The sequence below is a fragment of the Coregonus clupeaformis genome, chromosome 8 (assembly GCF_020615455.1).
Source record: "Coregonus clupeaformis isolate EN_2021a chromosome 8, ASM2061545v1, whole genome shotgun sequence".
Classification (NCBI taxonomy): Eukaryota; Metazoa; Chordata; class Actinopteri; order Salmoniformes; family Salmonidae; genus Coregonus; species Coregonus clupeaformis.
Genome location: NC_059199.1, coordinates 15,894,247 through 15,961,698, shown reverse-complemented (window position 1 = coordinate 15,961,698; position 67,452 = coordinate 15,894,247). Strand labels below are relative to the sequence as shown.

At 44.5% G+C, this 67,452-nt stretch overlaps 3 protein-coding genes across 4 annotated transcripts; all 3 read left to right on the top strand.

Moving 5' to 3' along the window:
* The first annotated feature begins 7,010 nt into the window (after positions 1 to 7,010).
* LOC121572973 (E3 ubiquitin-protein ligase rnf152-B-like) lies at positions 7,011 to 11,525 on the top strand. The gene is made up of 2 exons (XM_041885011.1): positions 7,011 to 7,086; positions 10,691 to 11,525. Exon 2 carries the CDS (start codon positions 10,802 to 10,804, stop codon positions 11,453 to 11,455), a length of 654 nt encoding a protein of 217 aa, XP_041740945.1. The 5' UTR covers positions 7,011 to 7,086; positions 10,691 to 10,801; the 3' UTR covers positions 11,456 to 11,525.
* Positions 11,526 to 13,073: 1,548 nt separating this feature from the next.
* Positions 13,074 to 31,967, top strand: LOC121572109 (segment polarity protein dishevelled homolog DVL-2-like). Of its 2 annotated transcripts, none has more exons than XM_045221818.1 (14): positions 13,074 to 13,572; positions 21,760 to 21,829; positions 23,779 to 23,939; positions 24,645 to 24,754; positions 25,276 to 25,496; positions 25,645 to 25,714; positions 26,220 to 26,359; positions 26,910 to 26,986; positions 27,079 to 27,146; positions 27,797 to 27,928; positions 28,430 to 28,561; positions 28,745 to 28,921; positions 29,669 to 29,902; positions 30,083 to 31,967. In XM_045221818.1, the coding sequence occupies exons 1-14, from the start codon at positions 13,412 to 13,414 to the stop codon at positions 30,637 to 30,639; spliced, it is 2,310 nt and encodes a 769-aa protein (XP_045077753.1). In that variant the 5' UTR covers positions 13,074 to 13,411; the 3' UTR covers positions 30,640 to 31,967. The 2 variants fall into 2 exon arrangements, with proteins under 2 accessions (XP_045077753.1, XP_045077752.1); XM_045221817.1 differs by having other exon boundaries at positions 27,794 to 27,928.
* A 6,348-nt stretch (positions 31,968 to 38,315) lies between these two features.
* On the top strand, positions 38,316 to 43,355 carry LOC121572974. The gene is made up of 8 exons (XM_041885012.2): positions 38,316 to 38,604; positions 39,016 to 39,146; positions 39,533 to 39,686; positions 40,234 to 40,333; positions 40,582 to 40,757; positions 41,030 to 41,163; positions 41,784 to 41,922; positions 42,527 to 43,355. The coding sequence occupies exons 1-8, from the start codon at positions 38,505 to 38,507 to the stop codon at positions 42,568 to 42,570; spliced, it is 978 nt and encodes a 325-aa protein (XP_041740946.1). The 5' UTR covers positions 38,316 to 38,504; the 3' UTR covers positions 42,571 to 43,355.
* The last annotated feature ends 24,097 nt before the right edge of the window (positions 43,356 to 67,452 follow it).

Here is a 67,452-nt window from a genome sequence, read left to right as displayed (position 1 = left end):
GACTCGCACCGTTGAGAAATGGTCATCAGAATCAGAGATTATGCTACAGGACTGCTTTGCTAGCGCTGACTGGAATATGTTCAGAGACTCTGCTGATAAAATCAACAAGCTTACGACCTCCGTCACCGGCTTCATTAGGAAATGCATCGGCATGAAGGTTTGCTGCTTTCCCAATCAAAAGCCCTGGATTAAGACCGAGGTTGGCACTAAGTTAAAGGCCAGGGCTATCGCACACAGGGCTATCTCAGACAACCCAGAGGCTACAGCTGAGGACAGGGGCCATTACAGATTACAAAGGAAGACCCAGCCGTGATCTGCCCAATGATGCCTCTCTACCAGTTGAAGTCAATGAATTCTATGCACGCTTCGACAATAACAACACTGTGACATGCGTGAGGGCCCCGACCTACCCAGAGGACTGGGTGATCTCGCTCTCCGAGGCCGATGTGAGTAAGGTCTTTAATCAGGTCAACACTCGCAAGGCCTCAGGGCCAGATGGTATTCCAGGGCGCGTTCTCAGAGCATGCGCAGAACAGCTGGCATGCATATTCACGGTCATTTTCAACCTCTCCTTGGCCCAGTCTGTAATCCCCAAGTCTTAAACTGACCACCATCATTCCTGTTCCAAAGAACTCTACGGCTTCATGCCACAATGACTACCGCCCTGTAGCACTCACATCTGTAATAATGAAGTGCTTTGAAAGGCTGGTTATGGCGAACATCAACTCCATCGTCCCAGACACCCTAGACTCACTCCAATTTGCATACTGCCCCAACAGATCATTAGATGACGCAATCTCAATTGCACTCCACACTGTCCTCACCCACCTAGATAATCACCAAGGACTTAAAACGGTGCACACGCGCACACAGTCGGTTGAAAAGGTTTGGCATGGGCCCTCAAATCCTCAAAATGTTTTATAGCTGCACCATTGAGAGCATCTTGACTGGCTGTATCACTGCTTGTTATGGCAACGGCACAGCACTGCTACAGAGGGTGGTGCGGACAGCCCAGTACATCACTGGGGCCGAGCTCCCTAACATCCAGGACCTCTATATAATCGTTAAAGCCACCCAAGCCATAGTAGACTGTTCTCTCTGCTTCTGCACGGCAAGCGGTACCGGTGCATCAAGTCTGACACTAACAGGCTCCTGAACAGCTTCTATCCCGAAGCCATTAGACTACTAAATAGCTAACAGAATGGCTACACAGACTATCTGAGCTGACCTTTGTATTTTGTTTTTGCACTGTCTCTATGCACACTCACAGGACTCTACACTCCTGAGTGGTGCAGTGGTCTAAGGCACTGCATCTCAGTGCTTGAGGCGTCACTACAGACCCACTGGTTTGATTCCAGGCTGTATCACAACCGGCCGTGATTGGGAGTCCCATATGGCAGCGCACAATTGGCCCAGTGTCGTCCGGGTTTGGCCAGTGTAGGCCGTCATTGGAAATAAGAATTTGTTCTTAATTGACTTGCCTAGTTAAATAAAGGTAAAATAAAAAATAAAAGAAACACTCACGCACAGTGACACTCCAACACACACACACACTTAATTTGATCACACACACATAACATGGACACACATTTATACTGACTCTACACACACACACACTCACATACAATCATCATCTCTGTTTATCATATATCTTGATGCTCCTCCGTACACTCCACTGGCATCCAGTCGAAGCTCGCATTCACTACAATACCATAGTGCTTGCCTATGGAGCAGCAAGGGGAACTGCCCCTCCCTACCTTCAGGCTATGCTCAAACCCTACATCCCAACCCGAACACTTGGTTCTGCCACCTCTGGTCTCCCTACGGGAGGTCAGCTCCCGGTCAGCCCAGTCAAAGCTCTTCTCTGTCCTGGCTCCCCAATGGTGGAACCAACTTCCCCCTGATGCTAGGACAGCAGAGTCCCTGCCCATCTTCCGAAAACTTCTGAAACCCTCCCCTCAATACGGTGCAGTCGTCCTGTCCCCTTTGCAGAAAAGCATCCCCAAATAATGATGTTTCCACCTCCATGCTTCACGGTTGGGATGGTGTTATTGGGGTTGTACTCATCCTTCTTCTTCCTCCAAACACGGCGAGTGGAGTTTAGACCAGAAAGCTCTATTTTTGTCTCATCAGACCACATGACCTTCTCCCATTCCTCCTCTGGATCATCCAGATGGTCATTGGCAAACTTCAGACGGGCCTGGACATGCGCTGGCTTGAGCAGGGGGACCTTGCCTGCGCTACTAATGGTTTTCTATGAGACTGTGGTCCCAGCTCTCTTCAGGTCATTGACCAGGTCCTGCCGTGTAGTTCTGGGCTGATCCCTCACCTTCCTCATGATCATTGATGCCCCACGAGGTGAGATCTTGCATGGAGCCCCAGACCGAGGGTGATTGACCATCATCTTGAACTTCTTCCATTTTCTAATAATTGCGCCAACAGTTGTTGCCTTCTCACCAAGCTGCTTGCCTATTGTCCTGTAGCCCATCCCAGCCTTGTGCAGGTCTACAATTTTATCCCTGATGTCCTTACACAGCTCTCTGGTCTTGGCCATTGTGGAGAGGTTGGAGTCTGTTTGATTGAGTGTGTGGACAGGTGTCTTTTATACAGGTAACGAGTTCAAACAGGTGCAGTTAATACAGGTAATGAGTGGAGAATAGGAGGGCTTCTTAAAGAAAAACTAACAGTTCTGTGAGAGCCGGAATTCTTACTGGTTGGTAGGTGATCAAATACTTATGTCATGCAATAAAATGCAAATGAATGACTTAAAAATCATACAATGTGATTTTCTGGATTTCTTCCATCTCTCACAGTTGAAGTGCACCTATGATACAAATTACAGACCTCTACATGCTTTGTAAGTAGGAAAACCTACAAAATCGGCAGTGTATTTATGCCTTGGTTTCTCAAATGACTGCCTCTCCTGGTTCACCAACTACTTCTCAGATAGAGTTCAGTGTGTCAAATCGGAGGGCCTGTTGTCTGGACCTATGGCAGTCTCTATGGGGGTGCCACAGGGTTCAATTCTTGGGCCGACACTTTTCTCCGTGTATATCAATGATGTCGCTCTTGCTGCTGGTGACTCTCAGATCCACCTCTACGCAGACGACACCATTTTGTATACATCTGGCCCTTCATTGGACACTGTGTTAACAAACCTCCAAACGAGCTTCAATGCCATACAACAATCCTTCAGTAGCCTCCAACTGCTCTTAAACACTAGTAAAACTAAATGCATGCTTTTCAATCGAACGCTGCTGGCACCCGCCCACCCGACTAGAATCACCACTCGACGTGGTCTGACCTAGAGTATGTGGACAACTACAAATACCTAGGTGTCTGGTTAGACTGTAAACTCAACTTCCAGACTCACATAAAGAATCTCCAATCCAAAGTTAAATCTAGAAACGGCTTCCTATTTCGCAATAAAGCCTCCTTCACTCATGCTGCCAAACATGCCCTCGTAAAACTGACTATCCTACCGATCCTTGACTTCGGCGATGTAATTTACAAAATAGCCTCCAACACTCTACTCAGCAAATTGGATGTAGTCTATCACAGTGCCATCCGTTTTGTCTCCAAAGCCCCATACACTACCCACCACTGTGACCTGTACGCTCTTGTTGGCTGGTCCTCACTACATGTTCGTCGTCAAACCCACTGGCTCCAGGCCATCTATAAATCACTGCTAGGCAAATCCCCGCCTTATCTTAGCTCATTGGTCACCATAGCAGCACCCACCCGTAGTCTGCGCTCCAGCAGGTATATCTCACTGGTCATTCCCAAAGCCAACACCTCCTTTGCCGCCATTCCTTCCAGTTCTCTGCTGCCAATGACTGGAACGAATTGCAAAAATCTCTGAAGCTGGAGACTCTTATCTCCCTCAATAACTTTAAGCATCAGTTGTCAGAGCACCTTACCGATCACTGCACCTGTACACAGCCCATCTGAAATTAGCCCGCCCAACTACCTCATCCCTATATTGTTATTTATTTTGCTCTTTTGCACCCCCAGTATCTCTATTTGCACATAATCTCTTGCACATCTAGCATTCCAGTGTTAATACTATTGTAATTATTCTGCACTATAGCCTATGTATTGCCTTACCTCCATAACTTGCTACATTTGCACACACTGTATATATATTTTCTGTTGTATTTCTGACTTTATGTTTTTTACCCCATATGTAACTCTGTGTTGTTTTTATTGCACTACTTTGCTTTATCTTGGCCAGGTCGCAGTTGTAAATGAGAACCTGTTCTCAACTGGCTTACCTGGTTAAATAAAGGTGAAATAAATAAATAAATAAAAAAGTATCAAATCCTTGTTCTCCCCACTGTATGTGGTTGTCTCACCTAGCTATCTTAAGATGGATGCACTAACTGTAAGTCACTCTGGATAAGAGTGTCTTCTAAATGACTAAAATGTCAATCATTCAGGGATTTTCTTTATTGCTGGTTAAACAAAATCTCTTTCTCTAAAAATAATACAATTTCCCTATTTTGTTTTAGCATACAATATATGTATTATTTATATTATAACTTATTTTTTATCAAGGGTGCCAATAATTATGGGCCAGACTGTATATTAATATGTATATATGAATAGTGTGTAAATATTAATGTATAATTGTAACAGTGGCGGCTCCTGAAAAAATTCTCAGGGGGGGCAATTTTTCTGATGATTTAGGTGACCTACACACATTTAAAAAAAGATATGTCCAGCAACAACATGAAGACAGGGGCAGCATATAAGTCAATACCAGAAGCATTTATTGACTGATCTCAAAAGTGTTGGCTTACCAGGGTTGGTGGAGCCCTCAGTTTCATCTTTGCCTCGCAAAGCTAACTCAAACACTGGATTAGCCGGCTGAGGATGTGGCGGTTCTTGCTAATGTCGTAGTAAATATATTTGTTATAGTGAATATGGAATATGATATGTTGAGTAAAATGTTGTGCTAAGATCTATTTAGGTCAGGAGCTGGTTATAAGTTCTGTTCCTATCCAATAACAATGGACAAAAGGGTCCTATCTTGTCAGCCTTGTCAGTTTCAGTTCTCCAGTAAACTTGTGATTATCAACACTAACCTCATCGTTGTGGCGGCGGACAGCTAGCCTGTATCCCTCATCCAGTTGAGTGGGAATGTTCACTCTCCCCAAAGCAGACAATCTCAAACAGCTATCCATGTGGGTCTTTGACAGCTCATGTTTCTTAATCTTTCCTGAAAGATGGTGCATGTCCGTTACACACCAGTCGCTGTCCAAGCGGTGCTGTCTGCCGTGCCGCCTTCAGGGTGAAAGAGTAAGCAGGGGGGTAGCAGAAGACTGCATTAGCTACATCGCAGCCTGCTAGCCAGGTTTTTCGTTCGTACCAATTTTTGGAAAATCCTCGGGTGTAGGACTTCCCCCTTTAGTAGAAACCTGTTGAATTATTAAATTTGGTCTGGGAGGTCCTAATTGTTTCGTTGCCAATTTATCTTCATTTGTTCGCCGACAAAAAGGAACTTCTTTCAAAGACACAATCGAGTTGCACTGAAGCCTAGCCATTTTGATAGAAGTAGTGAATTGATTGACGCTGCTACCCGCTCTTTTCTTAGTTACGTTCATGGTTATATGTTACGTATGACGAAAGCGCGTAAGTGCAAGCCCTCAGAAACCCATAGAGATTGTATTGAAAGCTCTGATATTTGAAAAAATAGATTTTACATGGGAGTCTATGACAGACTTCTGGGCGATTTTCAACCTGACTGAAATCGCCCCAAAAAGGGGGGGGGGGGGCATTTGAAGCACGACTTTAGCCTGATTGGACATTTAGTGGCACTGTGGCAGATCAGACGTCTAGATTACAACACTGATAACTACTGTTGCCGTGATATAATTGATTAGAAAAAAAATCCCTTCCTTTTCCCGTTTGGCAGTGCGTCGCCCATATCGCCCTATTGAACACACCGCCCCTGAATTGTAACACATACACACACACACAATATTTGTGAAATGGGCAAAGGGTGATCTGTTCGTGTCCTATTTTTGGCAATCTAACTTCCTGCATCTGTATCGGGACCTTATTTGGCTGCATATATGCATGATTAGAGACATGTTTTTCTGTAGAGGATGTTAGCATATGCAATTGTCATGAATACAGCCGAGGCTGCCCCTCCTCCTTGCTCGGGCAGGCTTCGGCGTTCGTCGTCACCGGAGTACTAGCTGCCACCGATCGATGTTTCTGTGTTACACTAGTCTTGTCTTTATGTATCACACCTGTTACCCATTATGCTTATTTGTGTCCCTATAATTACCTCTGTTTTCCCTCCTGAGTTTGTGCGTAATTGTCCGTTCTTATACGTCGTTTGGTGAGCTGTTGTTCTGCGCTTCCCTGCGTGGAGGGTTTGTTATGGTTTACTTTTGTTTAGTAATCCATTCATTTTCTCAGTTCTGTGTCCTGTGCCTGATTCCGTTTCACCACTTCACCCAGACGTTGACAGCAATAGGTTTCCTAGGGTCTTACAGACACAGATAGAAGGCAAGACATTATGTGAGTTCCATTAGACCAGCACCAGTAACTCAACTATTCATCAGGTCTCCTTTTGAACCGATACCAAAATCATAAGCAAATGTATTCCCCTCTTGATTGACATCCACAGTAATTTGACTCACAACAGTATGTCTTATGCTGTCATTCTGAATAACCTGTACATTGACAAAGACAATGTAAATACAAATACTGTACTGTCAGGACAGTGAGAAGTGTCAGGGTTAGAGGAGGTGGCTACTACCTCCATTCCATGTCCCCGGTTACTAGTTACCACCACATCACCTGGAGATTAATTAATGTCAGAGCAACCAGGAGACACCCCTGGGTCCAGTAGGAGAGATGAGATGTCAAGGGATGGGTAAAGCAAGGGAGGAGAGGAGATACAGGGTGAAGAAAAGAAAGGGAGGACATTGATAAGTAGATTTGATGTTTACTGTACGTGGTGGACAGAAAAGGAGGAAGATATTTTTTATGGCTTAGTGAGAACCATGTGACGGGTGAGAACTTTGGTACTGTGCAGGGATCCGAGGGGTGTGTGACTGTGTGTATGAGGAGGTAAGTCTTTCTAATCTTCCCCCCACTAGCTACATGGTGATGAAGTGTCAGTGAGTTTCACTCCTATGGTGTTTTGATATCAACTGACGTACATAGATAAAGTAGCAATATTTTAATACACAGGCTATCATAACAGTTATATGACATCATGCAGTAGGCCTTTGCATTTTTTGTTGGGCTATCAGACTATAACAAAATGTTATTGAGTTAATCGCAGGATTTGCTGTGATTAATCGCGGTTAATCACAAATTCTGAACATGCTCAAATTAAGCTGTAGTTTAAGATTTTTCATACAAAAAACATTACAAGAATATTGTTGTCTTGATTTTGTCTAAAGTAACGGTTAGCTAAATTAGGTCAATTGAGAAAGCACACTTTCTTTAACCTCAATGTCATCTTGTTTTTACATTGTATTGTTATTTTTAGTTGCATAGATAAGTGGTTCCCAACCTTTTTGGGGTACTGTACCCCTAAAACACTTTGACCTGCCTGAAGTACCCCCTCATGCGCGTGCGACCGGCGTGATTCCTATATTAGGTGTAAATTTGACAAAATGTGGGTTTACGCACCCAGGGAAGTTTGGCAGACTTGTTTTCAATGTCAGGGAAGCAGGAGTTGAACTCACTGTTGAGTTGGATAAATGTGAGCTTACTATCTACACCATAGGAGCACTGTAAAAAGTTAGGTGTCAAGCTGCTGAAAACAACTTATTTCCCCATCTTCACATTTCCTCTCTTCTTCATGAATCCACACACTTTGTCATACATGTTTAGAATGTGTGTCTTTACCAGGGGTGCAACTTTCACTGGGGACGGGGGGACATTCTGAAATTGCATTTTTATAATTGGAATGTGATACAAAACGAGGCAACGGTGTGCTTTAGGACCATGTGAATGCCTCCGAGTGGTCGGGTAGGCTGTTTGGAGTGTTTATTCGGACTGGATAAAAAAAACAGGGTTGTGGGTTTGTTTCCCACGGGGGGCCAGTATGAAAATGTATGCACTCACTAACTGTAAGTCGCTCTGGATAAGAGCGTCTGCTAAATGACTCAAATATAAATGTAAATATATTATGCCCCCCCCCCACTTCTAAAACCAAAGTTGCGCCCATGGTCTTTACCTTGCAGAGTTAGATTCAGGTTGTTCAGTTTGCTGAACACATCAGCAAGATAGGCACGGCGGGCTCCCCAGTCTGTGTCGTCGAACACAGCCACAAGGTGGTGTGAGTGCTCAGACAGAAAATCACTTACTTCGGCACACAGCTCAAAAAGACTCGGTAGCGTTTTCCCTCTGTATAGCCAACGGACGTCGGTGTGACGCAGGAGCTGCTGGTGCTCAGAGGCCTGGACGTGATAAAGTTAATCACTTTCACTGCGTCATTCAAAACATCATGTAACTCAGGACTCATTGTCTTGCTGGCCAATTCCTCTCTGTGAATGATACAGTGGGATTTACTTTCTTTATGTGGCCAATTAATCATTTCACTCTCCCTGGCATTGATGCAGCATGATCCGTGCACACATGATCACAGGATTTCCAATCCAGATTGTTCTCTGTGAAAAAGCTGTCAATAACGTGAAACACATCCTCACCTATAGTTCTCCCCATTAACTTCTTGCAGAACAGAATGTGCTCATTAATTTCCGAAATGTCTCTGTATCGCACAAACGCAATCAACTGGGCTTCCCTACTGACGTCAGTCGATTCGTCCAACTGCAGAGAAAATGGACCAGAATTATTATTAAAATGTTTCACCAATTGATCAACAATATCAACGACCATGTCCTCTATCCTACGGCACACCGTGTTATTTGACAATGGTACAGTCTTCAGTGCATCAGCTACTGTCTTATCATTCGTAGTTTCTGTAAGAATAACAGCTGCATGCACTCCAGCGCGCAGAGCAAAGGGTCACGTGCACTTGGCGCGAGCAGAGGATCAAACGCTGAGCCAACCCGCAGGCGTGCAGAGGCCAGTAAAGTAAAAAAGTAGGCCTATAAATATAAAATAACTACAGATTTCACACCAGTGACCTCAGTAAATGTTTTCCTGTCTAATAACATTTTATTAAATTGAATTCATATTTTGTGGTAATATTACCCCCCCCCAAAAAAAAATCATCACATTTTTGAATATATATAATGTATTTGGGATGTTTTCAATGCATTGTTAACGCATTCAGACAATGCGATTACCGGTAATAATGATCTTAAAAAATGTATGTACTAAAATTACAAAAGGTTACCTTGAGTTAACGGATTAACTCTGACAGCCCTAATCTTTTGCCATTCTGTATCATTTCTGTAGGCCTCCTGTAGCTCAGTTGGTAGAGCATGGCACTTGCAACGCCAGGGTTGTGGCGTTGCAAGTGGGGGGCCAGTACGAAAAATTTATGCACTCACTAACTGTAAGTCGCTCTGGATAAGAGTGTCTGCTAAATGACTAAAAAAATGTTTAAAAAAATTCTGACTGTACATGTCTAGGAGTTGGAGCAAGTCATTAGAATTGTTGTCAACCAAATTACACAGGGTAAATGTTGACCAAATTTGTATGGAATATCTATTGAGGTTATTGAACAAAATCAAAGCTATTACTTTGATCTTATTACATGTATAGCTAGATCAATTCCAGTTGGAAACATGTTTCTTACAATCTCTGCTCCTGTGGCCCAATACAAAATAGACCCCTATTGCTAAGCAACTGCCCTCTTGAGTGAGGCTTGCCTTGCTCTGTCCCATGTGAGTGAAGGGTTGAGACTAGAATAGCACTGTTTATGAAAGTACACTGTGATCTTTATGAGGTAAACACCTAGACGCCTGAGGAAATATCGTATGAGTGCAGTACAGTGGGTATACCCCTTTGCCATAATGTATGCTACACTTGAATTTCATATTGTGGTTTATTGGCCCTATTATGCAGCTGTGGAACAATGCTCTGAGATGAGATTATTGGCTGTTTACTTGAACCAAATCTGTATTTCACTAGTCAACTATCAGTGGAATGTTTAACAAACTCAGTAGGCCTGAGGCTATTCTTCTGCATTGTATGAACTTTGCGTTGGTGTTGTTAGCGCAACAGCATTCTACTTAGCCCGCAGCAAGAAATACCTGAAACACAACCGAACACAACAACAGAAAGACAGAGAGAGAGACAGACCGAGAGAGACAGAGAGAGTAAGAGAGAGAGAGTGAGTATAGGGCCCAGTAATCACTTCCATCCACAGCTCCTGTCCTCCTTTGTTTCTCTACTTTCACTTCTCCACCTTTACTTAATCTGAGTGTGTATCCTGCAGTCAGGCACTCTATTTCCTCAGCTCCCCACTGCTAGGGGCTAGGGGGCCGGCTTTACATTGCTGCTTCATTTGGTAATTAACTGAATCCAATAATTTAAGGGCTTACAAATCTCATCATGAACCAAGAGGAAACAGCAGAAAACCCCAAGGACCATGTTTAAGATTTATAGTTTTAACCCCATATTGGCCAATTTTATTTTCTCTCTGTTATACACATACTGAAACAGAATGAAATGGCCTATACTACAGGAACACGTATACTGTACATATAAGAATATAATCAATATTTGATCATATCATATCTCCCTCCAGGTTCTGCAGACATAGAAGAGAACATCTGACCGTCCCAACAGCAGTCTAACCCTGAACCCCCACGCCCCCTTCCACTACCATTCCCACCTCCATCTCTCCCTCTCACTCACCATGGCTGAGCCCCCGGAACCAGTGCCCTTCCAGGGGCACCCAGTCTCAGCAGCCGCAGCAGCCCCCAGCCTGGGGGAGTCCACAGACGTGGAGTGTCCCATCTGCTACCAGGAGTACAACCAAAGCAGCAAGTGTCCTCGTATGCTGGAGTGCCTCCACGTCTTTTGCACCGAGTGCCTCCAGAGGATCCAGCTGTCCCCGTATCCAACTGACCCCTCGGACCCCCAGAGCCCTCCCAGTCCCGTAATCTCCTGCCCCCTCTGCCGCCACCCCACCACACTGGAGACAGGTGACCCCCTCACCCTGCCCTGCAACTCCCGCATCCTGGCCCAGCTGCCGCCCATGGCCTTCCGCATGCCCATATCGGTGGCCGCCCAACTGGCCACCATCACCCAGAGGGTTGTCCTCTCCCTGGAGGCCAGCAGGGATTCCCGCTTCATCATCCTGCCCACAGTGAGCCTCCGTGTGGAGCAGATGCACCCCAGCGATAGTCCCCACAGCGGAGGTGGAGGCGTGGTTGATGAGGTGGAGGTGCTGCAGCACCACAGGAGGACCCTGGTATGTGTGCAGCTGCTGGCCTTGGTCTTCTGGGTGTTGTTTGTTGTGACCTGCGTAGTGGCGTTAGTGTTCGGGCCAAGCTTCTTCTGCAACTGAGGGGAGGATAAGGAGTAATACTTTTACAGTGAGGGGAAAAAAGTATTTGATCCCCTGCTGATTTTGTAAGTTTGCCCACTGACAAAGACATGATCAGTCTATAATTTTAATGGTAGGTTTATTTGAACAGTGAGAGACAAAATAACAACAAAAAATTCCATAAAAACCCATTTTAAAATGTTATAAATTGATTTGCATTTTAATGAGGGAAATAAGTATTTGACCCCTCTGCAAAACATGACTTAGTACTTGGTGGCAAAACCCTTGTTGGCAATGACAGAGGTCAGACGTTTCTTGTAGTTGGCCACCAGGTTTGCACACATCTCCAGGAGTGATTTTGTGCCACTCCTCTTTGCAGATCTTCTCCAAATCATTAAGGTTTCGAGTCTGACGTTTGGCAACTCGAACCTTCAGCTCCCTCCACAGATTTTCTATGGGATTAAGGTCTGGAGACTGGCTAGGCCACTCCAGGACCTTAATGTGCTTCTTCTTGAGCCACTCCTTTGTTGCCTTGGCCGTGTGTTTTGGGTCATTGTCATGCTGGAATACCCATCCACGACCCATTTTCAATGCCCTGGCTGAGGGAAGGAGGTTGTCATCCAAGATTTGACGGTACATGGCCCCGTCAATCGTCCCTTTGATGCGGTGAAGTTGTCCTGTCCCCTTAGCAGAAAAACACCCCCAAAGCATAATGTTTCCACCTCCATGTTTGACGGTGGGGATGGTGTTCTTGGGGTCATAGGCAGCATTCCTCCTCCTCCAAACACGGCGAGTTGAGTTGATGCCAAAGAGCTAGATTTTGGTCTCATCTGACCACAACACTTTCACCCAGTTCTCCTCTGAATCATTCAGATGTTCATTGGCAAACTTCAGACGGGCCTGTATATGTGCTTTCTTGAGCAGGGGGACCTTGCGGGCGCTGCAGGATTTCAGTCCTTCACGGCGTAGTGTGTTACCAATTGTTTTCTTGGTGACTATGGTCCCAGCTGCCTTGAGATCATTGACAAGATCCTCCCGTGTAGTTCTGGGCTGATTCCTCACAGTTCTCATGATCATTGCAACTCCACCTATATGAAAATACTTTTCCCCCTCACTGTACATGCATCCTTCCTTCCTTCTTTCCTTGATTCCTTCCTAAAGTAAGGAGGCGTGTATTGTTAAATATTTCAACATGGCCTCAATCCAGAATGTAGGCCTACCTTAAACGTTGACTTGAAACTGTAAATGACAAATATGCTTACAAGATAAAAGTTTATGTATACAGCCTCATAATCAGATTTAGTTGATGTAAGTAGCGCTGATGTTGTTCAGAAAATTCTGTATTCAGCTCTCAGTTTTTCTTCTAGTGGTGTAATATAAGCTGTTCTCAACTGTGAAGATTATGGAGTGTTTATTATTACATTGTACTACAGTCCTTGGCTATTTATTAAAAGCTTTTCTTATCTGTTTCATGTTTTGACTTCCACATGTGTGTGTTTAGCATAACGGTTGTCATCATGAAGATGAATTATGTTGAGGAATATTTCTACAGACCATTGGCTACAAACGGACGGGGCACGTTGAGCGAAAACGTAAAAGGAGCATACACTACGTCATACGCCGCGTTGGCTTGCAAAAGTCGAGAGAAAAGTTTTAGACCCCCATTATGTTTTTGTTTGGGGAAAAGTTGTGGGTAGCGGATCTTGTGAATGTAGCGTGTGCCTGCTTTTTAACCCCTTCGCCGTTGGGGAATTATATTTGTTCCTTTGGGAGATACAAACTAAGGCGATATGTGCAAGATAAGTAGATGTTAAACTTTTTTGTTAGTTCTGGCCAGGGCATACTCACTGCTGGCTAGTGTTGTAAGAGCACTTCACCTCACCCCCCTTCTCCCGTTAGCCTAGCTAGTGTTAGCTAACTAGCTACCTTTCTCTTCCATAGTTTGTGTAGTACAACTGAAAAAAAATTGTTGGCGAAATGGCGGAAACCAAAATAATATACCACATCGACGAGGAGGAGACGCCGTATTTGGTGAAGATTCCGATTCCTGCCGAAAATATCACTTTGTTAGATTTTAAACAGGTCTTGAACAAGCCCAACTACAAATTCTTCTTTAAGTCTATGGACCAGGATTTCGGGTGAGTGAGAGCCAGTGATGGATGATTGTGCGGGATAATAAAGCAGAAAACCAACCAAATGAGTCCAGCAGTAGTTCATTAGATACATTGTTGCAAAGTCTATTTCTCTTTCACTATACTCCCTAAGACACAAAGGGTGAACTGTTGCTACTCTTTAACGTTAGTTACAATAGCTAGCTAGTAACAATTTAACTAATTGTTACAGTGCAAATCTCGCATGATCCAATGTTGCAAATGAAAAGCCTAATTCAGTAACTAGGTTTACAGATTTTCATGCGAATATTAAAAACATCTGCATAAAAACAACATGCGCATTTTCCCACCAGAGATGTTTCAATCAAATTGACTTGTTGTGGATAAAAGTCTGTGCTTGATGACATAGTGCATATAAAAATACCTTTAGCGGTTTAATTTAATAGTGTGCAATTCGGGGCATAACTGCATCTGCAGGAACGCCCCCTCGAGCATCCCATTGGTTCCTTCATGAACCCCCTCCCCCTGTTCAAAAGGGAAATAAAAGTATTATCAGAGTTTTTTTCCGCCCCCGCCTCCCGGAGTCCTCCTTGCTAGCTAGCGGAATGACACCGCTAGACAGTGTCCTTCGCTCCCGCCTGCCGAACACCTGCCCTCACTGTCGTTAACAGAACTGTGGGAAAACAGTGCCTGACAGGTGGGGGCTATGGACACTGTCTACCATTGTCGCTTCCGCTAGCATAACAGGTGGGAGGATGGGGGGGACACCATGTGCTAGCTGTCTTGCTAATTAGCGACACCGTTTGCTAGTTAGCTAGCACACAGTGTTGCCCCCGCCTGCTGTGTACAGGAGAAAACCGTGCCCGACAGGCGGGGGGCTGCGGCGACACCGTGTGTTAGCTAACTAGCTAGCTTGCTAGTTAGGGACACCGTGGCTGGCATGCAACGCACAATAACTCCCACAGAAGAAGGGGCAGGGCCGACAACAGTAGGTAGCTAGCCGTACACCGGTAGACAGTGTCCTTCCTCCCTGCCTGTCGGGCAACGTTTTCCCGCAGTTCTGTCATTGCCGAGGGCAGGCGGGAGCGAAGGACACAATGTCGCCTCCTGCCTGTTGTGTACTGGGCTAGCTGGCTAAGCTAGCACAGTGTCCTTCGCTCCCACCTGCTGACCACCTGCCCTCGGGATGAAGGACACTGTCTACCGGTGTACGGCTAGCTACCTACTGTTGTCGGCAGTGTTGCCAACTCCTCAGTAAGGAAAGTAGCTATTGGCTGTCCTAAAAGTCGCTAGAAGTCGCTAAATTGTGTCATCACCTAATTTGCATAATTGGCCATGTGCATGTAATTGTGATGGATGCTGTAGGAGAGAGGAATAACGTCCTGGGAGAGACAAAGTGAGTAAAAAAACACCCTACATTTACATCAGCCAGCGGCGGCTTCCCGCATGCGCGATTCATTTACAGTCTGGATGCGGAGGGGTGAACATCTCCTGCTCTGACTGCAGCTGGGAGGGACTGCTGCGTGAGGACTGGGCCGCCTGTGAGTGCTTTGGGACGGGGGTGGGGCCCAAGGCAGCACCCACTGCTCGTTGAGAAGAGTAAGAACGATACGTGCGTTCACGTCAGTCTCCAATAACACCAGAAAAAGTCACTAAATTTGTCGCTAGTCACTTTTTTGTAAATATGTCGCTAAGAGGGGTCTGAAAACACGCTAAATATAGCGACAAAGTCGCAAAGTTGGCAACACTGGTTGTCGGCCCCACCCCTTCTTCTGTGGGGTTGATCGGTGGCTGGCATCCAACGTTATTGTGGGTTAACACCACCTACTAACCTGGAACACCCCCATCTCCCGCAGCTTAAAAATTGACCAATAGAAGTATAAAGAGGGGTTCCTGCAGATGCAGGAATGCCCACATGCAGGAACGCCCTGAATTGTAAGTTGCAATTTTCTTGTTAATTTGATGTACCAAATAAAAAATACACGTTAAATGGGTTTCCATCACATTTTCAACTCTACTGATGGTTTTCTCACAAACAATTTTGCGTTTATATAGCGAGTGTGCCCACTCTGGTATTGGCACATGCACTCTAGCAAACAGCTGGCAGAGATACAGTACCGGTATAGGCTATATGAGATTAATATGGACAAAAGAGCGAGATTATTTTTATTTGTCAAACTGCATTTGATCATGTCACCAGAATAAGACCCTCGATATTTATTCGAAAGAAGCATCAAGCTCATCACCTTGCACTTTCAACACCCAGTGAAGTTAATAACCTATTTAATCTGTAGCCTAATAAACTGCATGCTTTCCCAACAAGTCTTAGTGGGAGGACCACACGTAATTGCGGGACTCCCAAGTTTACTTCGATGATGGTTATTATACTGCATCATTATTTGTGCATAAAAGTGTTTCCAGCTACATTTCTCGCATAATTAATTCTACAGACACAAAAAGATCCCACCTTGACTAGCGTATTTTGTTTAATCGACATTTGGAATGTTTACATTTACATTTTAGTCATTTAGCAGACGCTCTTATCCAGAGCGACTTACAGGAGCAATTAGGGTTAAGTGCCTTGCTTAAGGGCACATCGACAGATTTTTCCCCTAGTCGGCTCGGGGATTAGAACCAGCGACCTTTCGGTTACTGGCACAACGCTCTTACCCACTAAGCTACCTACTTACAAGTGTTCTGTTTCTATCAGGCTTGTTGTGAAAAAAATGTATCCGATGTACTTTACTCACATAAAAAGGTTGGATGGAAACAAACCTGGTTAGTAACCAGGTTTCAATCCAACTTTTTCTGCGAATAAAGTACATATCGGATAGAAAATGTCACGACAGGCCTGATGGAAACAGCAAATTTGCCTTTAAACTTTCCAAATGTTGACCTCGACAACCATAAACGCTAGACAAGGTGGGATCTTTTTGTGTTTGTAAAATGTAATTATGGAAGAAATGTCGCTGGAAACGCTTTTTATGCTCATATATGGATATAATAACCAAGGAAACTTGGAGTCATGCGATGACATGTTGTGTAGTCCTCCAACTACGACTCGGGAAAGCATGCAGTTTATTAGGCTACAGATGACATAAATTATGATTAACTTCACAGGGTGTCCCTTTCCAATAAATATCAAGGGGCTTACTTTTATAATAGTATAAAAGTAATCCTTCTACCCCCTTAAAAAAAAAAAGTTGTTGTCCCACTGGCTATCATAAGTTGAATGCACCAATTTGTATGTCGCTCTGGATAAGAACGTCTGCTAAATGACGTAAATGTAAATGCTTATTCTGGTGGCATGATTATTGATGTTTGGCTAATATTCTCGCTATTTTGTCCATAATAATCTCATGCAGGCTATACCCGCACTATCTGCGAGCTGTGTTGGCTAGAGCGCACATGCCAATACCAGAGTTGGAACATTTGCTATGTAACGCAATTTATTTTGTGACAAAACTATCAGTAGAGTTGAAAATGCGATGGAAACCCATTTTAATGTATATTTTTTATTCGGTACATGGGAATTTAACCACAAAAGTAATTTTTATGTGTACTACGTCATCACGCACATACTTTTATCCGCAACAAGTCAATTTGATGGAAACACATCTCTGGTGGGAACATTTGCATATTTTATTTATGTAGATTTTAGAATATTCGCATGAAAATGTCGCCAATTGGATGCAAAATTGGCTAGTGGGAGAAAATGAGTGTCACGATTAGGGGGAAACGCTTGAGTTGATTTAATATTTGGAAAAGGGGTTTGATTTTTATCTTAGACAGTTAATGCAACAAGGTGACACTTTTGGCCTGTGAGTTACGATGGTTAGCTATTTTATTAGTATTTAATTGAGTCCAATAAGCACAATGTCACCAAATGTGCCATAACGTTACACAATTTTGTGAATGACTGTCGCCTATCAAAGAGGGAGGGGATGTGGGGGGGTGATTGGCTGCGCAAAGAATGCCAAACCATCTCTCTATCATCACACCCCTCCCGATCTCTTGTAGCTAAGACCAGGTGAAAATACTAGTATCCGAATATGGGTCAAAGCATAACTTCCGGCATAAATACTATCTTTACGATGGACACCACAATGAAGAAAAAAAACCTTCTCATCCTGGCTGTTCTCATCACTAATCCCCATCTCTCTCTCTCCCTCCATGATCTTGTGAAATCCTCAGCTTTTCTTCCTTTTGTGAACTGGACCAAGTTTTTGTCTCCCTTAACACCCTAGCTTGGCCGGCTGCAACCCCTGTATATATCTCTCTCTCTCTCTCTCTCTCTCCCCCCCCCTTCTTTTCTCCCATTTAAATCCTCCAGACTGAAAGAGCAGTCTTCTCTCGCAATTCATCTTTCTTTGGTGGCTGCCTGTCAGTTGTGCACTTCCCTAGGTTGAATGGAATGCACGTTTGTGGTGGAGTTTGACTGAGACCTAGGGCTTCTGTTAATCTCATTACTTGCAGTTAAACTGCTTAAGTTTTGTATAGTTAGGAAAACTTACTCTGATGATTTCTCTCTCGGATGATACTGAACACGAAACCAAAACACCCAAGTTATGCTATTAAAACAGGCACTAAAACAATCAAATGCTCCTGCGTCATTAGTGAGTTGTAGTCAAATATTTGGAAGTGTCTGACTCCCGGGTTCATTAGACCTAGGCCAACTTCTACCACAACCGCAACATTTTGAAACAAAACTCAAGAGAGTCAGTTACAAGTAGGCTACATTTAAACCCAGCTCAAAGGAGTCAGCTGCCCAATCGAAACAGAGCTAGTCAGCCTGTGGCCTCAGTAAAGTAACTAAAGCATCGGTGTGTGTGTTCGCCTGTTCCGTGTGTGTTTTTGTTTCCTGGAGCGCGAGCCAGCTGTCAGACAGGCTGTGTGTGGCAGTCAGAGCAGAGCCGAGCAGTGTGAAACAGAGCAGAGCAGACCATGGGGACCTGGGGTTGGACAGAGGCCATTTGCTTGGTGTCTGGCTGGGGCAGAATCAACAGGAAGAGAGGAGGGGGGTGGGGAGCAGGGGGAGAGGGGTTGGAGTAGTGGAAGCGAATGGGAGTTTTGGGTGTGCTGAGCGAAGGATTAGTAGATGGGAGAAGAAAAGTGTGTTTGCTTGGGATGAGCGAGGCAAAGGAGTAACTGCTAGGAGGGAGGTGCTGGGCAAGAATTTCAGGTTTTAGGATTCCAAGGGGATTCTGAATTTCCAAGATGTGTTTTGTGTTGTTTGAGACATTTTCGAGTATGTTGGTGAAATAGCTTGAGGTGAGGTCATTGTTTGGAATGGTGAGGTATGCAGACAATTACCCTGTTAGGGGTAGAATGTTGCATCTGTCCCTTTCTGGATGCAATTGGAGTCTTCCCTCTTAGCAAGAAACGACAGGATAGACAGAGGGCAAGAGAAAGAGCAACCGAAAGGATTGAAAGAGCGAGTGAGAGCAGAGAACGAGAAACAAGGTAGGAGAGAAAGATGAACAAGAGGGGGTAAAGAAAGAAGGGTTCTCACATTCACCCACTCCAGCACTGTAACACAAGGCCAGCCTCCTGCCTGTGACGATGCCTCCCCAGTGCCCACAACAATATGGCCCTGTGCTGCTTACACTCAAAACCAACCCTCAACAGCTGCTCACACTCACCCACAAAACCAACACTCAACAGCTGCTTACAAAACCCCAGTGGGGCAGAGCTGAGCATACTACACCCCCCCCCCACACACATACAGTGGCTTGCGAAAGTATTCACCCCCCTTGGCATTTTTCCTATTTTGTTGCCGTACAACCTGGAATTAAAATTGATTTTTTGGGGGGGTTTGTATCATTTGATTTACACAACATGCCTACCACCTTGAAGATGCAAAATAATTTTTTGTGTGAAACAAACAAGAAAGACAAAAAAAACAGCACTTGAGCGTGCATAACTATTCACCCCCCTCCCCAAGTCAATACTTTGTAGAACCACCTTTTGCAGCAATTACAGCTGCAAGTCTCTTGGGGTATGTCTCTATAAGCTTGGCACATCTAGCCACTGGGATTTTTGCCCATTCTTCAATGCAAAATTGCTCCAGCGCCTTCAAGTTGGATGGGTTCCGCTGGTGTACAGCAATCTTTGTCATACCACAGATTCTCAATTGGATTGAGGTCTGGGCTTTGACTAGGCCATTCCAAGACATTTAAATGTTTCCCCTTAAACCACTCGAGTGTCGCTTTAGCAGTATGCTTAGGGTCATTGTCCTGCTGGAAGGTGAACCTCTGTCCCAGTCTCAAATATCTGGAAGACTGAAACAGGTTTCCCTCAAGAATTTCCCTGTATTTAGCGCCATCCATCATTCCTTCAATTCTGACCAGTTTCCCAGTCCCTGCTGATGAAAAACATGGTGTTCTCGAGGTGATGAGAGGTGTTGGGTTTGCGCCAGACATAGTGTTTTCCTTGATGGCCAAAAAGCTCAATTTTAGTCTCATCTGACCAGAGTACCTTCTTCCATATGTTTGGGGAGTCTCCCACATGCCTTTTGGCGAACACCAAACGTGTTTGCTTATTTTTTCTTTAAGCAATGGCTTTTTTCTGGCCACTCTTCAGTAAAGGCCAGCTCTGTGGAGTGTACGGCTTAAAGAGGTCCTATGGACAGTTACTCCAGTCTCCGCTGTGGAGCTTTGCAGCTCCTTCAGGGTTATCTTTGGTCTCTTTGTTGCCTCTGATTAATGCCCTCCTTGCCTGGTCCGTGAGTTTTGATGGGCGGCCCTCTCTTGGAAGGTTTGTTGTGGTGCCAGATTCTTTCCATTTTTTAAATAATGGATTTAATGGTGCTCAGTGGGATGTTCAAAGTTTCTGATATTTACATTTACATTTTAGTCATTTAGCAGACGCTCTTATCCAGAGCGACTTACAGTTAGTGAGTTCATCCATTTTCATACTGATATTTTTTATAACCCAACCCTGATCTGTACTTCACAACTTTGTCCCTGACCTGTTTGGAGAGCTCCTTGTTCTTCATGGTGCCGCTTGCTTGGTGGTGCCCCTTGCTTAGTGGTGTTGCAGACTCTGGGGCCTTTCAGAACAGGTGTATCTATACTGAGATCATGTGACAGATCATGTGACACTTAGATTGCGCACAGGTGGACTTTATTTAACTAATTATGTGACTTCTGAAGGTAATTGGTTGCACCAGATCTTATTTAGGGGCTTCATAGCAAAGGGGGTGAATACATATGCACACACCACTTTTCTGTTATTTATTTTGTATAATTTTTTGAAACAAGTAATTTTTTTCATTTCACTTCACCAATTTGGACCTTTGTGTATGTCCATTACATGAAATCCAAAGAAAAATCAATTTAAATTACATGTTGTAATGCAACAAAATAGGAAAAACTTTTGCAAGGCACTGTACACACAAAATTGTGCATGCATACACACACACACACACACACACACACACTAGCCAACCAAACCACACACACACACACACAAAACATCACATGCACACAGGCGTAGAGGCAAATGAAGCTGAAAAAGCTTAGCTGTAAGTCTTTAGGACTCTGAGCAGTCAGTTAAGTATCTCCTCTACACAGTACTTGTTTCCAGCCCAGGTCCTAAGTACTGCGGTAATAACATGGAGGCTCTGACATACGAATATTACACAGCAGATTCTGTCTGTCTCACTAACATTGTATAAGGGGATGCAGAGAAAAACAATAGTCTGATGGATTTATAAGTCTTGAGACACAATGGTTGGTCTGTGAGAGTTCGTTCAGATATAGTTGTAGGGAGTTTGTGTGTATCTATCTCCATTGTGGTTTGGGTAAGGATGGTGAGTCATTGGGAAACAAACACAGCGGCGTCCTCATGTTGCTCTTTACGTCGGTCTCTGCCAATGGGATTACAGTATGTGTTTGTCTCTGTGTTTTCACTTAGCCTAATCTCTCTTTCTGTCTCTTGCGCTCTCTCTCTCCTCTTTCTCGCTCTCTCTCGTGCTCTCTCTCTCTCCTCTTTCTCGCTCTCTCTCGTGCTCTCTCTCTCTCCTCTTTCTCGCTCTCTCTCGTGCTCTCTCTCTCTCCTCTTTCTCGCTCTCTCTCGTGCTCTCTCTCTCTCCTCTTTCTCGCTCTCTCTCGTGCTCTCTCTCTCTCCTCTTTCTCGCTCTCTCTCGTGCTCTCTCTCTCTCCTCTTTCTCGCTCTCTCTCGTGCTCTCTCTCTGTTCTTTCTTTCTTTTAGGGTGGTGAAGGAAGAGATCTCAGATGAAAGTGCCAAGCTCCCCTGCTTCAACGGACGAGTTGTGTCATGGGTAAGGGCAAACTGGTAGAGGTAGACTGTACACCGCTATCTTGGACCAGTAAAAGACCAGTAGTAGAGGGGAGACGGGGGGGTAATTCCTGAATCGCTCCAAACTATTTTTCCAGGACTGAATTGTAAAAGTCAACTTCCCAAGTCAGAACAATACTTCTGAAATGGAGCTTTGAACCAGAGCCAGAAATGTAGACTACAGACTCTGGCAAACTCAGTCTGAGATTCAGAGTTGAAACCATCTCCATATTGGCATCAAGTTCCAACACCATTACATGATCTTCTAGGAATGCCAATTAGAATGTTATTGTCATGGAACGTTTGGTGCCAACATGGCGGGCATTTCTTTAACCACCTCTAGCTATGGCCCTACTTTAGCTACTAATAGAGCATTGACAAAAACCCACTATCATAAACACCTTGGTCTGTGAACGTAACATTGACAGAACCAAGGTATTTCCTACATCCTCAAATTTCCTCACTTATGATTATATTACCTACCCTAAAGAACATGCAGGATATGAGTCCTGCAGACAAAACATTGTGACTTGTCCCGGATAAGGGGGGTTGGGAGGAAAGCATCTGCTAAGTGCATAAGAAGGAGAAGAAATGAGGGAGAGGATTGGACAAAGAGAGGAGACCATAGGGACTGACACATGATAGGATGGAGGGATGATCCCAGAGGGACGAGTGCTCTATAGTCAAAGAGCCATTAGAAGAGAGGGAAGAAATAAAGCTTAAAGAAAAGAAAGGGGGAAAGTGTTATGTGGCACTGTGTCTCTGACACCTGGGAGGGGATATTCAATCAAAACTGCAAACTGGTTTTCAGGGGAAGGTTCAGGACAGAACTTTATCCATGAAACTAGAACACATTTGAATGGATGCTTTGTTCAGTCTTTCATAGAGAAACTAAAATGTATAGAAACCCAGAATCTCTGTTGAAAGATAGTTTGTTAGTGTTTCAGCCCCTCTCCAAGCAGACTGGTCTGTATAGGAGTATGTTTGGTCTGTATAGGAGTATGTTTGGTCTGTATAGGAGTATGTTTGGTCTGTATAGGAGTATGTTTGGTCTGTATAGGAGTATGTTTGGTCTGTATAGGAGTATGTTTGGTCTGTATAGGAGTATGTTTGGTCTGTATAGGAGTATGTTTGGTCTGTATAGGAGTATGTTTGGTCTGTATAGGAGTATGTTTGGTCTGTATAGGAGTATGTTTGGTCTGTATAGGAGTATGTTAGGTCTGTATAGGAGTATGTTTGGTCTGTATAGGAGTATGTTTGGTCTGTATAGGAGTATGTTTGGTCTGTATAGGAGTATGTTAGGTCTGTAGGGACGCCTTGCGCTAGGTCAGGGATGGGCAACTGGTGGCCCGTTGATGGACCTTTGATCAAAAAAACGAAGTTAACAATCTAAAGAATGTTAGCTGACATGGGCTAATTGACTGACTATCAGTGAATGACATAACAAAAAATTTAAATCATAATTCCTCCTAAAAAAAATTAAAAATCCTCCATCCTCACTATTATCCCCTTTCCCGCTCTGACCACCCCCTCCAAATCTCTGTCCCTCGTCTGTCCACCCCCTCCAAATCTCTGTCCCTCGTCTGTCCACCCCCTCCAAATCTCTGTCCCTCGTCTGTCCACCCCCTCCAAATCTCTGTCCACCCCCTCCAAATCTCTGTCCCTCCTCTGTCCACCCCCTCCAAATCTCTGTCCCTCCTCTGTCCACCCCCTCCAAATCTCTGTCCCTCTGTCTACCCCCTCCAATTCTCTGTCCCTCCTCTGTCCACCCCCTCCAAATCTCTGTCCCTCCTCTGTCCACTCCCTCCAATTCTCTGTCCCTCCTCTGTCCACTCCCTCCAATTCTCTGTCCCTCCTCTGTCCACCCCCTCCAAATCTCTGTCCCTCCTCTGTCCACTCCCTCCAATTCTCTGTCCCTCCCTCTCTCCTCAGTTGGTTTCATCAGACACGCCAGGAGCAGCAGAGCCAGTATCACCAGTCCTTCCTCCGCCCCCAGCAGAAGTCCGGCCCCCGCCCTCACCCCCTCCTCCTGTCCCACCCCCACCTGTTGAGAGGACCGGGGGCATCGGTGACTCCAGACCCCCATCGTTCCAGTACTTACACACCCTCTCCCACAGTCCCAATAATCAGTGTGCTACTCTAATGTATCTCTCACATTGTATCCAACATATTCTATAACAGAATACCTCAGTCACTCCAGCTATCACGTTACCTACTGTTAAATACAACGGTCCATTTGAACATGATCTTAGCCTGTGCCGCCCATTGACAGTAAGCACCTGGTCTGGGAACAGGTTCTAGTCATTGTCTGTCTAGATCATAATACACTGCAAACCTGTGTTCAGATAGTATTTAAAATCATTAGCTGCACTAGATTGAGTTTGCCTGGCGCAATAGGACCAATGGAATGGCCCCAGAAGTACAAAGCCGCCATCAAGCACTCAAGGCAGACTAAAGTAATAGCTCAAAGTTCTTGAAAATTAAAATTTCAAATACTATTTGAACCCAGTTGTGATATACAGTACCACTACTAGGCTTGATCCATTGCTTCCTATTCATACACATGGTATGGGAGCTGTCTGTCCTCATAGGTCGTAATACGATCTGGGTTGTAGCTTATATTATTAGAGGTTATGTGTGCGCTTCTATTTGTGTTTTATTAGGTAATGTATGTCACAGAGCCGACATACAATACCATCTCTCATTCACCCATAGAATTAAAATGAGGAGAACGGACGTTCTCATTCAAAGTCATTCTAATTCTATGTTTTCCCTACTTTAACCCTCTCCCTATGCAGTCCCAATGCAGCAGGCAGTGTGGAGAACCTGGACGACCAGACAGAGACGGAGTCTGTGGTGTCCTTCAGGAGAGAGAGACCCAGACACAGGGAGGCCATGGAGCAACATGGTGAGCACTCTGCACTGCCCAGTCTACTGCCACATGATGGTTTCCACTAGATAGAACAGCCACAAAGTCAAAATGGCTATATGTTAAAAATTCACGAAAACAAAGTTGTTATTTTTGGTCCTAATTTAAGGTTAGGCATAAGGTTAGCAGTGTGGTTAAGGTTAGGTTTAAAATATCGTTTTAAAAAGAGACATTTTAGAAATAGGCAGGGTTTATGACTTTGTGGCTGTGGTAACTAGTGACGACCCCATGATGGAACAGCACTGGGTCATGTTCAGTAGGGCACTGTAATGGAAAATGTTGCTATGGAAAATGACAATTGAGCGTTTCTTATTGGGCAATGTCAGGCTTCCCATTTCAAAATGTTTTCTTCTGTTTTGTGTCTACTGAACAGTGGTAATAGCAATTGACATTGATAACATGAATAAACATGAAATCCATAGTAAACCTTCTATATCGTTATCTCTCTCTCTCTTCCTTTTCTCCCCCGCTCTCATATCTCTCCATCGCTGGTGCGTCAGGGCCGAGGATGAACGGCCAGAGCCGCATGGTGCGCCACCTAGCGGGCTATGAGAGCGCTACCACGGTGATGAGCAGCGAGCTGGACACCACCAGTTTCTGTGACTCTGAGGATGACGACACCATGAGCCGGTTCAGCAGCTCCACGGAGCAGAGCACGGCGTCCAGGCTGCTGAAACGGCACCGCAGGCGCAAGAAACAGCGCCCGCCCAGGCTAGAAAGGGTAATGGATGCACTAGTCTTTTATTTCTTCTTCTCTTTTGTTGACTTATTAAAAGTTTATGACTTAAACCATTGAAAGTCAGAAATGTCCCATTCTGCGTTGGAATGTATTGTATTTTGATTGTGTTTTTCCCTATTTCTTGTCCCAGGCGTCGTCGTTCAGCAGTGTGACGGACTCCACCATGTCTCTAAACATCATCACCGTCACGCTCAACATGGGTCAGTAACGTCACACTGTCTGTTCCCCAACACCACTCCCCTTCTCATGTCATCTTCCATCCATCTCTCTGACCCTCTCTTTGGCTGTCATGCTTTTCCACTCATTATTTTATACCTCTACCTAACCAGTACTCTGCGCGTCCATTTTGAAAAACCTCCAGTCGTTCTTGAAATGGCCTAGAAATCCTAGCCTGGTGAAACCTGCCTGATCTTGCAATAGCTCACATTCTGCGAAGTGAAACAAACGTTAAGCGCTCAGTCTGCTTGACCAGGCTATAGACATCCACCCCTCCAACACGTTTCTGACCTGTGACCTGAACTCCGTGTCTCACCACCCCTTACTCCCGTCTCTCCTCCTGCCACGTCTCTGTTCTTCTGTCTTCACTTGCTGTCACTTTTTTTCACCAACTCTTACCACCACCTCTCAATGACATTCTTTATCTCAGGGGACTTCCTTCCTAAAAAGTTTCAGATTAAATCAACGATTTCCTCTTCCCTCCCACAGAGAAGTATAACTTCCTAGGCATCAGCATCGTGGGTCAGAGTAATGAGAGAGGGGACGGGGGCATCTATATCGGCTCCATCATGAAGGGAGGGGCGGTGGCCGCCGACGGACGCATCGAACCCGGGGACATGCTGCTTCAGGTGTGTGTGTGTGTGTGTGTGTGTGTGTGTGTGTGTGTGTGGCCGACCGGGGTGACTACAGGATGTCACTAGATAGCCATATATAACTGGTGACTACAGGATGTCACTAGATAGCCATATATAACTGGTGACTACAGGATGTCACTAGATAGCCATATATAACTGGTGATTACAGGATGTCACTAGATAGCCATATATAACTGGTGACTACAGGATGTCACTAGATAGCCATATATAACTGGTGACTACAGGATGTCACTAGATAGCCATATATAACTGGTGACTACAGGATGTCACTAGATAGCCATATATAACTGGTGACTACAGGATGTCACTAGATAGCCATATATAACTGGTGACTACAGGATGTCACTAGATAGCCATATATAACTGGTGACTACAGGATGTCACTAGATAGCCATATATAACTGGTGACTACAGGATGTCACTAGATAGCCATATATAACTGGTGATTGAATACAGGACGTATTTGTTCTTAAGTTATGATCGGACCGTTCATATCTACGGACTCTTTGTCTTTCTCCTCAAGGTGAACGACATCAACTTTGAGAACATGAGCAACGACGACGCGGTGCGCGTGCTGAGGGAGATCGTACATAAACCAGGGTGCGTGTCAGACCTAAGGACTACAGTACATTTACACCACCTTTGTCTATGCTCAATGGGGAATGATACCTGTCCGTCTGTATCTCCCTCAGGCCCATCGTCCTGACAGTGGCTAAGTGCTGGGACCCGTCACCTCAGGGCTACTTCACCCTTCCCCGCAGTGAGTAGCAGGCTGCATAGAGTTGTACAGCTACTCTATCTCTATGGTCTTTACATAACATTAGGAACACCTTCCTAATATTGAGTTGCCCTCAGAACAGCCTCAATTTGTCGGGGCGTGGACTCTACAAGGTGTCGAACGCGTTCTGCAGGGATGCTGGTCCATGTTTACTCCAATGCTTCCCACAGTTGTGTCAAGTTGGCTGAATGTCTTTTGGGTGGTGGACCATTCTTGATACACACGGGAAACTGTGGAGTGTGAAAAACCTAGCAGTGTTGCTGTTCTTGACACACTCAAACCAGTGCACCTGGCACCTACTACCATACCCTGTTCAAAGGCACTTAAATGTTTTCTTGCCCATTCACACTCTGAATGGCACACATACACAATCCATGTCTCAATTGTCTCAAGGCTTAAAAATCCCTCTGTATCCTGTCTCCTCCCCTTCATCTACACTGATTGAAGTGGATTCAACAAGTGACATCAATAAGGGATCATAGCTTTCACTTGGATTCACCTGGTCAGTCTGTAATGGAAATAGCAGGTGTTCCTAATGTTTTGTACACTCAGTGTATAGCGGGGCCATCAGTACTTTATCCTTTTTGTTTCCGATGAATAAATGAGATCTCTTGTCGCCCCCCTCGCTGTAGATGAGCCGATCCGGCCCATAGACCCAGCAGCATGGGTTAGCCACTCGGTAGCCCTAGCGGGGGCGTACCCCCCCTACACCGGCAGCTCTGCTCTCAGCACCATCACCACCACCTCTGTCACTGAGACAGAACGTGAGTACTGCACGTTCTCTTTCTTTCTTTTTTTCTATCTACTCTTTTTAGCCCCTCTCTCTCTCTCCATATTACCACTCTTTTCAACTCCTCCATTTACCTTCTCTCACTCTCCACTTGACCCAAGTCTACTCTCTCTTACTTTCTCTTCCTCTTTGTTTCTCTCGTCTCTGCCCTCCTCCCTCTCTCTGCTATCTTTTATTTTATTGCGGTCTATCCATCCCTTTGTCGTGTGCCAGGCGTTTTATACCCGGCCTTGGCACAGGAAGCACCGGCCACATCTGTCTTTCTCTTCTAGTCTACAGTGTTTTATGTGGTCAATGATGGCTGTCTACCTCCCTCAGTTTCTCCCTCCTTTTCTATACCTCTCTCCTCAATCCTTCTCCCCTCGCTCTCCTTTTATTTATCTCCCTATCTTCTACCTTTTTCTTTATTTCTCTCTCCCCCTCTCTTTTTCTCCCTCCCTCCCTCATCTCTCTTACTCCTTCTCCGTCTCTCCAGGTTTCGATGACTTCAACCTGTCCCTCCACTCTGACATGGCGTCGGTGGCCAAGGCCATGGCCTCCCCAGAGTCTGGCCTGGAGGTCAGAGACAGGATGTGGCTCAAGATCACCATCCCTAACGCCTTCCTGGGTGAGTTAGAGCATGTGTGTGTGTGTGTGTGTGTGTGTGTGGGGGGGGGGGGTTAGAGGGCCATAGTCAGGCCTCTGTATCAAGATCAAAAAGGAAACATTAAAGGGATCAAACTGAGCAACTCTTTCCCCTCTCTCTCTCTCTCTCTCTCTCTCTCTCTCTCTCTCGTGTGTCCGTCTCCAGGTTCTGACGTGGTGGAGTGGCTGTACCACCACATCGAGGGCTTCCAGGACCGCCGCGAGGCCAGGAAGTACGCCAGCAACCTGCTGAAGGCCGGCTTCATCCGCCACACTGTCAACAAGATCACCTTCTCAGAACAGTGCTACTACATCTTCGGAGACTTCAGCGACTGTGAGAACTGTGAGTACCAGGGGGATACTTATGCTGGAGGAAAAAACGAAAATAAAAACAGTAATCATTTTGATTGCTTTTTTGGTATTTTATTAGGATCCCCATTAGCTGTGCAAAAGCAGCAGCTACTCTTCCTGGGGTCCACACAAAACATGACATAATGCATAACATTAATAGACAAGAACAGCTCAAGGACGGAACTACGTACATTTTTAAAGGCACACGTAGCCTACATATCAATACATACACACAAACTATCTAGGTCAAATAGGGGAGAGGTGTTGTGCCGTGAGGTGTTGCTTTCTGTTTTTTGAAACCAGGTTTGCTGTTTATTTGAGCAATATGAGATGGAACGGAGTTCCATGCAATAATGGCTCTATATAAATTAACTTATTTGTGGAAAGGTTAATGCCTATATCTTCTCAATATCTGGAAGAGCTTGTAGTAAATCAGAAGGAAGGGAAGCGCTGAGGGACACAATAGTAGATTCTGGTAGATAGAAGGCGCTCGTTGGTAAAAGGGGTAAATTGATCATCATATAATTAATTAAAATGTCTTTATTTGTATGGCATGTTCAATGGAAACAAAGTTTTAAAACTCTGACGCGTTTCGGCTGCATGGCCTTCGTCAGGGAGTACAAAGATATGGTAAGCTGTAAGAGCTTATTCAAACCCTTTGGCCAAATGAGTTCTTCAACCAGTTAAAGTTGAACTCTCTCTCCTCGGCCCCTCCCTCTTCACTTCTCCCCACCTCCAGACATGGCCAACCTGTCCCTGATTGACAACGACGGCTCCAGCGGGGCCTCCGACCAGGACACCCTGGCCCCCTTGCCCCTCCCGGGGGCCACACCCTGGCCCCTGCTACACTCCTTCCCCTCCTTCCAGTACCCCCACCCCCACCCCTACTCCAGCCAGCCCCCACCCTACCACGAGCTGTCCAGCTACAGCTTCGCTCCAGGCAGCACGGGCACTGCCAGTCAGCACAGCGAAGGTAAGACCAAGTGGGGAGGGAGGGAGGGAGGAAAGGAGGGAAAGAGGGTCAGGGAGGGTGTCACATTGGTGGCCAATTTCCAAATTGTCTGCATTATGGAAACTGAAGAAATATATGTATGAGAGCTGGCAGTTTTTAAGAGGTTTGAACCAGTTCTAACCACTGTGTTTATCCCCCTAGGGAGTCGGAGCAGTGGGTCGACGCGGAGCGAGGGGGGTGAGAGGCGACGAGGCAGTAAGGGGGGTCAAGGCAGTACGGCGGGGGGGGCAGGAGAAAAGTCCCCCTCTGGAGGAGGGGAAGGGGGTGACTCTCGCTCGGGCAGCGGCAGCGAATCGGAATACTCCGTCCGCAGCAGCCTGAGGCGGGGCCATGGCTCGGCCACGCCTAGCGAGCACAGCCACTCCTCCCAGCGCTCGCATCATCACCGCATGCCACCGCCCCCCCACATGTCGCCCTATCCCCCCGGGATGCCCATGCCCTACAACCCTATGATGGTGATGATGGTGCCCCAGCACCCACACCCACACATGGGACCCCCAAACATGGGACACCCCCACCAGTACACCCAGCAGCACCCCTCGGTCCCCATGGGCATGGGCCCCTCTGTCCCTGGGGGACCACCCGGGGCCCCCCCAACCCGTGACCTGGGCTCTGTGCCCCCCGAGCTGACTGCCTCGCGCCAGTCCTTCCACCTGGCCATGGGCAACCCCAGCGAGTTCTTTGTGGATGTCATGTAGTCTAATGACGTGTGTGTGAAGTGAGTGACCATTGATGTGAGGTCTAGGAGTAGTTCACTCTTTGGGGACTGAATATTCTAGTCTATGGTGGTAACTAACTTTTGGTCTGATTAGGCCATAGTAGATTGGTGTCGCTCATTTCTTGTCTGGTAAGAACAGGGTTCAACAGTGAGTCAGAGGAATTTGGCACAGTATCATAAAAGACATGAAATGCATCACGTCTGGTTTTCCTCTCCTGAATAGACTGGCATACTGTATCTTGACTTGCAACTGCACTGCTGGATTCTCCATGTCAGAAAAGTCACTCTCCTCTCGTTTGATTTAAAACGTCTGTGTATTGGTTTAGTTCTGCCTATCTCTCACTCTGTCTGTGAAGCTGTTCTGTGTTTTCTTACCAATTTTAGTTAATAGCATTGTGTTTGTTTTTCCTACCTGGGACTTACTGGCTGGCTGACTGGGTGTGAGGAACGGTAGTGGTCGTTCATTGAAATGACTGAAGTAACAAACTAACTAGCCAAATGAGGAGCTGTTGCTGAGTGTACTGAGAGGACTCGAACAGTAGAGGGCGCTACTTGCTGTTTTCCATTGGGGAACCAGTTTTCTGAAAAGGAGGTGAAATTGATCATGTTTCCAGATTTACCTGTGTGTTGATAATGTCATTTTGGGCTGTATCTCATGACTCACAAGTGCCTTATTTTCAGCCATTAGCCTCATAAAAGACATGTATGAAAAGTATTATGTCTCGCTCAACTTTTAACTATCATGGTAACATGATGGAACATCAAGCCCACTTTTTAAATGAAATTGTGTGCCAACTAGTTTCTATTGTATTTTATTTTCAGTGGCCTTGCCTTTGTATATATCTATAATAACTCCCATGTAAATGCCATAGTATAGACTAGTGAACTCATGTGAAACTATAGGGCAAACAATGACAGACAAACTTCTGTTTGGCAATCAGAGGATGAAGAATGGGAACCATGTATTGTAACCATGTCTAGGACTATGTGGTATAAGAAATGGTACTTGAGGATGAAGAAGGCACACCAAAAACGGTACTTTTGGGATTCATGAGTTCTCTCCAAATAACTGTGATTCCCCCCTCATCCTCTTGCCTCATATTTTGCATGTTACTGACACACGTAAGCATCCATTTTGTACGAAGGAATATATAGAATGTGACAACGATGATGTATGACCGAACCATAAAGGTGCTAAATGAAGTCAATTTTTTCTAAGTATAGCAGTGTCACCTTGGTGCCCTTTTTGTTTGATTTCATTGTCACTTTTGTTTCTGTATTTGAGAATAAATGTGTAATAGACTGAAATTGAAAGACATTTGTTTTTTCTCTATAATATCTGGATTTTAGAGAAATATTAATGTCCACCAACTTTCCAGAACAGTAGATGGCGCTATGGCATGCATTTTCTTTGAATGTTTTTTCTTGACTCCTCCCACTTTGAAATAAGGAAACCAGACCTGCCTTTCTTCTGCTGCCGAAGTCAGGGGTGTAAAGTCAGGGGTGTATTCATTAGTCGGATTCCGTTGCAAAACGTTTTGCAACAGAAACCGTTAACTCCAAATGAAAAACGAGAGTTTCTATTGGACAGATTCAAGGAGGTCCATCCCTGTGCACGACCTGGGGGTTGGCATCACCCTGGGTGTCCATTGGCTTCAAGGGCATTCTGCTGTATGGCAACCCTGTCCAGAAAGAGAAGTATCTGCCCAAACTAGCCATAGGTAAGAACCAGCCAAAGAGCCTTCAGGTTGAAATGTGGCATTAAATAAACTGGGAGCATTCAACAGTGACTATCTATTTCTCTTTCAAGACAGCTGGAGCTACAATTTTTTACCAGAAAGAATGGTGTGAATGCATAGTCATACTCATTCGACTACTGTGCTTCAGACTGGCTTAGTCTTTGTATCGCGCTGTGGATCAAATCGTTTTTTTCCCTCATGTGAGTGTGTGAGAGACGATAGCAGCGTTCTATCTGACTGCCGGACAGTGGTTCTGATGCTGCTTCTATCACAACCTTCAAGATCTGGGCCAGCTAGGTGGGAGAACGCACGCACACACACACTTGAGTATGCGAGGAAGCTTGCCTCACACACAAACACACCCCCTAGTCCAGATATGTATATCCACATGGGAGCCGTGTTGTTGTTCCCTATACGTTCACATGACTTTATCCTGTCCATTAATCCCGGGTTTAAATTTCCAATTGTACTGTCCTTCACAGCAATAGAGGCATGGCTGAGTACTAGTGCAACAATGATTTGAGTCCAACCATTCACCCCTGACTTTGCACTAGTACTCACTAGTTTGACCATTCTGAGTTTCAACACATTGCACAAGTGTAGAGCAAAGAATATGGTCATGACTTCACCCACCTTTCTTTTAGGTCTTATGGTTTAAGATTGGAACCCACCCATGTGGGACTGGGCGGTTACCTTATTTTACTATATACTGGGATTGATGCAGGAACCGGTTTGGGGTTTTACTTTACATTCTATAACGGCATTTCAATGTTTGTTTTGTTAAACGTGATATGCAACTCCGGAGCGTGTAATGTCCATATGGGTAATTACTACGTAGCCCACACTTTGCATGATGCCACGCGGGTTAAGTGGTGAGAGTGGCTGCTCTCTAGGTGACTAACGTTTTTTTTATCATCCCTTCAGCAGAAATGCTTTCTCTTCAATTCCTCTCAGGAAAATGAAAGAGAAAATGATTAGGTTGACCTGCAAACCATTCAAACAAATGTAACTTGGAAGGTAAAGTCCAAGTAAAATGTTATTTTTATAAGAAAGCAACATCTTTATGATAGTAAAGGTATTCTAACCATTGAGTAATTACATGATACTACTCTCAACTTCTACTACTCTACTCTCATTCCAGAGTCACATCTGTGAATCTCCAGTTCTTATCTTTTCTGACTGGTTGATAGGGTAATGTACTACACTCAGCTTGCAGAAACAGGCCTACTATAGGAGCAAAAGAGGTTTCTGGTTCATAACCTTGGTTGTGGTGTCCTTAAAGGTCCAATGCAGCTGTTTTTATCTCAATATCAAGTCATTTCTGGGTAACAATTAAGTACCTTACTGTGATTGTTTTCAATTACAATGGTCAAAAATAAACAAACAGGTTCTTTGCAAAGAGCAACTTCTCAAGCAAGAACTTTGCTAGGACTGTGGGAGTGGTCTGAGTGAGGAGGGGAAAACTGAAAACAGACTGTTATTGGCAGAGGTTTGGAACTCTTTCTTATTGGTCTATTAACTAAATGTACTGCCTGGCCTGCATACTACGTTCGGTTTGCTCCTAGAAGAACTCGGCTAGGCAAAGAGAACATCTGTGCCTCAAATACTCACTTAAAAAGACCTTTGCTTAAAAAGGGAGAACACTTTGAGATGCCATAGCCAGTATACACTTCCTCAAAATAGTCAGAATTAATCTGATAACTCACGAAATTTGTAATACATTTAGGCGTTTTTGCCGAGGAGGTCTAGTTGTGCAATTTTACATTAACTAAGATGATTGGTGCAGTATTTCTCAAGTGGAAAACTGTGCATGAAAACGAGTCGTCGCTCGTTGAATGACAACAAACACTTAGTTAAAGAATCCCTACTGTTGACCAATCGCCGATGAAGAGGCGTAGACTTCGGCTACCGAACTTCGGCTTGCTTCAGGAAATGTTTTTGTGTGCACGAACAGCCGAAAAAACCCTTGCCTAAGACCAAAACGAACAAAAACTTCACAAAATATCGTTATAATGTATGCACAAACTGTTCCGGATGGGAAGCATGAGGATGCCTTTAGGGGAAACTGCACCACTGTTCGCCCCACTGTCTTGGTTATTGTTTTTGTTGTAGAACTGAGGTGTGAGGAGCGTCTTAGAAAAAAAAAAAAGTGCAGTACATATTCTGCTGTTCTATCATGCGTGCAATGATGTCAGAGTAACTTCCTTGTTGTAATATCCCAAACGGACGTGGCAGTTTCACCACCCTTACGAAAAAAGATTGCAGTTAGAGTCCAGTATAACTGCAGTATGCTGCAAATACTGCATCCAAAATACGTTTTTTCTTACTGCAGAAATGTTGCAGTGTAACTGCAGTTAGAGTGCAGTTAGAGTGCAGTATTTGCAACCAACTGGTTCTCCGAAAACAAGGTAATGCATAGAGATTCATCTGCCCGAATCCTGCTATGGCAAGAAGCAACACGTCTGGTGGCATGCATGCAGTCACACACACACAATTGCACGTACACTCATACTCACCCACCCACCCATACATACACACTAACCCACACACACACTGCCCCGCCCTGTTCCCATCAGCAGTATGTATATTCATCACTTCTCAGGTAGAACAGATTACCACCAGTACTCCGGACCTTGTAGGGTAAGATTTGATTACCCTTGTGATGGAGACATCATCACAATCACTAGCCTGTGACCAATCAGATCAGAGGCAATTGCATTATTCTCTCAGTTTGGGAGACCACTGCTTGACAATTCTGGGAACCTTACCTTTGGAATGCCGCACGGGACAACAATTCATCTTTTTGAATTGAATTTATTTTGGGTAACAGACATATACAACAAAATGTACAATGTGGACCCAGAGGATATCATTTGAAAGTATTAATTAAAACGCTTGTTTCCAAAGTGGTCCTCGATGGTAAAACCAATAACACATATAATGATTAAAAGGCAAGACAAAATGACAAACAACCATAAAATCAACCATATTAATTGCACATTAAACCAATCTATTCATTACACATCATACCTATCATTCAAATAAATACACCTGACCAGCAGTAGGGGGCACAAGGGGCAGTGGAGTGGTTTCTCTTACCTAGACAACCTTGTCCTAATGAGAACCTTTGCCTGCTTTTTAAAGCTATTTCTACTTTTTCTTTGCTTGATCTCCAAGGGGAGGCTATTCCATAGACAAATGCCTGTATAGAAAAATGTGCTCTTCGCAATACTGTTTACTCTTGGGATTTAACAAGACATAACACTAGCTCTGGTATTGTAACTGTGTTGGTTATAGACCATATCAATGTGGGTTTTTTCATTTAACCTGGGGCATGACCATTTAAGATGTCAAACATGTGATTAAGTTTAAGTTGGTTCACTCTGGACTCCAAAGGCAACAAGCCCACCTACCGGAACTCCTGTACCCCTATGTGGGTCATACAGGGGACATTCAGCATATACCTGATAACATTATTTTGCATGACCTGCATTCTCTTTTTCAGCTTTTTTGATAGCCCACTATACCAAGCAGAGCAGGCATAATCAAAATGACACTGAATCAAGGTTGAGACAAGCAGTTTCTTAACTTTGATGTTAAAATATCTAGGGTTACGATATAAAGATTTCAATTTGTTTGCCATTTTAGAAATAAATTTATCAGCAATCAGGTCTCCAGTAAGGGATTGATCTAGGGACACACCAAGATAAGTTACACTTGTTTTAAATGCAATCTCCTTGCCTGCACAGTTTACCTTTATCTTGTCAGCCCTAAGCAATCTACGTTTTGTTCCAAACAAATTCGATGAAGTTTTTCCCAAATGTAGTGACAATTTGGTGTCAGTCAACCAATCTCTGACAAAATGCAATTCCTTACTAAGGGTCTATGTAAACTGTATCCTTCCCTGATACCAGTATGGCTGATTCATCAGCATAAAGCAGGAGTTTGCACTTTACTGTATCTGGCATATCATTCACATATATAAGAATTAAGAGAGGCCCTAAAATTGATCCCTGTGGTACTCCACAGGATATTTATTTGGCCTCTGACAGAACATCACCAACATTACATAGAGTGAGGGAAAAAAGTATTTGATCCCCTGCTGATTTTGTATGTTTGCCCACTGACAAAGACATGATCAGTCTATAATTTTAATGGTAGGTTTATTTGAACAGTGAGAGACAGAATAACAACAAAAAAATCCAGAAAAACGCATGTCAAAAATGTTATAAATTGATTTGCATTTTAATGAGGGAAATAAGTATTTGACCCCTCTGCAAAACATGACTTAGTACTTGGTGGCAAAACGTTTTTTGTAGTTGGACACCAGGTTTGCACACATCTCGGGAGGGATTTTGTCCCACTCCTCTTTGCAGATCTTCTCCAAGTCATTAAGGTTTCGAGGCTGACGTTTGGCAACTCGAACCTTGAGCTCCCTCCACAGATTTTCTATGGGATTAAGGTCTGGAGACTGGCTAGGCCACTCCAGGACCTTAATGTGCTTCTTCTTGAGCCACTCCTTTGTTGCCTTGGCTGTGTGTTTTGGGTCATTGTCATGCTGGAATACCCATCCACGACCCATTTTCAATGCCCTGGCTGAGGGACGGAGGTTCTCACCCAAGATTTGACAGTACATGGCCCCGTCCATCGTCCCTTTGATGCGGTGAAGTTGTCCTGTCCCCTTAGAAGAAAAACACCCCCAAAGCATAATGTTTCCACCTCCATGTTTGATGGTGGGGATGGTGTTCTTGGGGTCATAGGCAGCATTCCTCCTCCTCCAAACACGGTGAGTTGAGTTGATGGCAAAGAGCTCGATTTTGGTCTCATCTGACCACAACACTTTCACCCAGTTCTCCTCTGAATCATTCAGATGTTCATTGGCAAACTTCAGACGGGCCTGTATATGTGCTTTCTTGAGCAGGGGGACCTTGCGGGCGCTGCAGGATTTCAGTCCTTCACTTTTCTATGGTGACTATGGTCCCAGCTGCCTTGAGATCATTGACAAGATCCTCCTGTGTAGTTCTGGGCTGATTCCTCACCGTTCTCATGATCATTGCAACTCCACGAGGTGAGATCTTGTATGGAGCCCCAGGCCGAGGGAGATTGACAGTTATTTTGTGTTTCTTCCATTTGCAAATAATCGCACCAACTGTTGTCACCTTCTCACCAAGCTGCTTTGCAATGGTCTTGTAGCCCATTCCAGCATTGTTTAGGTCTATAATATTGTCCCTGACATCCTTGGAGAGCTCTTTGGTCTCGGCCATGGTGGAGAGTTTGGAATCTGATTGATTGATTGCTTCTGTGGACAGGTGTTTTTTATACATGTAACAAACTGAGATTAGGAGCACTCCTTTTAAGAGTGTGCTCCTAATCTCTGCTCGTTACCTGTATAAAAGACACCTGGGAGCCAGAAATCTTTCTGATTGAGAGGGGGTCAAATACTTATTTCCCTCATTAAAATGCAAATCAATTTATTTACATTTTTGACATGCGTTTTTCTGTATATTTTTGTTGTTATTCTGTCTCTCACTGTTCAAATAAACCTACCATTAAAATTATAGACTGATCATGTCTTTGTCAGTGGGCAAACGTACAAAATCAGCAGGGGATCAAGTACTTTTTTCCCTCACTGTACTTGTTTTCTGTTGGTCAGATAAGACCTAAACCAATTCACTGCTACATCATTTAGACCCATGGATTTTAGTTTCATCAGGAGAATATCATGGTCCACAGTGTCAAAAGCTTTCTGCAAGTCTAACATGACCATACCTGTATAGATGGCATGACGCAACACGTCTGGTGGCATGCATACAGTCACACACACACTCATACTCACACACCCACCCACCCACCCATACATACACACTAATCCACCCACACACACTGCCCCGCCCTGTTCCCATCAGCAGTATGTATATTCATCACTTCTCAGGTAGAACAGATTACCACCAGTACTCCGGACCTTGTAGGGTAAGATTTGATTACCCTTTTGATGGAGACATCAATCACAATCACTAGCCTGTGACCAATTAGATCAGAGGCAATTGCATTGCTCTCTTAGTTGTGGAGACCACTGCTTGACAATTCTGGGAACCTTACCTTTGGAATGCCGCACCGGACAAACATGATTTTGAAACATTTGACATTTCTCTTGGTTCTACAATACTTTATTCATTTGGTCGCACCAGAGGTTGCAGCTAATAAAGGTAATGTGATTGTGTGGACTTTACATTACCTTGAAGTCATAATACTGTATGTGACACCAGTTGTTCAGTAATTTTCAGTAGGCAAGCCTTTTTAAATGAAAGTACATGTTGGATTCCCGAGCAAAATCTGCATCTATTATAACGTGTTAATTTGACATGGACTATGATTATTAGCCTATTCTTTTTGATGTAGCCTAATTATAAAGCATATGGATTATGCTTGTTGTGTGGCCTTGTTACTTTGCCCCTGTAAGTCAAATTGTTCCGAAATTGTAACTAGAGCCTACACCAAACATATTTGTGGATCAGGCATAGCAAGGATGATATATATATTTATAGCATATATAGCAGTTGGTCATCACATTGCCATACAGAGTATTTTACACTGCTCGTCTCTTGTCACCTCTTCAGCTCTCCCTGCGCCACTCAACCTGTCATTGACGTGGGCGACTGAATTCCTTATAAAGCTGTCGTGGAATGCACCAAAGGATTTAGACGCATCATGCAAGGTGAACTACATGATCACTACAAGGATCGGACAGGTTAGTGGAATGTTTCACTTGGGCCCATGAAGGGGACAATTATTTTAATGCAAATATTAATTTGGATTTTATTTAAATGCAGACTGGTTTGTATGCATAGACTGAATGGGAACATATTCATGCATATAATAGAAAACAATCCATGCAAAATATGAATCACAGTTCAATTGCTATCAAAAGCCTAGTAAAATATTTATCCACCAATTTCAAAACCTTTCTTATAGCTACTTTATTAATCATTCATAACATCTTAAAATATCTTAAAGTATTAGAAACATAATCTGATATAAAGTGATAGTAACCTGTAGGCTATTATAATATACACCATATTAATTCAAGATATACCACTGAATGTGAAATGACAAAGATAAAAAATTTCTTTGCAGAGGAGACCCCAAGCAGAGACAACTTTCAAATTGTATAAAGTGAAAAGACTCTCTATGGAAGATGCAGTGAATTACACAGTGCAAACAAACCCCAAACACTGTACCGGCAGAACCATAAGCAAACCTGTCAACCAATCCATCACTAAACCCACAGGTAGGTAACAATCACTGGGGCAAATTCTAACTTTCAATTTTCACTTAGTCTCCTACTGAAATCAATGCATGACTAAATGAAAAGTTGACTTAAATGGAAGTTAGGATTTGTCCCTATATGAATTGGGACTGGTGAACTCCTCTGAACTTTATCCAATGTGTCTACTGTAATATAAACAATGTGCTGCAATTAATATTGTTTTACATGTTTGAAATTCCCTTGCATTTAATTCTAGTTTACGGTAGGCCTAATTAGTGCATATCCAATAAAATATTGAACAAAGGGTTCAGCAAATAGTTCAAAGCAAATCAATAAATACAATGGCCACAAAGATGTAGGCTATGCTCCCAGTAAAGCGTTACCAGAGAGGATGGAAAACCTTATTAGGACAACATTTACATCTCATTTTACATTTTAGTGACACCATCTCCATCTCTCTCTCTCTTTGTCGGATCCTATTTTTGTAGTCTAGACTCATGGCAATTTTCTCTCTCTCTCCCTCTCTCTCTCTCTCTCTCTCTCTCTCTCTCTTGCTCTCTCTCTCTAGAGTTGGTGAAGAACTTCCAGTGTTCCCTCTACTCCTCTAAGGCCATGAACTGCAGCTGGCTTCCAGCCAATCAGGCCTCAGACCTCCAGCTGTACTACGGGTGAGAACTATTCTACTTCCTGTAAAATCTCAAAATCCCTCCCTACCCAACAACTGAACTGGTAAAATAATTCCTGGAACACTGTGAATATTTGAGTCAGTTGAGCCGAGTCAGTTGAGCCGAGTCAGTTGAGCCGAGTCAGTTGAGCCGAGTCAGTTGAGCCGAGTCAGTTGAGCCGAGTCAGTTGAGCCGAGTCAGTTGAGCTGAGCAGTGACAGATTGTCATCCCTCTCATCCCTAATGTTTCAGGTCCCCTGGTGACTCCCACATAGCAGCATGCAGTGAGTACCAGTACAGAGCTGCTCAGAGGACAGGATGTCACCTGAGAGGAGCCTTCCTTGAATATGACGTCTACTTCCTGGTCAATGGGACTCTCAATGGCTCGTATGTACGGAATAACTTCCTGGTGCTTCCTAGATATCATGGTAAGAATAACTCCATACCACATTCTTTAACAGTTCAAAACAAATGTTTACGATATCCTCATAGTATGATCTGAAAAACATTCAAACAAATTTACCTCTGGAGGTAAAGTCAGTCTAATTTTGTTTGAATACAAAAAAGCTATATCTTTATGAAAGTAGACCAACCAATGAGTAATTCAATGATACAACTATACAGTCAAGTATGCAATATCGTTGATATTACCAATACTCTCATTTATCTAATGTTATACTGTATGTCTGATTCTCTTCAGTCAAGCCCCCGGCCCCTAAGGTGAAGATCACAGAGGAAGGGAAGAATCTCATCCTGAGCTGGGACCCTCCGGACATAGGCGCTAGCCACTGCTGGAATTACATCTTAAACTACAACAAGTGTCAAGAGTCTCTGGTAAGCCCTGGATGTGTGGATATTTGTATTTACATTTATGTCTCCCTTTATTTATCTAGGAAAACTAGTTCAGAACAAATTATTTTTTACATTGACAACCTGGCAAGTGCAGTTGTCTATTTTTATGCTTCCCAGAAGTGTGTTTTCAATAGTTTCATATTTAATTTAACCTTTAGTTATTTATGGGTTGCACCTACGTCACTCGGTCGTGCCATTGTTATACAGGTTAGTATGACTGAGATAAAAATCTCTTTTGCAACAGGGAACCTTTCAAAACCTGTGTTTGTAATCATGATTATTATCCATAAACAGATAAACAGATAAAGAGGCCAAAGTTTAGCTGGCTGCAGACAGAATATGGTTCAGATGATGGGTTGGGCGTTCTGCTATGGTCACCATGAGACAGGCCACTTCTGTGAATTACACCAAGAAAAATACAGCTTTAGTCACTGGAGAATGTTAACATTGCTTTGACGTACCTACTGAATGTGTTTGGATGAGGGGGGCCTTGGACATCTGCTGTTTGTGTGTGTGTCTGTGGGCATGTGTGGGCATGTGTGTTTCAGTCAAATAGTACACTATTTGAGTTCCACTCATGGTTCTGTGTATTTTTCTTGCAGAGTAAGGAAATACAATTCGAACATGTACCAGTGAAGGTTCCATATGACCGGAGATGCCAGTACAGAGTGCAGCTGAAAGCAGTCTATCAGAAAGGGTGTGGGGACGGAGGCAGCGACTGGAGCGAAGAGGAAATCTACGGTACTTCCTCCTCTTTCTTTCTCTACATTCTCTCCCTCCTTCAGAACACAGAGAGTGATGTACTGTAATTGTTACCATTGAAATTGTTTAAACTTTCCCCTTATCAAACAAAATAGAAGACACATAGAATAAAGAGTTTAATATACCAGTAGTCTATAGTCTATATAATAGTATATGTCGTTGTAATAGAGTCCCTGTCCATCTTCCGAAAACATCTGAAACCCTACCTCTTCAAAGAGTATCTTAAATAATCCCACAGCGCCCCCAAAAAATATATATATTTTTAATACTGACTCACTTGCCTTTTGTGAACTAACACTCACACTTGACTTCTTTCCCCTACTAGCACTGACTTTGCTGATTGCTACTTTACTGAGAAAAAGAAATGTACTTACTGTGACTGAGATATGTGGTTGTCCCACCTAGCTATCGTAAGATGAATGCACTAACTGTAAGTCACTCTGGATAAAAGCGTCTGCTATATGACTAAAATGTAAATGTATTTAGATTGATTGAGTGGAAAAGAGATATAGGAAATGTGATTTCACTCAAGTAATTGCCATTTTGGTGGTTAATTTGACTTCTTTTTATCTTTCTTTTTCAGACACAGAACAACGCTTTTCCCCAAGATTCCCCCAAGGACCATAACTGCACTGCTGAAGAGTGTCAGGAGTGGGAGCTCCGCATTCGATCATAGATCAGCACTCCTACTGAGACCATTCTTGTCTGCAACATTTCCTCTCTCTATACCTCTCTCTTTCCTTTCTTCTGTACTGCTCAAGCAGCTCTGGATTTCTGTACAGTTACGCTCTATGCTTCTCCACCCTAGCTTATGACACAGCCTGGCAAGAAGTTTATCTGCCAAGGTAACAAGAAGTTTAGATTAATCAGATTGTTCTACATTATTGCACAACCCCTAAAGGGGCAGTACACTCAAAAATGTTACATTTGGCAGATGTTTTCATACCTCTAAAGTAATCTTATGTCTCAAAAGTAGACTTAAAGGGGGGATAGTTCACCCAAATTACAAAAGTACATTGGATTCCTTACCCTGTAAGCAGTCAATGTACAATGCAAGACAGCAAACCATGCTTTGGTTTTGTTTAGCATTTATATCACAAAACCAGTGCAAGTGGATATCCCCGATTTATAAGCATTTTCACATTCATGTCGAAATCATCCCAGTGTCAAAAATGGATTGTCTAGCTCAATAAAGTTAGTTTAAGATGATTTGGACATGAAATATGCTAATATCACAGATATTCACTTACATTGGTTTTCTGCTATAAATGTTAAAAAGATGGAGACAGTGACCAGGTAAGCAAAACCCAAGCATGGATTGATGTCTTCTCTTGTTCATAGACTGCTTACAGGGTAAGGAAGCCAGCAGCATACCACCCTGCACCCTACTGCTGGCTTGCCTCTGAAGCTAAGCAGGGTTGGTCCTGGTCGGTCCCTGGAGACCAGATGCTGTTGGAAGTGGTGTTGGAGGAAGCACTCTTTCCTCTGGTCTAAAAAAATATATATCCCAATGCCCCAGGGCAGTGATTGGGGACATTGCCTTGTGTAGGGTGCTGTCTTTCAGATGGGATGTTAAACAGACTCTCTGTGGTCACTAAAGTTCCCATGGCACTTATCGTAAGACTAGGGGTGTTAACCCTGGTGTCCTGACTAAATTCTCAATCTGGCCACCTAATCATCCCCAGCTTCCAATTGGCTCATTCATCCCCCCTCCTCTCCCCTGTAATTATTCCCCAGGTCGTTGCTGTAAATGAGAATGTATTCTCAGTCAATTTACCTGGTAAAATAAGGGTTAAATTAAATTAACACAAATTACATATTCATTTATTTAGCTATCCATTTAAGTCAACATTGTAATATTCATATGTGTCAGCATACTGAATTGTAATTGGATGCATTATACTGTCATATCATACTGTGCTATGATTGGTTAAGACCACCCAGGTGGTGAGGTCATTCTAAAGATGATCATGGCCAGAGACACATGGACATGCCAGTTATTGCTAGTTAATAAAGAGCTACGTTTATAAATATCCTGTCGTCCTGCATTTTATTATTTTGTACAAAGCATACAAAACAAGATATGGTGTCAGAGTAAAAGGACTAAAAGATGGATTTTGCTGGAGTTCCTTCACCTCGAATGGATTGGGGGTCTACAAATCTACCCGATGCATGGCGTAAGTTCAAACAGCATGTGGAGCTGATGTTCACGGGTCCTCTCAAGGAAAGAGGAGAAGAGGAAAAGTGCAGCTACCTGCTCCTCTGGATCGGTGAAAAAGGGAGAGACATTTACAACACATGGACACTTACCGAGGCTGAATCAAAGGTACTGAAAACATACTACGATCATTTTGAAGCATATGTTGTGCCAAAGACCAATACAATTTTCGCTAGGTACAAATTCCATGAGAAAGTACAAGGCGCTAGCGAATCGTTTGAACAGTTTGTCACTGAGCTGCGTCTGCTTGTGAAAGACTGTGATTATGCAAACAAGGATGAGATGGTCAGGGACCGTATTGTATTTGGAATACACTCACTGCGAGTGAGAGAGAAACTTTTGAATGTTGGATCAGAGTTAACGCTGAACAAAGCTATCGACATAGCCAGATCTCACGAGCTAGCACAGGTTCAGATGAAAACCATTTCAGGCGGCAGCACGAGCGCATCACGTGAACAAGCAGTGCACGCAGGCAGACATCAAAGCACACCTCCAGTGCCCAGAGAGCATGTTTCAGAACGGAGACAGACAGAACTCCAAAACAGAGCGACACAGACTCCAAACGCCCCAAAACATGTGGATATTGTGGATACAAAGTGTATGGCGAACAGGGGAATTGCCCAGCTAAAGGCAAACAGTGTACTAAATGTGGAAAATGGAATCACTTTGCAAAAGTGTGCAGAGTTTACCGTGGAAAAACAGTACATACAGTGAGTGAAGATGAAATGTCAATCAAAGAGTCAAATGCTGATGAACTGTTTATTGATTCAGTGACACAGAAAAGTCAGATATCAGAGACAGAGCAAGCCTTTGCTGACATTGAGATAGGAAGACAAGGCACATAGCTAAAATTCAAACTAGACACCGGTGCACAAGTAAACATTATTCCTCTGAGTAAGTACAGAACCTTGACATCTGAGTGTGAGCTACAGCCCACCACGCGCAGACTGACTGGTTATGGTGGTGAACAGCTCCCAGTAAAAGGCACATGCACTCTCAAATGCAAATACAAGGAAAGGGACATGATGTTGGACTTTTACGTTGTTGACACTCGAGCACCTGCAGTGCTAGGTCTTAAAGCATGTTTAGACATGGACCTTATCAAGCTAGTTTTATCAGTGACAGCACCAGTAGCGATAGAGAATGTCATGGAGGAGTTTGCTGATGTTTTTACAGGAATAGGACTATTCCCAGGAGAATGTACCATTCACCTTGACCCAGACGCAACCCCTGTGGTCTACCCACCGAGAAAGATTCCACTTGCTCTCCGCGCCCGTCTGAAGAAAGAGTTGGAGAGCATGGAGCAATCTGACATCGTCACCAAGGTTTCAGAACCGACGGATTGGGTCAACGCGTTAGTGGTGGTGGAGAAACCACGCACAGGCAAGCTCAGAGTATGTCTCGACCCAAGAGACTTGAACAAGGCTATCAAACGCCCCCATTACCCCTTACCGACGCTAGATGGCATCACACACAAGCTAGCGGGCGCACGCTACTTCAGTGTCATGGACGCCAGATCAGGCTACTGGGCTATCAAGCTCACAGAAGAGTCATCTCACAACGTTCAACACACCATTTGGACGCTACAGGTTCCGTCGCCTGCCTTTTGGGATTATCTCAGCCCAAGATGAGTTTCAGCGAAAGATCGACGAGGTGTACGAAGGCCTCGACGGAGTCGTGGCAATTGTGGACGACATCCTTGTCTATGGTCGAACCAAAGAGGAACATGACAGAAACCTCAGCGCGATGCTGCAAAGGTCCCGCGAGAGAGGAGTCCGGCTCAACCCCGAGAATAGCACAGTCGGTGCTACAGAGGTCAGCTACTTCGGACATCTTCTCACAGCGAATGGAATCAAGCCAGATCCGCAGAAGATCTCAGCCATAAAGGAAATGGAGCCACCAAAGAACCGCGCAGAGCTGGAAACAGTGCTTGGCATGGTCAACTACTTAGCCAAGTTCGCACCCAGCCTCTCCAATGCTAATGCACCCCTGCGTTAGCTGCTAAAGCAGTCCAGTGAGTTGCTCTGGGACAACCAACACGACATCGCTTTCCAGAAAGTGAAAGACTTGATCACGAGAGAACCAGGACCAATCCTTGCCTACTACGACCCCAACAAAGAGCTCAGACTCCAGGTGGACGCGTCGAAGTATGGACTAGGGGCAGTGCTACTGCAAGAAGGAAAACCCATCGGCTACGCTTCCAAATCTCTCACAGACTGTGAAATCAACTACGCTCAAATCGAAAAGGAGCTGTATGCCATTCTGTTCGGATGTAAGCGTTTCCATCAGTATGTCTATGGACGACAAGTCATTGTGGAATCAGACCACAAGCCCCTCGAGTCAATCATGAGGAAACCGTTAGCCGCAGCCCCGCCAAGGCTACAGAGAATGATCCTTCAACTACAAAAATACGACTTCACAATCACTGGTGGAAATAGTTAGAAAGCACTTTGTAGCGTACGGAATAACAAATTACTTTTTAAAAAATTGTTCTAGGTGTGTTATATGTGCACAAAGTAATCATCAAGGAAAGCAGAGAGCACCGAAAGGGGAATTTCCCCAGCCCATATATCCATTCCAACAGTTGGAAATTGATTTTATAGAACTTACAAGAAGTGAAGGAAATAAATGGTGCTTGGTTGTAATAGACAAGTATACCAAATGGGTAGAAGTCTTTCCAACCTCATCCGCTGATGCATTAACAGTAGCTAAAGCTTTATGTCAGGAAATAATCCCTAGATTTGGATTGCCAAAAACGATCTACAGTGGGGAAAAAAGTATTTAGTCAGCCACCAATTGTGCAAGTTCTCCCACTTAAAAAGATGAGAGAGGCCTGTAATTTTCATCATAGGTACAGGTCAACTATGACAGACAAAATAAAATCACATTGTAGGATTTTTAATGAATTTATTTGCAAATTATGGTGGAAAATAAGTATTTGGTCAATAACAAAAGTTTCTCAATACTTTGTTATATACCCTTTGTTGGCAATGACACAGGTCAAACGTTTTCTGGTATTTTGGCCCATTCCTCCATGCAGATCTCCTCTAGAGCAGTGATGTTTTGGGGCTGTCGCTGGGCAACACAGACTTTCAACTCCCTCCAAAGATTTTCTATGGGGTTGAGATCTGGAGACTGGCTAGGCCACTCCAGGACCTTGAAATGCTTCTTACGAAGCCACTCCTTCGTTGCCCGGGCGGTGTGTTTGGGATCATTGTCATGCTGAAAGACCCAGCCACGTTTCATCTTCAATGCCCTTGCTGATGGAAGGAGGTTTTCACTCAAAATCTCACGATACATGGCCCCATTCATTCTTTCCTTTACACGGATCAGTCGTCCTGGTCCCTTTTCAGAAAAACAGCCCCAAAGCATGATGTTTCCACCCCCATGCTTCACAGTAGGTATGGTGTTCTTTGGATGCAACTCAGCATTCTTTGTCCTCCAAACACGACGAGTTGAGTTTTTACCAAAATGTTCTATTTTGGTTTCATCTGACCATATGACATTCTCCCAATCCTCTTCTGGATCATCCAAATGCACTCTAGCAAACTTCAAACGGGCCTGGACATGTACTGGCTTAAGCAGGGGGACACGTCTGGCACTGCAGGATTTGAGTCCCTGGCGACATAGTGTGTTACTGATGGTAGGCTTTGTTACTTTGGTCCCAGCTCTCTGCAGGTCATTCACTAGGTCCCCCCGTGTGGTTCTGGGATTTTTGCTCACCGTTCTTGTGATCATTTTGACCCCACGGGGTGAGATCTTGCGTGGAGCCCCAGATCGAGGGAGATTATCAGTGGTCTTGTATGTCTTCCATTTCCTAATAATTGCTCCCACAGTTGATTTCTTCAAACCAAGCTGCTTACCTATTGCAGATTCAGTCTTCCCAGCCTGGTGCAGGTCTACAATTTTGTTTCTGGTGTCCTTTGACAGCTCTTTGGTCTTGGCCATAGTGGAGTTTGGAGTGTGACTGTTTGAGGTTGTGGACAGGTGTCTTTTATACTGATAACAAGTTCAAACAGGTGCCATTAATACAGGTAACGAGTGGAGGACAGAGGAGCCTCTTAAAGAAGAAGTTACAGGTCTGTGAGAGCCAGAAATCTTGCTTGTTTGTAGGTGACCAAATACTTATTTTCCACCATAATTTACAAATAAATTCATTAAAAATCCTACAATGTGACACAATTGGTGGCTGACTAAATACTTTTTTTCCCCACTGTATTCCGACAATGGGTCTCACTTCGCCAACCTGGTGATAGATAATATTGGATAGAAGTTACATATTACTGTTAGGCCTACTGCTGCTAGGTAGCTCTCTCTCTGCTCTCTCCCTCCCCTCTGTCTGTCCTTGATTGCAGGAGTGAAGTCTGGTGTGCGGGAGTCAGGGTTCCAGCTGCAGCTCATTCACCATAATCACCTCAGCCTTTAAGACCCGGTCAAACTTACCACTCATCGTCAGATCATAGTCAAGACGACCATATATTTGGAACCTGACTCCTGCCTCCGCTTCACTCCTGCCACCACCATCCTGCTCTCCACTACCGGACCTCTCTTTTGGACTCACCACGGACACTAGGACATTACGGTACCACACCTGCCCTGACCTGGATCTGTTACCCTCCCTGTACCTGGACTTGCTCTTCCCCTATTATTGGAAACCTGGACTATTGAACATTTTAAATAAACCTGTTAAACCTTCTCTGGCTTGGTGTACTTGTCTGCATTTGGGTTCTAATACTGGTAAATCATAACAGTATGATCTGACCATCATGAACCCAGCAGACAGTAGCTCGGATACCACCCCAGAGTGCACTCAAATTTGGACTGCCATAGCCAATCAGGGCATTTTACTTGGCCAACATGATACCCTGTTTAAGACGATTGCTGAGGACAGTCAGGTGCTGCTTAATCAGGTTCAATTACTCACCAATCAAGTGTCTGCCCTTACTACCCCTTCAGCCCAGATCAGAGAGCCTTTTGTTCCTGCTCCAGAGCGCTATGACGGGAACATGGGAACCTGTGGCGATTTTTTGACTCAATGCTCGTTAGTGTTTGAACAACAGCCCTCACCTACGCCTCAGAAAGAGCCCGTATTGCCTACCTTATCAACTCTACTAGCGGTTCCGCTCGTGCCTGGGGATCCGCGGTCTGGGAGAGTCAGTCGGACATTTGCAACGCTTACGTTGCCTTCACCACTGAGATGAGGAAGGTTTTGACCACCCCGTACGAGGCAAGGAGGCTGCGAAACGGTTGTTTTCTCTTCGGCAGGGGGCTCGCAGTGTGGCGGAGATGGCAGTGGAGTTTCGGACTTTAGCAGCAGTGAGTGGTTGGAATGACGAGGCATTACAAGGAGTGTTCATCAATGCTTTGTCTGAGACTTTAAAAGATGAATTGGTGTCATATGATGAATCGCCTACGCTGGATAATCTTATTTCACTCACCATCAGGTTGGATAATCGGATTCGGGAGCGCCGCCGGGAGAAGTGTTAGTTCCAAGCAACCTGTCTGTCATCAACAAACTCCTCCCCGCATCTTCCCTACGGAGAAAGCCGTGTCTTCCCGAGTCGATACGAGGAGCACTGAACCCGACGCCATGGAGGTGGGTCGTGCACGGTTGTCCTCAGAGGAGCGTGCACGTCGCATTCAGGCTCGGGTCTGCCTGTATTGTGGAGAAGCTGGTCATTTCGTTCCTTCCTGCCCAGTTCGTCCGGGAAAAGGGCCGGCTCATCATTAATGGGAGAAGTTTTGGTGAGCCGAGCAGCGGATTCTTCCTCTTCTCCCCGCATTCTGCTCCAGGCATCCCTCCAGTGGCAGTTCCAGAATCTCTCTGTTAGTGCGCTGATTGACTCTGGTGCCGACGAAAGCTTTTTGGATAGAGAGTGGGCTCAACAAATGGATTTGGAGACTGTTCCTATGGACTGTCCGCTGCAGGCTAAGGGTCTGAATGGACAATTGTTGACCCATATTACCCATCAGACTGTTCCTGTTTGTCTTAGAGTGTCGGGAAATCATCAGGAGAACATTCAATTCCATATTATCGACTGCCCACAGACCCCTCTGGTCCTTGGTATCCCCTGGCTCATAAGACACAATCCACACATTGATTGGGTGACAGGTAGAATTGTTTCATGGAGCACATTTTGTCATGTGAATTGTTTGTGTTCTGCTCTGACTCCTGCCAGTACTGTGCCTCGACCTCCACTGGAGTCCATGGATCTTTCTGCTGTTCCTGACGTGTATCATGACCTGGCATCCGTTTTCTGCAAACACAGAGCTACTTCTCTTCCTCCTCACCGGCCTTACGACTGCGCCATTGACCTCCAGCCAGGAGCCCCGCTCCCCCAGCAGTCGCCTGTACAATCTCTCCCGGCCGGAGACGGAGGCTATGGAGAACTACATTCGGGACTCCTTGGCGGCAGGTATTATGCGTCCTTCCTCGTCACCTGTAGGAGCGGGATTCTTTTTGTTGCTAAGAAGGATAAGACCCTCAGACCCTGTATTGATTACCGTGGACTTAACAACATCACCATTAAGAACAAGTATTCTCTGCCTTTGATTAATTCTGCTTTTCCCCTCCTTCATGGTGCTACCATCTTTACGAAACTGGATCTACGAAATGCGTATCACCTGGTGCGTATTCGTAAGGGTGATGAATGGAAGACTGCCTTCAACACACCCTTGGGACATTTTGAGTATCTGGTTATGCCTTTTGGGTTGTCTAATGCCCCTGCTGTTTTTCAGGCACTAGTCAATGATGTCCTTCGGGACATGTTGAATCGGTTTGTTTTTGTCTATCTGGATGATATCTTGATTTTCTCAGAGTCCTCCCAGGAACATGAACTGCATGTGCGCCAGGTGTTGCAAAGGTTGTTGGAGAACAAACTGTTTGTGAAGATGGAGAAATGTGAATTTCATGTGTCTGAGACCTCTTTTTTGGGTTACATCATAGCTCAGGGGGAGTTGCGGATGGACCCAGCTAAGATCTCTGCTGTCACGGACTGGCCAGCCCCCTCTACCCGCAAAACAACTTCAACGATTTCTGGGGTTTGCGAACTTCTATAGGAGGTTCATCAAGGACTACAGCCGCATTGCGGCGCCACTCACCGCTCTCACCTCCATCTCACGACCGTTCGCTTGGAATGAAGGGGCCGAATCAGCGTTCGAAGAACTGAAACATCGCTTCGCCTCGGCTCCCATTCTGATGCAGCCGGACCCCGACCGCCAGTTTGTCGTGGAGGTGGATGCATCCGACACTGGGGTAGGTGCGGTGTTGTCACAGCGTTCTCCTGAAGATAACAAACTGCATCCCTGTGCTTTTCTCTCAAGGAAACTTTCTCAGGCAGAGAGGAATTATGATGTTGGCAATCGTGAACTGCTCGCCGTTAAGCTGGCTCTCGAGGAGTGGCGACATTGGTTGGAGGGGGCGGAACAACCCTTCATCGTTTGGACGGATCATAAGAATCTGGCTTACCTCCAGTCAGCGAAGCAGCTCAACCCCCCGTCAAGCCAGGTGGGCACTATTTTTTGGGAGATTCAATTTTTCTCTGTCTTACCGTCCTGGGTCACGCAACGTCAAGCCTGACGCCCTGTCTCGTGTTCATTCGGCTGTTGATACTGGTAGTAACCCTGAACCCATTTTGCCTCCTACCTGCAGTATTGCGGTCATCACATGTGACATCGAGGGGATTGTTAGACAGGCTCAACATCATCAAGCTGACCCTGGGAGGGGTCCTTCTAACCGGATGTTTGTCCCTGAGTCTGCTCCGCTCCCAGGTACTTCAGTGGGCTCACTCGTCTCCCCTTACCTGTCACCCTGGAGTTTCGCGGACCCTTGACTTTGTGCGACGGAAGTTCTGGTGGGCCACGATGGAGGCGGACACTCGAGCCTTCATTGCTGCTTGTACGGTATGTGCACGAAGTAAGAACTCCACCCAGGCCAGCGCTGGTCATCTACGACCTCTACCTATACCCAGCCGGCCCTGGTCCCATATCGCTATGGATTTTGTCACTGGACTTCCCCCCTCGTCTGGAAAGACTGTAATTCTTACGGTGATTGATCGTTTTTCTAAGTTCGCTCATTTTTTGGCCCTACCTAAACTGCCCACTGCCAGAGAGACGGCTGATATTTTGGTTGAACATGTGTTCCGCTCTCATGGTCTACCCACAGATATTGTCTCTGACAGGGGTCCCCAGTTTGTCTCCCAGGTGTGGAAAGCTTTCTGTAAAGCTTTGGGCATTACATCCAGCCTGTCCTCTGGATATCACCCCCAGACCAACGGGCAAGCCGAGAGAGCGAACCAGGAGATGGAGACCGCTCTTCGCTGTGTCACAGGGTCTAACCCTGGGTCATGGAGCTCCATGCTCCCCTGGGTGGAATATGCTCATAACACCTTGACTAACGCTTCCTCTGGTTTGTCTCCTTTTCTGTGTGCTCTGGGTTATCAACCTCCTCTGTTCCCTTCTCAAGAGAGGGAACTGGCGGTACCCTCGGTGCAGTCCCACATGCGCCGCTGCTTCAAGGTCTGGAGGAAGGCCAGGGTAGCTCTGTCCCGAGCTTCGGCGTACATGCAGAGGCAAGCCAACCGTCACCGGTCCCAGGCTCCCGGTTACTCTCCTGGTCAAGAGGTATGGCTGAAGTCACGGGACCTTCCATTGAAGGTGGAGTCTAAGAAGATGGCGCCTCGTTTTATAGGACCGTTCAAGATACTGTCTATTGTTAACCCCTGCGCGGTTAAGCTACAGCTTCCTGCCTCCCTACGGGTTCATTCCACCTTTCATGTTTCCCAGATCAAGCCTGTGTCGGTTAGCCCTCTGTGCCCGCCCTCTCGTCCCCCTCCTCCGCCCAGGATCGTGGGTGGGGGTCCGGTCTACACTGTCCGGCGACTTCTGGATGTTCGCCGCCGGGGTCGTGGTTTCCAGTACCTGGTGGATTGGGAGGGTTATGGTCCTGAGGAACGTTCCTGGGTGCCCAGGAGCTTCATTGTGGATCCTGCTCTGGTCCGAGAGTTTCATAGGTTACATCCCGATAAACCCCGTCGGCCGCCAGGTGGCGTCCGTAGAGGGGGGTACTGTTAGGCCTACTGCTGCTAGGTAGCTCTCTCTCTGCTCTCTCCCTCCCCTCTGTCTGTCCTTGATTGCAGGAGTGAAGTCTGGTGTGCGGGAGTCAGGGTTCCAGCTGCAGCTCATTCACCATAATCACCTCAGCCTTTAAGACCCGGTCAAACTTACCACTCATCGTCAGATCATAGTCAAGACGACCATATATTTGGAACCTGACTCCTGCCTCCGCTTCACTCCTGCCACCACCATCCTGCTCTCCACTACCGGACCTCTCTTTTGGACTCACCACGGACACTAGGACATTACGGTACCACACCTGCCCTGACCTGGATCTGTTACCCTCCCTGTACCTGGACTTGCTCTTCCCCTATTATTGGAAACCTGGACTATTGAACATTTTAAATAAACCTGTTAAACCTTCTCTGGCTTGGTGTACTTGTCTGCATTTGGGTTCTAATACTGGTAAATCATAACAATTACATAATAACATTGTTCATATCATCCGGAATCAGCGGGTTTTATTGAACGCGCTAATTCGACGATTAAATCACGTCTGAGAAATAGCACATGAGTACAGGAAGAAATTGGGTACAATGTCTACCAATAGTATTAATGACGATTAGGGTAACACCAGATAAAGATGGGTTATCCCCCTTTGAAAAAGTGTTTGGGAGACCATATAGAATGCCCGAGTTAGGCAGACTAGAGCAGGCAGACATAGAAGTAGAAGGATCGTTGGCAGGACATATGAGAAGACTGTTCATTAACCAAACACGTATGTCAAAGATTTTGTGCCCCACAGGAGAACTAAAGGAGAGGGTAACCCACTCTATCCAACCAGGTGACTGGGTGTGGATACAATCCCTAAAGAAGAAAGACTGGAAGCAGCCCCGTTGGGAAGGCCCCTATCAGGTTTTATTGGTCACCGCCTTTGCCATTAGAATAGCAGAAAGAGCAACCTGGGTCCACGTTACCCACTGCAAAAAGGTAAGAACACATACAAGCACCACTGAACACACGCAGAGTTAGAGAGAAGAACTAGACCAATAGGGTCCGGGGATCACCTCTGTTAACGAAGATCTCCTACCCCGACCTATCATCACTGTAGTGTGTTCTTAGGGTGTGAGTATGGGGTTGGTACCAAGCAGAAGGATTAAGGGCAGGAGAGGGTTGGCGGTTTTTGGGAATATGGGTGACCCTGAGCTGCATCATAGTCTCGGCAATAGTCCTGATATGTCAAGATCCACCACCACCCCGCACCAATTACGCTATGCCCTTACCATTATTAAGAAATAAAAGGGAAGCGACCCGACATACTGACTGTCAAGGACGAGTGACCTACAAAATAGGAGTCAGAGAAGGGTGGACAGCAAGATTAAAAATTAAGATTAGGGATCTTATCAGGGTGGGTAAGCAAGCAATGTGGGATTATAAAATCCCGTTGTATTTATGTTCAGCTCCCTCAGCGGATTGTTCCTGGGCTCAGGTGTTTAGACATACTGGGGGACAGGGATATGAGACGGGGTGGGGCTGGACGTCCAGATGGGGGATAATAAGGTATAACGACATCCCCTCGGAGATGGTGGTAACAATAATAAAGGTCACTAAGGAGGACATGAGAAGAACTTACTGGGCTAGCGCGGACGACTACGGACGGGATACCTGTCTTACGATTACATTTGGTGGAGTCCAAAGAGATGGAGGGCCCAGGTCCTGTCATTAATCCATTAATAGCACTAAACCGAGTAAATCAGTCAAGGGAGGACGGAGTCAATTCGACTAACCCGTCCACTATGAAAGATTTTCTCCTCCAAGAATGGAACCAAGGGGAAGTAGAGGGAATCCCTGATGAAAATCTCTGGTTAAAGTGGATGAAGTACACCGCTAGGGCCTTGGGGGAGACCAATTGTTATGCATGCTCCATTGGGCAATGTTTCCCTGTGTATTAGACCTGGGGTCCAATCAAAAAGAACCCAATTGCACAGGGATTGGGCTAGCAAAGTTGACTTACTCGGCCAACCCACCTAGGTTCACTTTAACTCCTGGCAAATACCAGTGTTACAGACATAGAAATGGCACCCGTAACTTGGGTGATTTTGATGGCTGTAAGGAGATAATTAATGTGACTGATTTAGATAGGGAAGGGGGGAAAAAAATTATGAACCTTACCATCCCTCTGACTGGTGTGTGGTGGGCATGTACTAACAAAGGAACATTCGACAGACATTACCAGAAGGATGGGTGGGTACTTGTGCCCCAGTATTGTTGGTACAACCTGTAAGAATTAGTCATCAAAGACCAGTGACAGGAAGAATAGTCAGGAGGAGAAGAAATATAGGTCAGGAAGGAAATAGCCCAATTTGGATAGATGGTATAGGCATCCCCAGGGGTGTTCCAGACGAATACAAAGCTATGAATAAAATATGGGAGGGTTTTACCACAACGTTCTTCTGGTGGGTGACAATAAACAAGAATGTGGATTGGATTAATTATATATATTACAACCAACAACAATTTATTAACAAGATTAGAGATGCAGTAAAGGAGATCTCCGAACAATTATCCGCCACCTCATTCATGACTTAGGAAAATCGGTTGGCTCTGGATATGTTGCTGGTAGAAAGGGGTGGGGGGGCCATTGTTGCACATTTATCCCTAACAACACCGCACCGGAGGGGACGGTCACTAAGTGAAGAATGGGCTGAAAACTCAGGAGTTAGTACATCTTGGACAGGGTGGTTTGATGCCATGTTTGGTAAATGGAAAACCATAGCAGCCACCATCTTAGGGGCAGTCAGCGTTTGTATGGGTATTCTTGTATTATGTGGTTGTTGTTTTGTTCCCTGTGTCCGAGGATTGGTGAGTAAGGCGTTGGTGAATGCAGTATCTCAACAAATGATGAGAGATGGACCGACTCCGGACTCTGACCAGGGGAGTGGGAAATACATCCTCCAGGCTAGGGGGATAACAAGGACTTTGACCCTGAAAGACCGCAATTGGATGAAACGTGTATTGGTTCTGACGTATGAAGGTCATAGGGAAAATCTTAAAAAGAAGACCTATGATTGGAAGTAGATAAATAGAACTAATCTCTGAGATTAATCATGCTTGTAAATACATTCATCCTGAGTGTGAAAACATTTAGTCAAAGGGTGGATTGGGGGGGTTAGAAACTGTTGAGACAACATTCCAGGAGGAAGGAGATTTAGAAGTATTTAAACATTCTGTACTGTGGAAATATACAGACCGCCTAAAGGTGGGCGGAGCAAAGTGCCTTTGTGTGAAGTGGTATAAAAGCTGTATATGTGTTTTTTGGCGGCAGAGCTCTCCATGATTAAACATACAGATCATTCTTGCCGGTTGTGGACCTTTGTTTAATTCATGATTAAAACAGAGCCTTACACCCTCTGGGAATTATTCAGAGCATTAAGTTTGATTAATTAGAGATAGAAATTCTCGTGACACCAGGTTATGTAAGGACTATCGAAAGGTCAATGCTGTCACAGTGCCCGACTCTTTCCCGTTACCCAGACTGGATGACTGTATTGACACTGTTGGTGCCGCTACTTATGTAACCAAACTAGATCTTCTAAAAGGTTACTGGCAGGTGCCGTTAACCTCACGTGCCTCCGACATCTCTGCCTTTGTGACCCCAGACCACTTCCTACAATATGCTGTCATGGCATTTGGGATGCGGAACGCACCAGCCACTTTCCAACGCCTGGTTAACACAGTATTGGCTGGAGTTCCTAATTGTAGTGCTTACCTTGATGATCTGGTAATTTATTCAACTGAGTGGTCAGATCATATTAACACACTAAGGGTAGTGTGTGAACGTCTAGCAATCGCTTCTCTAACCCTAAACTTAGCAAAGTGCGAGTTTGGGAAGGCCACTGTTACTTATCTCGGTAAACAGGTCGGCCATGGTCAGGTGCGCCCTGTAGATGCCAAGGTCGCAGCTATAAATGCATTTCCTGCACCTACCACCAGAAGAGAGCTACGCCGCTTTTTAAGGATGGTTGGCTACTACCGTAGTTTCTGTAAAAATGTCTCTGCGGTAGTTGCTCCATTAACGGATTTGCTCAGTCCGGCGAGAAAATGTGTATGGTCTGAAGATTGTCGTACTGCTTTCAACACTGCTAAAGCACTCTTATGTAGTACTCCTGTTCTTGCTGCACCAGATTTTGAACGACCGTTTAAACTGGAGGTAGCTGCAAGTGTCAGAGGTGCTGGTGCTGTTCTAATGCAGCCGGACCAGAGTGGAGTGGACCATCCTGTCTGTTATTTTTCGCGGAAATTTAACAAATGTCAGACAAACTATTCCACCATTGAACAAGAAGCTCTAGCTTTGTTGTTAGCTCTGCAGTATTTTGAAGTATATGTTGGTTCCTGTGCATTACCAGTGATAGTGTATACTGACCATAACCCCTTAGTTTTTCTCCACCGGATGTACAACCAGAACCAACGCCTTATGCGTTGGGCACTTGTAGTGAAAAATTATAATTTGGAGATCCGCCACAAAAAGGGGTCGGATAATGTGTTGGCAGATGCTTTGTCTAGTGTTTAAGGAACTAGGTTTTTTTTTGTTATCCCGTCAGGATGCGGTTGATCTTTGAATTTTGGGTGTTGTGATGGTACGTGTGTCGCAAACCCTTGTGGTTTGCTCTTTTAAGGGTGGGAGTGTTACGGATACAGGTATCCTGTGTGTGTTTTTGTGTTTTTCCTCTCCTTCTGCCCTAATCACAGGTGTCCTTTATGTTCCTGATTGGTGGTCGTTGGGGTGTCCCACCTGTCCGACATCCGTTTGTCTGCTGATTGCTGAGGTGGACCAATCAGTGGACATTCCTCTGTATTGCACCACCTGTTTCTGGTTTTTCACTTACACCTCCCATTGTTTTAAAAGCCAGTCAGTTGTGTTTGTTGAGAGACTATTTTCCGTATGTGAGTATGGATACTGTGGTGTCCTGTGTTTTGTGTACTCACTCATTTGCTGGTTACTCTGTTTGGTAACTTTGTTGTGTGTTTCTGGGAAAAGGGGGATTCAAGCAAGTTTCCCTTGGGCATACATTACCCGTAGGAAGAAAATTGTCTAAAAACACTAGTTAGACCTAAGCGGACCACCCACTGTAATTTTTGTATGATTAGCAGTAGCTTAGTGGTTCTTGAGGCAGGCAAGATCAGTTTAGTTTTTTTTTTACACTATTGTTTCATTTCTTGGGTCCTGCTCAGCCCTTTTTCCCAAACCTTCACCGTGTGTTCATAATAAACATCTTGTGTTTGACGGTAGTTTATGGTTGTCGGTGTATTTTTTTGTTCTCACTGTTTCCATGTCATGATACTAATTTGCATGAATTATGTTACGGGTCTCTGTTCCATCCACCCTAGACTTTTAAAGCCACGGGGTGCGTAACAGTGGTTAAGTGATTTTTGTACTTCCGACGTAGGTGGAGGGAGTGTGGAAGGTCATCTAGGAATCTTTAGGTTGTCCGAATATTTATACCACAGCTTTTGATAATTCTTGGTTGGGGTCTGAGCAGATTATTTGTTGCGATTTCAAATGTAATAAGATGCTGGTCTGATAGTCCAGGATTATGTGGAAAAACATGTAGATCCACAATATTTATTCCACGGGATAAAACTAGATCCAGGGTATTACTGTGGCAGTGAGTAGGTCCGGAGACATGTTGGACAAAACCCACTGAGTCGATGATGGCTCCGAAAGCCTTTTGGAGTGGGTCTATGGGCTTTTCCATGTGAATATTAAAGTCACCAACAATTTGAATATTATCTGCCATGACTACAAGTTCCGATAGGAATTCAGGGAACTCAGTGAGGAATGCTGTATACGGCCCAGGAGGCCTGTAAACAGTAGCTATACAAAGTGATTGAGTAGGCTGCATAGATTTCATGACTAGAAGCTCAGAAGACGAAAATACAGTAAAAAATAATAATCTTACATTGAAATGTACTGTTGTAAATGTTAGCAACACCTCCTCCTTTGGATCTAGATACATTTTCTAACCTCTCTGGATTACAACCAAATTATGATAAATGTACTATATTACGTATTGCATCACTAAAAAATAAAAAATTTACATTACCATGTAGTTTATCAATAAAATGGTCTGATGGTGATGTGGATATACTCGGAATACAAATCCAAAATGAAATAAATGATCCCACTCCAATACATTTTAATAGAAAGTTAGCAAAAATAGATAAGATCTTGCTACCATGGAAAGGTAAATACCTGTCAATTTGTGGAAAAATCACCCTGATTAACTCTTTAGTATTATCCCAGTTTACCTATTTGCTTATGGTCTTGCCTACGCCTAGCGAACAGTTTTTTAAATTACCTGAGAAAAGAATATTCCATTTTATTTGGAACGGCAAGCCAGACAAAATTAAACGGGCCTATTTATATAATGAATATGAATTCGTAGGACAGAAATGATTAAATATTAAAGCATTAGACCTATCACTAAAAGCTTCAGTCATACAAAAGTTATACTTAAATCCGAACTGGTTCTCTAGCAAATTAGTAAGATTGTCTCACTCAATGTTCAAGAATGGCCTTTTCCCCTTTATTCAGATTACAACCTCTCACTTTAAGTTATTTGAAAAGGAAATAATCTCCCAAATATCACTATTTCTAAAACAAGCCATAGAAAGTTGGTTGCAATTTCAATATTGTGGTTAAACTCAAATATGCTAATTGATAAAAAACTTAAAAAGGTATAATCTTCGTAAATTATATTATTGGTAGGACTGGTGGAGTTGTCACACATGCAGCTAACAAAAACATATGGAAATGTCTGCTCTACCCCAAATTACAACCAAATAATTGCAGCATTACTGCAAAAATGGAAAAGGAAAGTGGAAGGGGAAAAAAGTAAGGAACTTGTCTGTCGGCCTTGCATTGAAGAATATAATTGGTTAAAGAAAATTGTGATAAATAAAAAAGTATACCAGTTTCATTTAAGGACCATAGGATTGACAGCCGTCCCATATACATTTACATTTTAGTCATTTAGCAGATGCTCTTATCCAGAGTGACTTACAGTTAGTGAGTGCATACATTTTAATACTGGCCCCCCGTTGGAATCGAACCCACAACCCTGGGTTGCAAGCGCCATGCTCTACCAACTGAGCTACACGGGGCTATAGATTGCAAAATAGTTGGGAAGAGATTTTTGACGTACCGATTCCATGGCATAGTGTTTATGAATTGATACGCAAAACGACGCCGGATTCAAAACTTAGAATTTTTCTATTTAAATTATATAAAATTCTTGCTACCAATAGAATGTTATTTAAATGGGGGATACAATCTTCCCAGCTCTGCAGATTTTGCTGTGAAGAGACAGAATCATTAGATCATTTGTTTTGGTACTGTCCATTTGTAGCTTGTTTTTGGACACAGGTCCATGAATGGCTAAAGGATTGCAATATTTACCTGGAGCTAACCCTGCAGATAGCACTACTGGGTGATCTGAAAAGTCATAGTCAATCGATCAATAATATAATAATACTTTTAGCAAAAATGTTTATTTTCAATTTACGATCTGTAGAAACAATGAGAATAGAAAGGTTCTGAACTTTTTAAAACATCACAGTACAGTTCAAAAATATATGGCAAATAGAAATCCAATATGGATGGTGTTAAGAGATAGATGGGGGTGTTGAATGGAGCTGAAGGATGGGACTAATAACAACTAATAACAACAAGATAACTAATGTAAAGCATACTGTGTCCATAATAAGTATATTGGTTATAGGTTGAGAGCTTTTGTGAAAGAGCACAGTTAGAAAAATATGGCACATAGAAGCAAACCAGATGGACATTATGAAAATGATCAGAGGAAGTTCAGGAGTAAAAAAAAATATATATATAATTATTGTAGAATTTGACTATGTCCATAAAATGTATATAGTATGTATGGGCTGGAAGTAGAGGCCTAAGCGTTGTTGTTCACTAGTTTACTCCAATTGGGGAAGGGGTGGTGGGGTTGGAAAGTAATGAAGGGAAATAATTTTTAAAATGCAAATCAATTTATAACATTTTTGACATGCTTTTTCTGGATTTTTTTGTTGTTATTCTGTCTCTCACTGTTCAAATAAACCTACCATTAAAATTATAGACTGATCATGTCTTTGTCAGTGGGCAAACGTACAAAATCAGCAGGGGATCAAATACTTTTTTCCCTCACTGTATGTATGTATGTATGTATATGCAAGAAAAAACATATGGGGGATTGGATGTGATGCAGACAATTACATTGATGGAAGTTACAATCTGAAATATTAAAGCTGATCTACCCCCTAAAAAATATATATATAAAATATATAACACACCTCCTCCTTTGCGGGATGCGGTCACTAGTCTAACCAGGAGGAGACGCCTCATTTAACAGTAAATTAATCAGGCTTGAGCCATGTTTCAATCAGGCCAATCACCTCAAGGTTATGATCAGTGATTAGTTAATTGACTATGACTGCCTTGGAAGTGAGGGATCTAACATTAAGTAGTCCTATTTTGAGATGTGAGATATTATCACAAGCTCTTTCAATAATGACACGAATGGATGTTTTTTATTCCAGTGAGATTGCTAAGGCGGACACCGCCATGTTTAGTTTTGCCCGACCTAGATTGAGGCACAGACACTGTCTCAATGGTGAAAGCTGAGCTGACCACACTGACTGTGCTAGTGGCAGACTCACTAAATTGGCAGGCTGGCTAACAGGCCTGCACCCTATCTCATTGTGGAGCTAGAGGAGTTAGACCCCTGTCTATGTTGGTAGATAAGATGAGAGCACCCCTCCAGATTGGATGGAGTCGTCACTCCTCAGCAGGCCAGGCTTGGTCCGGTTTGTGGGGGAGTCCCAGAAAGAGGGCCAGTTATCTACAAATTATATATTTTGGGATGGGAAGAAAATGGTTTTCAACCAATGATTGAGTTGTGTGAGTCTGCTGTAGAACTCATCACTCCCCCGAACTGGGAGGGGCCAGAGACAATTACTCGATGCCAAAACATCTTTCTAGCGAAGGTACATGCTGAAGATATGTTGCGCTTGGTGACCTCTGACTGTTTCATCCTAATATCGTTGGTGCCGACGTGGATAACAATATCCCTTTACCATCTAAACTCGCCAGTTTTAGCCTCAGCCAGCACCATCTTCAGATTAGCCTTTACATCAGTAGCCCTGCCCCCTGGTAAACAATGTATGATCGCTGGATTATTATTTTCAAGTCTAATATTGCAGATATTTGACCATTACGCTCTGTCAAGTTGGTTGTTGATCATTGCTGTTGAGGATGGTTTTCACTTCAGCAGTGATAAATTCATGAACTTCTTTGAGGAAAAGATCATGACCATTAGAAAGCAAATTACGGACTCCTCTTTGAATCTGCGTATTCCTCCAGGGCTTAGCTGTCCTGGATCTGCACAGCTCTGCGAGGGCCTGGGATCGGGAGAGACACTTAAGTGTTTTAGTACTATATCTCTTGACACAATGATGAAAATAATCATGGCCTCTAAACCTTCAAGCTGCATACTGGATCCTATTCCTACTAAACTGCTGAAGGAGCTGCTTCCTGTGCTTGGCCCTCCTATGTTGAACATAATAAACAGCTCTCTATCCACCGGATGTGTACCAAACTCACTAAAAGTGGCAGTGATAAAGCCTCTCTTGAAAAAGCCAAACCTTGACCCGGAAAATATAAAAACTATCGGCCTATATCGAATCTTCCATTCCTCTCAAAAATTTTAGAAAAAGCTGTTGCGCAGCAACTCACTGCCTTTCTGAAGACAAACAATGTATACGAAATGCTTCAGTCTGGTTTTAGACCCCATCATAGCACTGAGACTGCACTTGTGAAGGTGGTAAATGACCTTTTAATGGCGTCAGACCGAGGCTCTGCATCTGTCCTCGTGCTACTAGACCTTAGTGCTGCCTTTGACACCATCGATCACCACATTCTTTTGGAGAGACTGGAAACCCAAATTGGTCTACACGGACAAGTTCTGGCCTGGTTTAGATCCTACCTGTCGGAAAGATATCAGTTTGTCTCTGTGAATGGTCTGTCCTCCGACAAATCAACTGTACATTTCGGTGTTCCTCAAGGTTCCGTTTTAGGACCACTATTGTTTTCACTATATATTTTACCTCTTGGGGATGTTATTCGAAAACATAATGTTAACTTTCACTGCTATGCGGATGACACACAGCTGTACATTTCAATGAAGCATGGTGAAGCCCCAAAATTGCCCTCGCTAGAAGCCTGTGTTTCAGACATAAGGAAGTGGATGGCTGAAAACTTTTTACTTTTAAACTCGGACAAAACAGAGATGCTTGTTCTAGGTCCCAAGAAACAAAGAGATCTTCTGTTAAATCTGACAATTCATCTTGATGGTTGTAAAGTCGTCTCAAATAAAACTGTGAAGGACCTAGGCGTTACTCTTGACCCTGATCTCTCTTTTGACGAACATATCAAGACTGTTTCAAGGACAGCTTTTTTCCATCTACGTAACATTGCAAAAATCAGAAATTTTCTGTCCAAAAATGATGCAGAAAAATTAATCCATGCATTTGTTACTTCTAGGTTAGACTACTGCAATGCTCTATTTTCCGGCTACCCGGATAAAGCACTAAATAAACTTCAGTTAGTGCTAAATACGGCTGCTAGAATCCTGACTAGAACCAAGAAATTTGATCATATTACTCCAGTGCTAGCTTCCCTACACTGGCTTCCTGTTAAGGCAAGGGCTGATTTCAAGGTTTTACTGTTAACCTATAAAGCGTTACATGGGCTTGCTCCTACCTATCTTTCCGAGTTGGTCCTGCCGTACATACCAATACGTACGCTACGGTCACAAGACGCAGGCCTCCTAATTGTCCCTAGAATTTCTAAGCAAACAGCGGGAGGCAGGGCTTTCTCCTATAGATCTCCATTTTTATGGAACAGTCTGCCTACCCATGTGAGAGACGCAGACTCGGTCTCAACCTTTAAGTCTTTACTGAAGACTTATCTCTTCAGTAGGTCATATGATTGAGTGTAGTCTGGCCCAGGAGTGTGAAGGTGAACGGAAAGGCTGGAGCAACGAACAGCCCTTGCTGTCTCTGCCGGGCCGGTTCCCCTCTCCACTGGGGTTCTCTGCCTCTAACCCTGTTGCAGGGGCTGAGTCACTGGCCTGCTGGTGCTCTTTCATGCCGTCCCTGGGGGGTGCGTCACTTGAGTGGGTTGAGTTACTGACGTGATCTTCCTGTCTGGGTTGGCGCCCTCCCCCCTTGGTTTGTGCTGTGGTGGAGACCTCTGTGGGCTATACTCGGCCTTGTCTCAGGATTGTAAGTTGGTGGTTGGGGATATCCCTCTAGTGGTGCGGGGGCTGTGCTTTGGCGGAGTGGGTGGGGTTATATCCTTCCTGTTTGGCCCTGTCCGGGTTTCTTCGGATGGGGCCACAGTGTCTCCGGACCGCTCCTGTCTCAGCCTCCAGTATTTATGCTGCAGTAGTTTATGTGTCGGGGGGCTGGGGTTAGTTGGTTATACCTGGAGTACTTCTCCTGTCTTATCCAGTGTCCTGTGTGAATTTAAGTATGCTCTCTCTAATTCTCTCGTTCTCTCTTTCTCTCTGAGAACCTGAGCCCCTAGGACCATACGTCAGGACTACCGGGCATGATGACACCTTGCTGTCCCCAGTCCGCCTGGCCTTGCTGCTATTCCAGTTTCAACTGTTCTGCCTGCGGCTACGAAACCCCTACCTGTCCCAGACCTGCTGTTTTCAACTCTAAATGATCGGCTATGAAAAGCCAACTGAGAGACCTGAGCCCTAGGACCATACGTCGGGACTACCGGCCGTGGTGACTCCTTGCTGTCCCCAGTCCGCCTGGCCTTGCTGCTATTCCAGTTTAAACTGTTCTGCCTGCGGTTATGGAACCCCTACCTGTCCCAGACCTGCTGTTTTAAACTCTAATGATCGGCTATGAAAAGCCAACTGAGATTTATTCCTGATTATTATTTGACCATGCTTGTCACTTATGAACATTTTTGAACATCTTGGCATGGTTCTGTTATAATCTCCACCCGGCACAGCCAGAAGAGGACTGGCCACCCTCATAGCCTGGTTCCTCTCTAGGTTTCTTCCTAGGTTTTGCCTTTCTAGGGAGTTTTTCCTAGCCACCGTGCTTCTACACCTGCATTACTAGCTGTTTGGGGTTTTAGGCTGGGTTTCTGTACAGCACTTCGAGATATTAGCTGATGTAAGAAGGGCTATATAAAATAAAATTGATTGATTGATTGATTGATTGCTCGACAGCCATTTTCAAGTCTTGCCATAGACTTTCAAACCGATTTTAAATCAAAACTGTAACTAGGCCACTCAGGAACATTCAATGTCGTCTTGGTAAGCAACTCCAGTGTATATTTTGCCTAGTGCAAAGCTGTCATAAAGGCAAAGGGTGGCTACTTGAAGAATCTCAAATATATTTTGATTTGTTTAACACTTTTTTGGTTACTACATGATTCCATATGTTTTATTTCATAGTTTTGATTTCTTCACTATTATTCTACAATGTTGAAAATAGTTAAAATAAAGAAAAACCCTTGAATGAGTAGGTGTGTCCAAACTTTTGACTGGTACTGTATGTATTTGAAATATATTTCAATATATCAGGCTTCGGTATGGAGAATCGTGATTGACCCCTTCATGTTGCAGCCGTCGTAATTTCAGTCATGATGGTTATACTTGCCATTGTGGTTTGTGTTTGTATAAGGGAGGTGAGTGCACATCAATTATGTACACTTTTTAATTCACATACTAAAAATAAGGGATATTACACATGGTGATGAATTATTGTAGGTCCTTTTTTTATATATTGTACGAAATGACAGTTTTTTCAAGTACAACTTCCTCAAGGATATGTTCAGCAACACTAATGGCCATTGGTTCTATATCGTGGAGCTCCACCCCATAGGGGAGCTCTGCTCCTATTGGTTTACCCCGCTGCCTAGGCAGCGAACAGCCTGAGACAAAATTATGCACACACCTGCAGCCAATAGGAGTACAGGTGTCCCTATAAGAGGGGACGCTTCCCCTCAATCAGCCTCCCTTTATCTTCAGCGACTGGACTAGACTGAAGAAGCCAAGAAGAGACGAAGACTCAGGATGAAGAATACGCAGTCGATTTTCCAGGTCATCAACGTCGTCCTAAAATGAGCACACCAAGTTTTTCCACCCACAAAAGCTATTTTCAGAGCTCAATGTCGCTGTTCCTCTTGGCGGCTGTCGACCCCCCCGAAATATGTTTCGTGTGTTGAGGGACACAGCACGCCAGGGACGGCCTCATTAATCCCCCACTATGCGCCAGCTGTGCCCTCCTTTTTTGAAGGAGAGGAAGCAGCGTTGGGCATTTTTTAGGGAGGATATTCCTCTTGAGGATGTGCTATCAGTGTTAGTCTCAGCTTCTGAGGCATCATCTGAAGGCGCTGACTCAGGAGATGACAGGGCTATTGGGGAAGAAATGAATATTCTATTGGAACAATTCATTACACTGACCCAGATGTCATTTACATCCCTGGATGATGACGCCACAGCCTCTCTGTGCTCTGAATTTTCAGGTCTCATTGAGTGGGCTGCTAAACAGCGGGAGATTAAGCTGCCCCCCATTCCCTCCAACCCGGAAGTGGACATGATGGAGGGCGGCCGTTACTCTCGCTACAGCTTGGCGTCAGACGGCGGCCTCCAGCAGCAATGGAGCGGGCCTCGCCCCCCCTGCAGCGCCAGAGGTGCCGGCGAGAGAGGTCATTAAAGCGTCATCCTGGCATCACCCGAAGGGCGGCCAGAAGAGACGCCGTTTATGACACGGCGAGGGGGAGAGAACGGAAGACGGCGCAGCGCCTGCTGTGACCGAGCCCACTGTCCCCCCCCCACCCTACCGTTGAGTGTATGGAGGAGAATGTTTTTTGTTGATGTGTGTAATAAAGAGTTGGCTCTACTTGACTCTGTCAAAAAAAGAGCCCCTTTTCCATAATACATCCGAGAGCGTTCGACCTTCCTCACTCTCGCTCTCTCTCTTACCACTATAAGTGCAGCTCAGCCCACCATGGTGCGTTGCTGAACGCACACATAAGGCAGGTATATAAAAGGTATTAAGTTTAAGGTGTACCTTATAAAGACCTCACTTTACAGACTCCTAGGAGTGCTGTAGTGAGTGTCTCACATAGCAGGCTGCAGTCT

Bases quoted from the DNA above. Each gene is read 5' to 3' on its own strand.
- LOC121572973 (XM_041885011.1), top strand. From the start codon at position 10,802: ATGGCTGAGCCCCCGGAACCAGTGCCCTTCCAGGGGCACCCAGTCTCA.
- LOC121572109 (XM_045221817.1), top strand. From the start codon at position 13,412: ATGGCGGAAACCAAAATAATATACCACATCGACGAGGAGGAGACGCCG. The intron at 23,940-24,644 runs GTACTTACACAC...CTCCCTATGCAG, and splicing joins TCCAGACCCCCATCGTTCCA to TCCCAATGCAGCAGGCAGTG. The intron at 26,987-27,078 runs GTGCGTGTCAGA...TATCTCCCTCAG, and splicing joins GAGATCGTACATAAACCAGG to GCCCATCGTCCTGACAGTGG.
- LOC121572974 (XM_041885012.2), top strand. From the start codon at position 38,505: ATGCCGCACCGGACAAACATGATTTTGAAACATTTGACATTTCTCTTG. The intron at 39,147-39,532 runs GTTAGTGGAATG...ATTTCTTTGCAG, and splicing joins TCACTACAAGGATCGGACAG to AGGAGACCCCAAGCAGAGAC. The intron at 40,334-40,581 runs GTGAGAACTATT...CTAATGTTTCAG, and splicing joins GACCTCCAGCTGTACTACGG to GTCCCCTGGTGACTCCCACA.